The sequence below is a fragment of the Hakea prostrata genome, chromosome 5 (assembly GCF_041222555.1).
Source record: "Hakea prostrata isolate BN-2017 chromosome 5, UWA_Hpros_2, whole genome shotgun sequence".
Lineage (NCBI taxonomy): Eukaryota > Viridiplantae > Streptophyta > Magnoliopsida > Proteales > Proteaceae > Hakea > Hakea prostrata.
The window spans coordinates 44,972,693-45,044,781 of NC_142604.1; the positions used below are offsets into that span (position 1 = coordinate 44,972,693).

Consider the following 72,089-nt stretch of genomic DNA (forward strand, 5'->3'; position numbering starts at 1 on the left):
AAAGGAGAGGTGTCCTTTTGACACTTCTGTCCTTGGACTACTACGGGAATATTATGGGATGTTTCCGGAGATGCCCTCTGGACACCTTCCTAAACTGTTGGATGACATATCTAGGATTGTCTAGTAGTGTTTGGCTAGGATGTCCTGTTATGTCGACCCTAATCGGAGGGGTATTGAGACCGAACGACCCGTGGTAGCAATGGGGATTCATGGGCGCTCAAGACCGGTAACCAACCCGTGAGAGGACAGGAATCACATTGTGGGGGCCATTTATTGGTAGGGTTGCATATGGTTAGACTTGGGCTCACGGGCGCTTAAGACCGGTAACCAACCCGTGAGAGGACGTGAGAGCTTCCCGTTTACCATATGTGGATGATCAATAGGGTTGATGAGTCCGTAGTCCGAGTTGGTCGGTGCCATAGGATACGCCGACTCTAGTGTGAAGGATACCGGAAAGGATCGTCGTGGACGAGGAATGGAAGTATCTCGGATCTGACTTGATGTAACCAAGTAGAAGACTTGCATTTGGCTAGGTTTTACCCCGACATGCGCCAAGATTTATACCAAATGGTTGTGAGAGAGTGTGTTGACTTAACCCCCCGCCAAGGTTTGTCCCGAGGGATGAAGGACCCATTACCAATCGGCTGCTCAAGACCGGTGAAATGATCCGTGAGAGAATCCAAGATATCTTAAATGGTTGAGGATGTGAGTGGACTTTCCTAAAGAAGTACGGTGCTATGACTTAAAGCATGTCCGCCAATAGAGACCAGCATCCATAGAGTTAGATTCATTCATTCATTGTTTGTCTCATATCATATTGCATTTATGTTTGTTCGGAATCCCGCCATTTATGTTATTATGGATTTTAATCGCCTTACCGAGTTTCTTTGAAACTCATTCCTTTATTGTACAATGTTGTTAGACTATCCTGCAGTACCGAGTATTATGACGGTCCCTATGAAGAAGCGCAAGGCGAAGAAGACATATCTCCGGGAAGGTGATTGCGGTTACCACAATTACTCGAAGATCCCGCGAGTGGTTATGCTCCGTACGATGCTTAGTCCGACCATTGAGTGGAAGCGTCCTTGTGCTATTTATGAGATCTATACCTACAAGGATGTCGTCTATAAAATGGAGAATAATTTAGTTACCCAATGTACTTGCTACTGGGATTAGATTTTGTCTAGTTTATTCCTTAGAGCTACTTTTCCGCTGGATGTAAAGTGGGATTTTTGCTTCACTTTACTTATCCGTTTGATACTCCGATTATAACTATTATTCCGATTCGTTTATGATTCATTCTTTCATTATTGGATCTATGATTTATCTTCCGCACTCTTGTTATGATTGTTCATGATTATGTTATTGTTTATGTGGGAGGTTGATCACTCGATACTTGATCTTCGGGCTGTGGATCACACTCTCGGGTATGCCGGATAGGGTACCGGGCCGGGAGGGCGTGATGATTGGTATCGGAGCCCAAGGTTCGAGGAGATCCTAACCACAAAAGACAACAATCTGAACATTCCCGAGTCATTGATCTGAAATGACTCTTCTACTCTTAGAAGTGAATAATAGAACACAGAATTAGAAACTTGACCTTTGAGGCATAACAGAACATTTCTGAATAACATACCATAATTATACTTGAACAAATGACACTAATGCAAGGAAAAGAAAAGTGCATAACATACAATAATTAAAGAGAAACAAAATGAACTTCATTAATTTCAAAAGTTTTTACAATGATTACATCTGAAATGCATAAATGGAAAATCCTAAAGTACAGTCTATCTAGGTGATCTACTCGATCTCTCGTATGCTCGAACTCCTCTCGCTAGCCGAGTCACCCGATGCTCTATCCTATCCCGTCGTGACTCCATCCTCTCGTACATCTGCTCCCCGTCCGACCTCCATCCTCTCTAGCATGGAAGTCATCGATCTCATCTCGTGCACCAAGATCCGAAGTCTCCGGAACCGCATGTGAAGGGCCACCCGCCTCGAAGTGTGATGAAGGAAACTCGTGATGCACAGGCTCAGCCTCGCGCATATCTCAGATCATCTCCGGCCTGATCATCACTATCGGGACCGATATCCTCTCCTCCATCCTCCGATCCCCGATCCTCATCCTCTGATTCATCATCATCCTCACCCTCCGGACCAGGAGATCTCTCTAACCGATGTAGTCTCATCCGTCGAATGGTCCGAGTCCCAATGGGGTATCCCCGTGATCTAGTGTCCATCGGTGTATCCTCGAAACTCACCCCGAAATGCCTGAAGATCAAAGTCGAAGCCTCCCATAGCAAAGGTTCCGCATGCTAGGCCGCAGAACTAAGTCCAAAGCATGACCCGCTGAATGATGTAGGAGAGATCGATCTCGAAGCCCATGTAGATGCGGTAGATGACCAAGGCCTCCATCACCGTGACCCGATGGTGATGTCCGGCTTTTGGCATGATGTTTCGGCCGACTATGCGACCGATAATACGTGCAGAGCCCGTCATCCGTCCGCTAGTCCACGGTGTGTAGCATCGACGGCTATCCCATAGCGTAGAGCATATCTCGCGAAGCTCGTACGGCATCGATGGCTGTCCGGATCTGCTCCCGCAGTATCCACACACACCGCCGTGGATAGTAAGGGACCCGCAAGATCTCAGCCGTTGTCCGGGTAGAGAAGCGAATCCGAGTCCGGGAGGACCCCGCTCCCGAGGACAAGTCCGAGTGGATGTCCCCGGCCTCGAGCCTCCTCTCGTGTAAGTAAGGTTGCCGAAGAACAACCTCACTAGCTCCCGGGTATACCGGCAAATCCTCGGTGAAGAGATGAGTCCACCGTAAAGTGTCGAACCTCTGCCGGATCCTAAAGGCTCCGAGCTGGCGTAAATGAAGTAGACGCCCCATCTCGATGTTACAATAGCTGAAGTAGGCCTCGTACGCAAACTCGGCCCGAGGTGTGTCAAACATGTCCGGTCTCCTAACCTCCTCTCTAGGCTCGAAAGGAACCCGACCTCGCCCCTAAGAGCACCTACGATGCGACCTCGACCTCTACCTCCTCCTCGTCCTCCCCCTCTCGCATGGTGTATCCGTGGAAGAGACAAGAGACATTTCCAATTAGTGCTATTTTAAGATTTGAGCCAAAAGGGTATTTTCGTAATTTTTCGGAAAATTTCAAATTTGGGGGAAATTTGATTTGAACATACTAGCATGTGCGCAATACTTGGAATTTCATGCCTATGAAGTTGTTTTGATGAAAATCGATCGAAAACTTGGATTAAAGCGAAAAATTCAGCAAGAAGGAAATTTGGGGATTTTGCAATTTAGGTCAAAATTGGATTTTTGAAAAGTTGAAATTGGTTAAATCAAATTGTATGGACCTATCTACAATGTCATCTTGAGCATGTAGCATTTGATCTCGTGCGAAAATTTCAAGCGGTTTGAGAGAAAACGAAATTTTTCTAAAGATATCGATTTCGGTATAAAACTTTGCGAGATGAGCACCAAATGTGTTAAAACTTGTTGTCTATGCATGTCATTGTGTTTAAAACCTAGGGAATATGTTTCTAAGCATTCCTAAGCATGATTTCTAGCATTGGATACAAGTAAAGCATGGTTTTATTGAAATGCAAGCATGAGAAGATGATAATGGAAGGAAGAATGAGAGATTTACCTTGTTTGTGAAGATGGTGTGTTGTGGTGTTGTTGTTGAAGCACTAAATCACCTCAAGAACACTTGTGGGAACTCTTGGAGATTTTCCCTAGAGCTCTCTCACCTTTGGAAGAAGTTAGAATGAGGTTGGAATGTGGAAATGAGGCTTATAATGCGAATTTTCGCATTCTCGTCTTCATTGGTCGATCGATTGGTCGATCGGGGGTCACTCGACCAATGGTCACAGTGGACCTCATTTGCTGTTGAATTTTTGGAAAATGTGATTTTTGCCTTATGGAATATTGTTTGATGACTATATGGATATATTTGAGCATGATTTAAGTTTCCAAATCATTTGGACTTGTGGTTTATGTTGAATCTTCAAATTCGGTATTTTGATGTTCTCGGTTTTGCAGAATGGTTACTCCGAGAAGTGGGCGTGGTGAATCCAAAGTGGTCATGGAGGTGGTGAAGTACCTCAGGGAGGTGGTGAAGTACCTCATGGAGGTGGTGAGATACCAAATGCTGATCGGGGTACTCATGAGATCCCCGGTGCCCCGAATGTTGGAAGTTTCAGGGGATATTGCCAATATTATGGGCAATATGATGCAGCAGCAAGCAGCTCGGTTCAACCAGATGTTGGTGGGTTTCATGACTCGCATAATGAGACCCGGGCTGGTGCTAATGTGAATCCTCATGCCGCAGTCCCGAATGCGGGAGGTTTAGCTGAACTCCTCATACTCGCCCGATGGAGAGTTTTCCCAAGATGCAAGTACCCACTTTACCGGAGTTACCAAGGACCCCTTGTTTCCTAACAAGTGGCTTCGTGAGTTGGAGAAGGCTTTCCGACATCCGCAATGCTCGGAAGCTCGAAAGATTTTGTTTGCCTTGAGCGGAGTTGCAACAAGAAGCCGATGCATGGTGGATTTCCACTCGTCCCGTTTTTGGAAGGTTTGCATGCAGGAGTTGTAACTTGGGAGTTATTCAAAGAGGCTTTTTGTATGAACTACTTTCCCGAGGCGGTGAAGGATGCGAAGGAAGCTGAGTTTATGATTCCGACTCAAGGAACTTTGTCCGTGTTGGAGTACCAACAGAAGTTCGAGGAGCTTCATTTCTTTGCTCCGCATTCTTTGAAGGAAGACCTCGCCAAAGCAAAGAAGTTCTTCAAAGGATCGCGCCCGCCATTAAAGCTTACCTCACAGTCCAGCCTATAGTGAGCTATGCTCAAGTGGTGCAGAACTCGAAGAAGTTGGAAGAAACAGAGAAGGAAAGTGCTCGTGTGCAAAAGCCTTGGCAATCAAGGAATTCTGGTTTGGTGGATCGCAATGACCGTCGTTATGTGAGACCTACACCCTACCCCCTCCTACCTTTCGTGCTAAGAGTGTAGGTCGAACACGGGTTTTCAGCAGCCCGGCCAGCTTTAAACAAAGATGGCGGAAACCGACCACCAGCAAATGCAAGTGCAAGTGCAAGTGCAAGTGCAAGGCCTTTTGTTCGAAGCCCTCTCGTTGCAGCCACCCCCGTTGGATCCAAAGCAATCCCGTTTGCTTCTACCGCAAGCAAGCTGGTCATTTCGCTCGTGCTCGTCCGAAGCGGCCGCCCAAAGAGCGCCGCCCCTGTGGTGAAGAGTGCTCCCGCCTCCTCCCTCCGGTAGAGTTTTCAGTATTTCCAAAGATCGAGCAGGATCCAAGCCATGATGTGATTACAGTACATTGTTAGTCGCTTCTATTTCGCATTTGTCTTATTTGATACGGGTGCATCTCATTCGTTCATGTCATCTCGCATTCATCAAGAAGACTAACCTAATCCCCGAGAAGTTGTCTAGTTGTTTATTGATTAGTACACCCACTGGTCCTCTTTGTGAAACTAGATAAGGGGTTATCTAAATGTCCCGTGTTGGTTGGTGAGAAGAACTTGGAAGCCAATTTTGTGATTCTTGACATGAAGGACTTCGATGTTATTTTGGGAATCGATTGGTTGACAGCCCACAAAGCCGTGTTCCTTTGTTCCTCAAAGAAGATTCAGTTCCATATTTGTGGAAGTCCGGTCTTTGAATTTCAGGGTGAAAAGAGAAGGGTTTGTAAGGAGGTGTCGTCGGACCGATGCAAGTCTATGCCCTAGTGGATGATGCTTCATCCGAAGGCAAGGGTATAGTGGAGAAAAGAGTCGATGAAGTCGAGTTGTCTGCGACTTTGTTGATGTCTTCCCCGATGATCTATCGTGAGTGCCTCCGGACAGAGATGTCGAATTCTCTATTGATCTCGTCCCCGGTGCTGCACCGGTATCTAAAGCTCCGTATAGGATGGCTCCTACCGAGTTGAAAGAGTTGCAAAATCAGTTGAATGAGCTCATTGATAGAGGTTTCGTACAGCCTAGTGTGTCACCTTGGGGAGCTCCGGTCTTGTTCGTCAAAAAAAGAAAGACGGTAGTATGCGCTTGTGCATCGACTACCGTGAGTTGAATAAGTTGACTATCAAGAATAGATATCCGCTGCCCGTAATCGATGATCTCTTCGATCGCTGAGGGGGTGCAGTTGTGTTCTCGAAGATTGACTTAAGGTCCGGTTTTCACCAATTGAAAGTGAAGTCTAGTGATATCTTCAAGACAGCTTTCCGAACGCGGTATGGTCACTATGAGTTTAGAGTCATGCCCTTCGGATTGACCAATGCTCCTGCGGTGTTCATGGACCTCATGAACCGAGTATTTCATGATGTGCTTGATAAGTTTGTGATTGTTTTCATTGATGACATCTTGATCTATTCGAAGAGCGAAGAAGAGCATGCGAGTCATCTAAGTTTCACTTTGCAAAGGTTGCGAGAAAAGAAGTTGTTTGCTAAGTTTAGCAAGTGTGGTTTCTGGCTTAAGAGAGTGGTTTTCCTTGGTCATGTAGTTTCAGCCGAAGATATTCGTGTCGATCCGAAAAAGTCCAAGTCGTGGCTGATTGGGAGAGACCGAAGTCGATAACGGAAATAAGAAGTTTTCTTGGATTGGCGGGTTACTACCGAAGGTTTATTGAGAACTTTTCTCGGTTGGCTGCTCCTATGACTAAGTTGACCAGGAAAGAAGAGAAGTTTGTCTGGTCTGGCGCCTGTGAGAAGAATTTCCAAGAGTTGAAAGATAGATTGACAAGTGCCCCGGTTTTGACTATACCCGATAGTTCCGGTGGTATGACAGTTTATACCGATGCGTCAAAGATTGGTTTGGGTTGTGTACTGATGCAACATGGCAAGGTCGTAGCCTATGCTTCTCGGCAATTGAAGGATTATGAGCGGAATTACCCCACTCACGATCTAGAACTTGCCGCCGTTGTCTTTGCTTTGAAGATTTGGAGACATTATCTTTACGGTGAGAAGATTGCCATTTTCACGGATCATAAGAGTTTGAAATACTTCTTTACCCAAAAGGAGTTGAACATGAGACAAAGGAGATGGTTGAAACTAGTCTCCGATTATGATTGTGATATTCAGTATCATCCTGGGAAAGCAAATGTTGTTGCCGATGCTCTTAGTAGGAAGAACCGAAGAAGACTTTGGATTTGAATGCTTTGAGTTTACCATTGTGGTCTTCTATTGAGAGTTTTGGTTTGGAAATCGTCCCCGAGAATTCTGATTTTATTCTTTCTCACCATGACGGCAAGATCTGGTCTTAGAGATAAGATTGTTGCTCACAGAGAGTTCGATCAAGAGTTTTTGACCAAAGTTGAGAAGATTTCTTCGGATCCTGAGTCGGACCCCGACTTTGGTATATCCATGGATGGTGCTTTGTTGTTTAGAGGAAGACTGTGTGTGCCTGCAAACGATGAAGTTAAGAAAGAAATATTGAAGGAAGCACACCAGTCGGTCTTTCATGTACACCCGGGAAGCACCAAGATGTACAAGGACTTGAAGGAACATTTTTGGTGGATTGGTCTAAAGGCGGATGTTGATGATTTTGTTTCCAAGTGTGAGACTTGCCAACGTGTGAAAGCCGTTCGACAACCTCCATCTGGATTACTTCAGCCTCTTCCTATCCCTAGTTGGAAGTGGGAAGATATCTCCATGGACTTTGTGACTAGCTTGCCTCGGACAAGTAAAGGCAATGACACTGTGTGGGTGATTGTTGATAGGTTGACCAAATCAGCCCATTTCATTCCTATGAAGTTCACTCATACTCTGGATAAGCTAGCCGGGCTTTATGTGGATAATGTGGTTCGTCCGCATGGTGTGCCATTGAGTATTGTTTCGGATCGTGATCCTAGGTTCACCTCAAGGTTTTGGAATAGTTTGCGAAGGCCTTGGGAACCCAATTGAACTTGAGTACAGCTCATCATCCACAGTCGATGGACAATCCGAGCGGACAATTCAGACATTGGAAGACATGCTCGGATCTTGTGTGGTGGATATGGGTGGTAATTGGGATGAACACCTAGCTTTGGTTGAGTTTGCCTATAACAACGGTTATCAAGCCACAATAGGCATGGCTCCATTCAAGGCTTTGTATGGTAGTACTTGTAGGACACCTTTGTCTTGGACTAAGGCAATTGAAAGAAAAGTCTTAGGTCCGAGAGATGATTGAAGCTACAAGTGCTATGGTAGATATGATAAGAGAAAGGATTAAGTGCTCGATCGAGACAGAAATCTTATGCTGATAAGAGAAGGACCGATTTGGAATTTCAAGTTGGAGAGAAAGTCTTTCTGAAGGTCTCACCAATGAAGGGTGTGATGAGATTCAATGTTAAGGGAAAGCTTAGCCCTCGTTACATTGGACCTTTCGAGATTTTGGAAAAGGTTGGACCTGTTGCGTATCGATTAGCATTACCTCCGTCTCTTGCTGGTGTGCACAATGTGTTTCATATTTCGATGCTCCGAAAATACATAGAGAATCCGGAACACATTTTGCAGCAAGCACTCGAAGGACTTAGTGCTGATTTGACCTATGATGAAGAACCGGCTGAAATCCTGGATAGGAAGGACAAGCAGTGAGGAATCGCGCCATTCCTTTGGTGAAGATTCGGTGGAAGAACCATACCCCTGAAGAAGCTTCTTGGGAGAAGGAAGAAGACATGAAGGAGAAGTTTCCTTACCTCTTTGGAAGCACAGTGACGCTTTCCAATTTCGGGGACGAAATTTCTTTAAGGGGGGAGAATGTGAAACCCAGCCCTAACCTTGACCCGGAAACCTTGTTGTTTGTAGGTCCGATGACCCGAAGTAAAGTAAGAAGTCAGCTTTGGGCCATCCCGAGTAGAGGACTTGGTGTCCGGCTTTGAATCCATGAAAGTTGATGATGAGGTTCTATTTATGGAAACTGAATCTGATGAAGATCTAATTAGTTGATGGACTTGGAGTGCTCTCTATCTTGGTTTGAAGGCATTTCTACCTATTAGGTAAGTCACTTGACTTGTGTGCAAAACCCCTTTAGGTTTGGATTTGATCTGGACCTTCAATTCCCTGTTTTGGCCTTCTTTGTCGACGATTGGTCGATCGATTGGTCGACTGGGCCAGTCGACCAATCCACTCGACCAATGAGTGTCTTTCTTTGGCAATTAGGTTGATTCTTGCTCTATTTAAGTCCAACCTCGAGTCCACTTCGTATTTGCTGCCTCCAAACCCTCTGGAACAGACCAAAGACCTCTGCAAGTCATCTCTCTTGCATCCTTGGTGTTTTCTTGACGGATCTTCGTCGGAACTCTTCTTTTTTTGCATCAAAAGGTATGTCTACTCTCTCTTTTTCTCCTCCATCTTTGTTTTTCTTTCCTTTTTGAGTTGAGACAGTAGAAGAGATGCTGCATCCTCTGTTGCAAACATCTCTGAACATGTTCTCATGATCATCCTAAGGATTTAAGGCTAGAACAATGATCTTAACCATGATCATTGCAAGCTTTTGAAGGATTCATGATCAAACCATGATTTAATCTCTGTTAATCTTCTAATCTGAATTCCGATCTCTTTGGATCTTCTTTCATTGATCATGTTAGTGGTTAATGGTTGTGTTTTCTTTCCATGATCCATAATCCATAGAATTCTAGTTGTTCTCTTCTACCTTACTATGTGTTCTTCATGATGCATGATAGTTACATATATGGTAGGTTTTATTTCCTTATTTAGATTTATGCTTCTAAGCCTTATTCCATGAAGACCTATGCATGTTTTCATGTTTTCATTACCAAAAGCAATGATCCATCCTCCTATAGTTCTTGTCCTTGTTTTCTATTTCAAATTCATCAAGATCCATGTTTGAGTTAATTATGGTAACTTTTTGTTTCCTAATTTGGATCTTGATACCTTGATTTGATTAGTGTTTTGAGGTCCCCTATATGCTAGAATACTACCGATGTAGTCTACCCCTTGATTAGTACCCTTTTGAACCACCAAATTCGGATTTCATATCTTAAAACTCTGATTTTATAGGCTACTGTCTGCATTGGTCGACTGATTGGTCGACTGGACCACTCGACCAATCCACTCGACCAATGAGTACAGCAACTCCAGAATTGGTCCGTGCATTTGGATGTTTTTATATATTTTCTGTTAGGGATCTTTCCTAATATGTTGTATATACTTGTTTAGGACCTTCTTCTCAAGTTTGCCAAGATCTTACTTGATTTCTTAGGATCCTTTTGCGAGTTATAAAAGGTAAGGATGGTTATTTCCTTAATTACATAGATAGCATGAATCTAGTTTCTATATTTGAATATCATGAATATGTTTCCTAAATTAGATTCTTACAATGATATACTACTGTTGCATAACTTTGATTACAGTAGCATTACTTATTCATATTGAATTGATTCATGTATGATTTACTTACCAATGTTATACAAGTGATTGTAATTATTGATTTCTTTCCATATATGAAGTTACCATATATGTGATGATATGAATTGATGCATGTGTATGCTTAAGTATGGTTTGGAAAGGAGAGGTGTCCTTTTGACACTTCTGTCCTTGGACTACTACGGGAATATTATGGGATGTTTCCGGAGATGCCCTCTGGACACCTTCCTAAACTGTTGGATGACATATCTAGGATTGTCTAGTAGTGTTTGGCTAGGATGTCCTGTTATGTCGGACCCTAATCGGAGGGGTATTGAGACCGAACGACCCGTGGTAGCAATGGGGATTCATGGGCGCTCAAGACCGGTAACCAACCCGTGAGAGGACAGGGAATCACATTGTGGGGGCCATTTATTGGTAGGGTTGCATATGGTTAGACTTGGGCTCACGGGCGCTTAAGACCGGTAACCAACCCGTGAGAGGACGTGAGAGCTTCCCGTTTACCATATGTGGATGATCAATAGGGTTGATGAGTCCGTAGTCCGAGTTGGTCGGTGCCATAGGATACGCCGACTCTAGTGTGAAGGATACCGGAAAGGATCGTCGGGGACGAGGAATGGAAGTATCTGGATCCGACTTGATGTAACCAAGTAGAAGACTTGCATTTGGCTAGGTTTTACCCCCGACATGCGCCAAGACTTATACCAAATGGTTGTGAGAGAGTGTGTTGACTTAACCCCCTGCCAAGGTTTGTCTCGAGGGATGAAGGACCCATTACCAATCGGCTGCTCAAGACCGGTGAAATGATCCGTGAGAGAATCCAAGATATCTTAAATGGTTGAGGATGTGAGTGGACTTTCCTAAAGAAGTACGGTGCTATGACTTAAAGCATGTCCGCCAATAGAGACCAGCATCCATAGAGTTAGATTCATTCATTCATTGTTTGTCTCATATCATATTGCATTTATGTTTGTTCGGAATCCTGCCATTTATGTTATTATGGATTTTAATCGCCTTCCTGAGTTTCTTTGAAACTCATTCCTTTATTGTACAATGTTGTTAGACTATCCCTGCAGTCTTGAGTATTATGACGGTCCCTATGAAGAAGCGCAAGGCGAAGAGACATATCTCCGGGGAAGGTGATTGCGGTTACCACAATTACTCCGAAGATCCCGCGAGTGGTTATGCTCCGTACGATGCTTAGTCCGACCATTGAGTGGAAGCGTCCTTGTGCTATTTATGAGATCTATACCTACAAGGATGTCGTCTATAAAGTGGAGAATAATTTAGTTACCCAATGTACTTGCTACTGGGATTAGATTTTGTCTAGTTTATTCCTTAGAGCTACTTTTCCGCTGGATGTAAAGTGGGATTTTTGCTTCACTTTACTTATCTGTTTGATACTCTGATTATAACTATTATTCTGATTCGTTTATGATTCATTCTTTCATTATTGGATCTATGATTTATCTTCCGCACTCTTGTTATGATTGTTCATGATTATGTTATTGTTTATGTGGGAGGTTGATCACTCGATACCTGATCTTCGGGCTGTGGATCACACTCTCGGGTATGCCAGATAGGGTACCGGCTGGGAGGGCGTGACAAAGGACCATCGACCAAAATATCCCAGTCTGCCAAGTTAATGATTCCATGGAATATTCCTTCTCTATTTAATATGACCTGGAGCCTTAAGCCTTTTGCAATCATTTTTCTCACCTGGGAACGTGGGGAGAGCTTCCCAAAGCAGCTCCTTGGTTAGTGTGAAGGGTATCTCATCAAAGACACTTAGTTTATCATTGATTCTTGTCTTCATCTTCCACACTAAGGTATGACTCCTCATTCCACTCTCTACCCTACAATTTTCTACTCTTTTCTACTGTCACCTTGCTGATGAGACATTTGGAATGGTGCTGCAACTTTGCAACCACCACTCCAAGTGCCTACTCATGCTCAATCCATGATTCCCTTAGCCATTCATTGATGCTATGCTTATATCTCATGCCTAGCATATGTATTCCATGATTTACCTATTAACATCATACCATTTGATATCAAACTGAGCTATAGAGTGTATTATGTTCATGTTTAACATTGCCATATGATTCCAATCGAATTTCTATTAGTTCCTCTAACTATTGCATGCTATTCCTCATCAATGCAATCAATTCCAACTCATGCCATGATGTTATCACTTGAACTTGATAGCTCAAATTGGGGCTTTTTAATTAGACCATTGGATTGGGTTAATTCTTTGATTTATAGTTTCCTACTATTGTTGTTAAGTATGCCTCCAAGTTTCAGATTGATCCGAACACCGGAAGACTCATTTCAGACCAAAATCCCCAAAATCCACTATTTTGTCCCGAAGACAATTTTGGTCGATCCTTTTGGTCGATACCATCGACCAAGACCATCGACCAAAGTTGTTGCTGACAGCAACCTTGGTCAGTTTTAACCCAAATGACATCCAATCTTCCCGACTTCTTTTCTAACTTATTATTGATGTTTGTTTAGGGCCTTAACAATTCTATTGGACTATTCTTGGTATTCTCAATTCATCATCAATTCATCCAAGGTAAGGATGGTCATATCCATAAACATATAAGTCATCAAATATTGAACTGTGCTTTATTTAAAGAATGAAATCCCTTAATTTCCTTTCAATCATTATGAGACTGTTACATATGTGTTAGAACAGTAGCATTTAAATCTTTATACTTTTGTTGTGTTACTTTATCATTTTGATTTGCTTATGTTTATAATGATTTGTTTCAATATCATGATTTGATTACTATTATGAATATGCATTGGATGCATGAGAAATGATGAGATTGGATGTGTGATTGCTTACGTATGACTTGGGATTTGGGGGGTGTCCTACTGACACTTCTGTCTTTGGGCATCGGAGGGAATAGTATGGGATGTTCTCCGATGGTGCCTATCGACACTTTCCCGAGTTATTGGATGACATACATAGGATTGTCTAGTTGTGTGGCTGGGTTCATCCTTGTCGTGTCAGACCCGAATCGGAAGGGCATTGAGACCGAACAACCCGTGGTAGTGTATGGTTGGATGGGCGCTCTAGGCCGGTAGCCAATCCGGTAGGGGACATAAACCATGCTACGGATACCTGAAAGGGGCCATTTATTGGTAGAGTTGCATATGGATAGACTTGGGCTCACGGGCGCTCAAGACCGGTAACTAATCCGTGAGAGGACGTGAGAGCTTCCCGTTTACTATATGTGGATGACCAATAGGGTTGATGAGTCCGAAATCCAGAATTTCGCTGACTCTAGTGTGAAGGATACCGGAAAGGATCGCCGGGGGTGAGGAATGGACGTATCTGAATCTGACTTGACCGACTGAGTAGATGACTTGCATTGGGCTAGGCTTTACTGTGACATGCGCCAGTACTTGACCAAATGGTGATGTGAGAGAGTGGTGAACGATCCCCTTACCACGGCTTTTTGATGACTTTACCGATCTTCCCCGAGCATTCCCAAGATATGGAAAGGGGAGAGTGACTGACGACCCAGAGAAGTACGGTGCTATGATTTAAAGCATGTCTACCCTAGAGACCAGCATTCATAGAGTTAGGCTCATATCGGCATCATATGTTCCATATCACATTGCGTTATTATATGTTTTGAATGTGTATGATTTCTAATTATGGAATAACATGCTTGCTGAGTTCTTCGAACTCATTCCTTTTTGTGCAAATGTTTTAGATTACATTTCAGGTACCGAAGATTACGATGGCACCTCCTATGAGGCGGACTATGATTCCACATACTACCCTCCGGGTAGTGGCGTCGGTGAGGATCCGTATATTGGAGCCGAGGAGGATTACTATCCACACCAGGGTTAGCCCCACAGTTGTGCGGGAGCGGCAGCGTTGGGTTTACTTCATCCATATTGTTGAGGAGACTACCATTAGTATAGAAGAAACCCTAGCATAGTGCCCCTTTTACCTAGTGTATTTGTGGAACCTTGGATATTGTAATTAACTTGTCTTTGAATTATTCTGGTGACACTTGGATATGTAACTAACTTGATTTACTTCTTTTCCGCTGCTCTGAGAGGGTGGCTACCACACCTTCTCACCCTTTATGATTTTAATCACACTATATTATTATCTATATTCCGCACTCTGATTTAGTTAATCTTATCTTATTCATGATACTTATTATTAGCTGTTTTTACCATTGATTATTACTGTTCATGATTGTGTTACCGTGTATGTGGGAAGCATGGACCTCAGATCATTGATCCTTGGACTATGGATCACATCCCGGGTATTCCAAATGGGGTACCAGCTGGGTGGATGTGACACTCTCAATTCATCATCAATTCAACCCAAGGTATGGATGGTTATCTCCATAAACATATAGATCACCAACTTATGATTTATGTTGTTGTTTATGAATGGAACCTTTTGATTACTTTTAAATCTTTATAAGACTGTTATATATGTGTAGAACAGTAGTATTGACATCTTTATACTCTTGTCATGTTACATTACTATTCTTGTTTACTTATGTCTATGATGATTCATTTCAATATCATGTTTTAACTTTTATGATAAGATGTATTGGATGCATGAAAGATGATTAACTTGAATATGTGATTGCTTACGTATTGACTTGGGATTGGGGAGTGTTCTATTGACACTTCTATCCTTAGGCATCGGAGGGAATAGTATGGGATTTTCTCCGATGGTGCCTATCGACACTCTCCCGGGTTATTGGATGACATACATAGTACTGTCTAGTTGGTTGGCTAGGTTTATCCTTGTCGTGTCAGACCCGAATCAGAAGGGCATTGAGACCGAACAACCCGTGGTAGTGTATGGTTGGATGGGCCCTCTAGGCCGGTAACCAATCCGGTAGGGGACATAAACCATGCTACGGATACCTGAAAGGGGCCATTTATTGGTAGAGTTGCATATGGATAGACTTGGGCTCACGGGCGCTCAAGATCGGTAGCCAATCCGTGAGAGGACGTGAGAGCTTCCCGTGTACTATATGTGGATGACCAATAGGGTTGATGAGTCCGAAATCCGGGATTTCGCTGACTCTAGTGTGAAGGATACCGGAAAGGATCGCCGGGGCGAGGAATGGACGTATCTGAATCTAACTTAACCGACTGAGTAGATGACTTGCATTGGGCTAGGCTTTACTGTGACATGCGCCAATACTTGACCAAATGGTGATGTGAGAGAGCGGTGACCGATCCCCTTACTATGGTTTTTTGATGACTTTATCGATCTTCCCCAGGCATTCCCAAGATATGGAAATGGGAGAGTGACTGACGACCCAAAGAAGTATGGTGCTATGACTTAAAGCATGTCTACCCTAGAGACTAGCATTTATAGAGTTAGATTCATATTTGCATCATATGTTCCATATTGCATTGCATTATACTATGTTCTGAATGTGTATGATTTCTAATTATGGAATAACTGCCTTGCTGAGTTCTTCGAACTCATTCCTTTTTGTGCAAATGTTTTTAGATTATATTCGAGGTACCGAGGACTACGATGGCACCTCCTTTGAGGCGGACTATGATTCCACATACTACCCTCCGGGTAGTGGCGTCGGTGAGGATCCGTATATTGGAGCCGAGGAGGATTACTATCCGCACCAGGGTTAGCCCAACAGTTGTGCGGGAGCGGCAGCGTTGGGTTTACTTCATCCGTACTGTTGAGGAGACTACTACTAGCATAGAAGAAACCCTAGCTTAGTGCCCCTTTCCTCTGGTGTATTTTTGGAATACATGGGCCTGTAATTAATTAACTTTTCGGAATTATCTTTAATACTTGGACATGTACTTAACTACTTTTACTTTCTGCTGCTTTGAGAAAGTGGCCACCACACCTTCTCTCCCTGATATGATTTTGACCACATTTTGACATCATCTATCTTCCGCACTCTGATATATATTTAATCCTATCTTATACATATTGTTTAGTATTAATTGTTTTTACCATTGATTATTACTGTTCATGATTATGTTACCGTGTATGTGGGAGGCATGGACCTCAGATCATTGATCCTTGGACTGTGGATCACATCTCGGGTATTCCGAATGGGGTACCGGCTGGGTGGATGTGACACCCGGGATGTGATCCACAGCCCCGAAGATCAATAGTTCAGGGACCACATCATCCACATCGACGATAACACAATCATGAACAATCAATATTAAACTAACAATTGATAAACATAGAATTTAGAAATGAGATACCAAGGATAATCAGAGTACGGAAGTAAATATCATATCAGATAAATTAAGAAGGCAGTGGGCAGAATCCACTCCTTCAAATAAGCGGAAGTGAGGTCAAAATTAATTTAAGTACAAGTCTCAAGTTATGAAATTTAATTTAAGGGTATTACAATTCCTCTAAGTTTAACTGTCACAAAAAGGGGGGTGGGCAGCTACACATAAGTCTCCTCCACAATAAATATGTTCTCTTCGATAGTGAAGACCACAGAGACCCAATATGGCTTCTCCCATACTATTCCAGGGCTAACCCTGATACGCCGGAGGATCTGCTTCGGTACCGTCACCGAAGTCTTCATTGTAGCTAACCTCCGGATAGTAGTATGAGGTATCCGGGTCTGCCTCAAGGAACGTACCATCAGAGTAATCACCTGCAGAGTAGCCTAGCAAAATATTGCAATAGAAAATGAATGAGCTCAAAAGAACTCAGCAAGGAAGTTATTCCACAACACATAAGCCACAAGATAATCATAAAATGATGCAGATGATATGAGACATATAATGCAATATGATTCTACTCTAAATATGCTGGTCATTTATGGTAGACATGCTTTAAGTCATAGCACCATACTTCTTTAGGTAGTCTCAGTCACTCATCACCAGGGGGAATTGGGTCCTGCATCCCTCCCGGACAAATCCATGGTTGGGGTTTCAGTCACCACTCTCTCACATCACCATTTGGTCTAAGTATTGGCGCATGTCAAGGTAAAAACCTAGCCCAATGCAAGTCATCTACTTAATCATATCATGTCAGTTCCAGATATGTTCATTCCTCCCTTCTCGGGATCCTTTCCGGTATCCTTCACATTAGAGTCACGGATATTACTCTTCGGACTCATCAACCCTATTTGTAAATCCAGCCCTATTCTAACCTTGACCCTGACCCTGACCCGGATCCACTATTGTATTCAGGTCCGAAGACCCAAAGCGGTGGAAGAAGAGATTTATGGACCATTCTGATTGATGATCATGATTCGGAGATCGAGCCCATGGACATTAACAATGATACCCCTTGCTTAAATGCATTGTCAGTGTTTAAGGAAAGTCTGCGCATCGGAGAAGATTAATATGGTTGATGTACCAAATGACCTACTATACACAATCCGAAGGTATTCCCCGAAACTAGACTTCTTGATTGAATTGTGGAAGAAAACCTCACTCAATTTGACCTTGTATAACCTTTCAAATCCCTATTTGAAATTGCTGTTCTAAACCTTAATTTTCTGATGAAAATATTTTGGTCGATACCATCGACCAAGGACCATCGACCAAAATATCCCAGTCTGCCAAGTTAATGATTCCATGGAATATTCCTTTTCTATTTAATATAACCTCGAGCCTTGAGCCTTTTGCAATCATTTTCTCACCTGGGAACGTGGGGAGAGCTTCCCAAAGCAGCTCCTTGGTTAGTGTGAAGGGTACCTCATCAAAGACACTTAGTTTATCATTGATTCTTGTCTTCATCTTCCACACTAGGGTATGACTCCTCATTCCACTCTCTACCCTACCATTTTCTACTCTTTTCTACTGTCACCTTGCTGATGAGACATTTGGGAATAGTGCTACAACCTTGCAACCACCACTCCAAGTGCCTACTGATATTCAATCCATGATTTCCATAGCTATTCATTGATGCTATGCTTCTATCTCATGCCTAGCATATGTATTCCATGATTTACCTATTAACATCATACCATTTGATATCAAACTGAGCTATAGAGTGTATTATGTTCATGTTTAACATTGCCATATGATTCCAATTGAATTTCTATTAGTTCCTCTAACTATTGCATGCTATTCCTCATCAATGCAATCAATTCTAACTCATGCCATGATGTTTATCACTTGAACTTGATAGCTCAAATTGGGGCTTTTTAATTAGACCATTGGATTGGGTTAATTCCTTGATTTATAGTTTCCTACTATTGTTGTTAAGTATGCCTCCAAGTTTCAGATTGATCCGAACACCGGAAGACTCATTTCAGACCAAAATCCCCAAAATCCACTATTCTGTCCCGAAGACAATTTTGGTCGATCCTTTTGGTCGATACCATCGACCAAGACCATCGACCAAAGTTGTTGTTGACAACCTTGGTCGGTTTTGACCCAAATGACATCCGATCTTCCCGACTTCTTTTCTAACTTATTATTGATGTTTGTTTAGGGCCTTAACAATTCTATTGGACTATTCTTGGTATTCTCAATTCATCATCAATTCATCCAAGGTAAGGATGGTCATATCCATAAACATATAAGTCATCAAATATTGAACTGTGCTTTATTTAAAGAATGAAATCCCTTAATTTCCTTTCAATCATTATGAGACTGTTACATATGTGTTAGAACAGTAGCATTTAAATCTTTATACTCTTGTTGTGTTACTTTATCATTTTGATTTGCTTATGTTTATAATGATTCGTTTCAATATCATGATTTGATTACTATTATGAATATGCATTGGATGCATGAGAAATGATGAGATTGGATGTGTGATTTCTTACGTATGACTTGGGATTTGGGGGGTGTCCTACTGACACTTCTGTCCTTGGGCATCGGAGGGAATAGTATGGGATGTTCTCCGATGGTGCCTATCGACACTCTCCCGAGTTATTGGATGACATAGGATTGTCTAGTTGTGTGGCTAGGTTCATCCTTGTCGTGTCAGACCCGAATCGGAAGGGCATTGAGACCAAACAACCCGTGGTAGTGTATGGTTGGATGGGCGCTCTAGGCCGGTAGCCAATCCGGTAGGGGACATAAACCATGCTACGAATACCTGAAAGGGGCCATTTATTGGTAGAGTTGCATATGGATAGACTTGGGCTCACGGGCGCTCAAGACCGGTAACCAATCCGTGAGAGGACGTGAGAGCTTCCCGTTTACTATATGTGGATGACCAATAGGGTTGATGAGTCCGAAATCCGGGATTTCGCTGACTCTAGTGTGAAGGATACCGGAAAGGATCCACGGGGGCGAGGAATGGACGTATCTGAATCTGACTTGACCGACTGAGTAGATGACTTGCATTGGGCTAGGCTTTACTGTGACATGCGCCAGTACTTGACCAAATGGTGATGTGAGAGAGTGGTGACCGATCCCCTTACCACGGCTTTTTGATGACTTTACAGATCTTCCCCGGGCATTCCCAAGATATGGAAATGGGAGAGTGACGACGACCCAGAGAAGTACGGTGCTATGACTTAAAGCATGTCTACCCTAGAGACTAGCATTCATAGAGTTAGGCTCATATTTGCATCATATGTTCCATATCGCATTGCGTTATTATATGTTCTGAATGTGTATGATTTCTAATTATGGAATAACATGCTTGCTGAGTTCTTTGAACTCATTCCTTTTTGTGCAAATGTTTTAGATTACATTCCAGGTACCGAAGATTACGATGGCACCTCCTATTAGGCGGACTATGATTCCACATACTACCCTCCGGGTAGTGGCGTCGGTGAGGATCCGTATATTGGAGCCGAGGAGGATTACTATCCGCACCAGGGTTAGCCCCACAGTTGTGCGGGAGCGGCAGCGTTGGGTTTACTTCATCCGTATTGTTGAGGAGACTACCATTAGTATAGAAGAAACCCTAGCATAGTGCCCCATTACTCTGGTGTAATTGTGGAACCTTGGATCTTGTAATTAACTTGTTTTTGGATTATTCTGGTGACACTTGGATATATAACTAACTTGATTTACTTCTTTTCCGCTGCTCTGAGAGAGTGGCTACCACACCTTCTCACCCTTTATGATTTTGATCACACTCTATTATTATCTATATTCCGCACTCTGATATAGTTAATCTTATCTTATTCATGATACTTAGTATTAACTGTATTTACCATTGATTATTACTGTTCATGATTGTGTTACCATGTATGTGGGAGGCATGGACCTCAAATCATTGATCCTTGGACTGTGGATCACATCCCAGGTATTCCAAATGGGGTACCGGCTGGGTGGATGTGACACTATTGGTCATCCACAAATGGTAGACGGGAAGCTCTCACGTCCCCCTCACGGATTATTTACCGGTCTTGAGTGCCCGTGAGCCCAAGCCTAGCCATTTGCAACCCTACCAATAAATGATCCCTTCCGGGTATCCGCAATGCAATTTATGTCCTCTCACGGAGTGGTTACCGGTCTTGAGCACCCACAAATCCACACTACTACCACGGGTCGTTCGGTCTTAATGCCCTTCCGAATCGGGTTTGATATGATAGGGACATCCTAGCCATACATCTAGACAAGTCCTATGTATGTCATCCAATAACCCGGGAAAGCGTCGATGGACACTTTCGGAGAACATCCCATACTATTCCCTCCGATGTCGAAGGACAGAAGCACCAGTAGGGTACTCCTCAATCCCAAGTTATACTTAAGCAATCACATGCCCAAGTTCATCATATCAATTCACAAGATATAACATCATAATAAACATTCGATTCATGACATTGACATAATCCAACATATATTGAAATTGGTAAGCATGATAAGACAATTAAATAAAATAATGTAAACACAAGGCTACTGTTGAAAGACATATGTAGCAAGTCTAACATGATAAGAATATGAAATAGAAACCATGTTCACTAGGTTAGGAACACCAAGTCAAAATTCCATGTCCTATGTAATTATATCGATAACTATCCTTACCTTGAATTGGAGAAGAGAATGGTCCAAGATCACAAGCAAGTGGCCCAAATAGTCTTAAAACCCTAAACAAGCATATATGAAAGGTTAAAGAAGAAATCAGAACAATCGGAGATCGAACGAATCAAAACTAGGCAAAAGTTGCTGACAGCAACTCTGTTGGTCGATACATTTGGTCGATATCATCGACCAACAAGCATCGACCCAAAAGGATTTCGGACAACAAGCTGGCTTTTTGGGTTTTGGCTCAGATTTGGTCTTCCGGGTCTCGGATCAATATGAAACTTGGGGAATAGTTTAAGCACAACATAGGAACACTAACTATCACGAATTTAACATAATCCAATGGTCCATTTAGAAATCCCCAAATTGATTTATCAAGGTCAAGAGTTGTTAAACATGGAATTGGCTATATCTTAATGCAAATTGGGGGAAAACATAAGGGATTAGGTAGGGAATCATTTAGAAGCAACATTGAACTCATATGCAAGGTGTAGATTAGGTTAATCATAGACTTCATCTCAGTTTTGGTAAATAAAGCAAGTTGGTGAGCAATAAATCATGAAAATGTGTAGTTAATGATCATGAGGTGAATAAATCATAGTTATATCGGTGAAAATATCAATGTATGAGGTATAGAAGGCTCATGGCAAGGTGTTTGCAAGGTTGCAGCACCTTGGCCATGGTCCCAACAGTAAAATAGAGAAAAGATGAGTGAGAAAGTGATTAGGAGAGAGAGTCATACCATGAGAGTGGAACAAGAAAGTGGAAATGAGTGGTTGGCAATGATTAATGGAGTAGATGCTTCACCATTTCCAAGGTGAAGTTCTTGAGAGGCTCTCCCACGTTCTCAGATATTGAAAACGCTAGAATAGGGCTCTAGTCTCGAGAAATAAATAAATAGAAAAGAATATTCCAGAGAATCTTTAAACCTGGGTTCAGCAAACCAGTTGGTCGATACATTTGGTCGACCAATAGTATCGACCAAAACATATTTCCACAGAATTTTACAGAAAAGTTCAACAACTTAAGGTGTGGACTTGGAGGGCTATACAAGGTCAAATTGCATGGGGTTTTCTCCTACAGTTCACTCAAGAGGTCTAGTTTTAGGGAGTACCTTCGGATTATGCACAGGAGTCCGTTTGATATCTCAACTGTCTCACTCGTCATCAGTGCGCAGATTCTAACTTAACATTGATGATGTGCTCAAGGAAGGAGCAGCATCATCAATGTCCATATACTGGAGTTCCAACACCACATCATCAACTAGCAGGGCCCATAAGTCTCTTTTACCACCACTTCGGGTCTTCGGACCTACAAACACAACAATGACCGGGTCGGGTCAAGGTTTGGTAAAAGCTGAATTTTACACTTGTAAAAATGGATCAAAACAAAGCATTAAAAGATTTTCAAATGATAATACATTTGCTAAATATTTACTAAGTCCATTTTCCAAATGGCAAAGCTTTGATAAGCTTGTTATTTGCATATTCAAAAGCAAAACAATTAAGGAAAACAATGAATACTTGGGGGTTTTCTTGTCTTTTACATTTAAATTTATTTTATTTTATTTATTTATAACGGGCTAGTTTCGAGCCAAACAATTCGGGCTAGTGGGCCACACACGGGCTGGGCTGGGCCAGCCCGAACCATTGCGGGCTAAGGTTGTTTAGTCCAAACACAACCCATTAAGCTTCGGTTCAAGCCGGTTCGGGCTATAGTGGGCCGGTTCGTTCCGATTTTAATGGTTCAGATTAGGTTTTGACACCCCTAGAGTCATAGTATTTGTATTTGAAGGTTATAGTACCATATCATGTCATTTCATTAGATATAATCGTCCATAGATTTCCTTTTAATCATAATAATAAGAAGGAATATTATACTGGTAAAAGTTTCTTTCACTTAGGAAGGCATATTCATCAGCAAAGCAAATCATGATTTGACTCTTCTCAGCTTTCATCCTTACTGAAATGACCTCTTTCTAACTCATGCTTTCTATTCAATGAAACCAACTGCTCATGCTTATCCTTGGGTGGTTGCATAAATCTCTCCGGTTGCTCTTAAAAGACCGACCTTTAGTCTAGGCAACCAGGTGTCAGTGTTCCCTTGCAGTAACTCCCAACTAAATTACATGCAGTCTGACACGTGTTTCTAAAACTGCTTACCTGGGTTGGTCTACACGTATTTCCATCACTTGCTTACTTGTATCAAAAATGGATTTCAAGAGTTACAATCTTCTCCTTTCTTTAAATAGCCGTGGATTTCTAGTGTTATGTTACTTCTGAGATCAAACAGGGAACAGAGAGAGAGATCGGCATTCTAGTGTTTGGTTGCTTCTGAAATCAATAGGGAAATTAGCAGAGAGACATCGGCAAAATGGCAACAGAGACATCATCGACCGATGCAATGGCGACAGTGGCACCGCAAGCTCCTATAACGGCCGAACGAAGGGTTCGGAACGACTTGGACAAGAGTCTCCCAAAGCCCTGTAAATCTTTGTCTTTCTTCTCATCTCTTGTTCTTCTTGTTCATGCAATTGATTTTCTCTTCTTATCTGTTTCAATGGAAAAAAAAAAAAACAGACTTGGCGAGGGCTCTCGCCGCGCCTGATACGCAGCAACCAAATGGCAGTTCGGGTCACAACACTCATGACATGAGCGTTCTTCAACAACATGTATCTTTCTTCGATTTTGATAATAACGGCATCATCTACCCTTGGGAAACCTTTGCAGGTACAGAACAAAATAATTCTCTATTTAAAAAAGATGAATTTGTTCATCCGTGTGGTTTTCTACTAATTTCAGGTTTGCGAGCAATTGGGTTCAACGTGATCGCATCGTTTGTGTTGGCTTTGATCATTAATATTTTCTTGAGTTACCCAACCTTACCTGGGTGGATGCCATCTCCGTTCTTCCCTATTTACATTCACAACATACACAAATCTAAGCACGGAAGTGACTCGGCAACTTACGACACTGAAGGAAGGTTTGTTCCAGTGAATCTAGAGAACATCTTCAGCAAGTATGCCCGTACAGTTCCTGATAAGTTGACGTTTGGAGAGATATGGAACATGACGGAGGGCAACAGGGTTGCCTTTGATTTCTTTGGCTGGTTCGTTACTTGTTTCTATAATTAATCTCTGTTCTTAACATTTGTGTTTTCTTGTGAGATACAGTTTTCTGGTTCTTGGGTTTTAATAGGATAGCGGCTAAGCTGGAATGGATAGTTCTGTATATACTTGCGAGAGATGATGATGGTTTCTTATCCAAAGAAGCTGTGAGGCGTTGCTTTGATGGTAGCTTATTTGAATACTGCGCTAAGATGCAGAGTGGAGCTGGTAAGATGCAGTGATCTAATGTTGTGGTGGTTGGGATTTTGAGTATCTGCTGCTTGGATATGCAGCTTATGCTTTTAATAAACAGATGGTATATGAATGTAAATTTAAAGTACATGTTTGAGCACAACCATATCTCTTCTTGGATTTGCATTGGAATTCTGGATTCAATTTTGCGAAATAGGAAGAATATGGTTCAAGATTCTCAGCCAGGGGAAATCAATATATATGCTGAAGTCTTCACTCCCTATGTATGATTAAGAGTTCTAACAAACACTTTGTTCTTCTGATTAAGAAAGAAAGAGAAAAAGGCTCTGCAACTCAAATTCGAAGGGAGGTTTCTTAATAAAACTCAATTTGCTGTAATGTTGGTAAATCCCAAAATGATGCAAACAGATGAGAAATAGTACTGATCAAGGTTCTAATTAATACTACTGCTCAAAAAATGTTCCATATCCAGATCAAACAGGGGGTGGGGTGGTAATGGAAGAAGAAGCTTCAGATTGGGAGACTTTGGTGGGGTTGAATGGTGAAGAGACATGGACATGCCTTACCTTTCATGGAAAGTAATACAAGGAATTGGGAAGCTTAAATGTTCTCATGGCACTAGGATTTCCCAAAAGGCTGGGCCACTGAGATCCAACCATTCCCCATATACGATAGCCTTCATTGATCAGCTTCTTCCTCTGCTCTGCTTTGTACTGTTGCACTGTCATCCCATCGTTCTCATAGCTCCTATTACAAACACATTGGGAGAGATCAGACTAATTTGAAATAGTAACCATTCCTTGGATGAATGTTAAGGGAAATTAAGAGGAACTGAGAAATCAATCTTGCTTTTCTTGAAAAAAAGTAGAAGAACAGAATTTGACTCACCTTAGCAAGAGACCAGACCACCCAAAGCAACCAACCTTAAGCAGGTTGTCAGTTGTGGGAGCCCTGAGGTGCTCTCCTCTTGAAGATATCAAGAAGATCTTCAAACCTCTCCCTTTTATCTCTTTGAAGAGGTTCATCGAGTGCTCTAAAGCTCGAGCTTTTTTCTCCCACACCCATTTTTCAAAGGATGTAATGTTGAACTGCTCCCCTCTACACGGAGCGATTACACAAAGTTATTGGCAATTAATCTAATGAAAACCATATTCGTTTTTTTAAGATTTGCACAGCAAATATGGTTTCAGAGATCAGATCAGAAATTCAATGGCAACCCTGTCAACATTGGAAAATGACTACAGCAGTTTTGATCTGGGTTTAAAGAAATTAAAGTAGAGCTATTTACATTACCCTTGGTGATGTTCCTTGAAGTAGGGAACAGTAGAGAGGAGGGTATCGTCAACATCGAAGATCCATGCATCTTTGCCATCACCACTCAACTTGAAGTTTTTGCTGAGATAGATGGTGCATTCTTCCAGTGCTTTCTCTGAATCCACCTTGTATTGAGTGGAAGTCATGTACTTGCCAATGTAATCTGTGCATTCTTCAGGAACAACTTCGAAGCCACGGATGTTATGGAGCTCGACATTGATCCTCCAGGCTTCACAGTAGGTCTTCAGGGTTATCTTCAGGTCATTCGAGTTCTTCCCAACCTTCCCCTGGTCCAAGATGTTCCAGTCTGCAACTGCTACACCAACTAGGAGGCTAGAGAAGCACAGCAATAGACCCAGATTTCCTCCCATTTTCTTCTTCTGGAACTGGCTCTTTTCGATCAAAAGGCAAAAATGAGAGTGTGGGGTGGATCGGGAGGAAGGAGCCTTGGATCTGTATAATTAGTGGGTTTTCATTGATGATCGTCTGAAGGTTGAAAAAAAACCCACATTGCTGATCATTAAAAAAAAAAAAAAAGGAATAACAACATCGGTGGCAGTCGACAGGTGGGGTCCTCCTGCAACGGTTCTTTAGAATTCATTTGCTAGCTGCCAAGGAATTCGTCTGTATATTTTCCTTTTCCTTTTTGGCAAAGACTTCATCTCTATCGATTATTTTTTTTTTGGTAACACATCTCTATGGATTATCGAGATTAAAAAAATGGGTTTTCATCTGTCTTCTGTCGTTTTTCCTTGAGCTTTTCACATCGATAGAGTTACAAATCTTTCTACCAAAAACAAAAGAGAGATGCAAATCCTCATTATTCAATAAAGAATGTCTTAGCAAAAGATTCGGGTATAATTATCACTTGCTGGTGAATAATAAAAAGCTTAAGTGATGAAATCAGTATAAAACAGCCACCAATTATTCTCAGTCCTTTTTTACTGTCATCATTTTCTCTGATGAATTCAATGTCAAAGATACCCGCACAAGAATAATCTTGCCCTAGTAAATTTTTTTTTTTTTTGGATAGAAGGCGCTTAATATTATATTAGAAATAAAAATAAAAAGTAAAAAACATTACATTGGGATAATAAATACGTCCACGAGCGTCGCATTGACGATGTCACAGAGACGTTTAGGTAGATAATTCCAACGGAGACGTTTAGGTAGATAATTCCAATGATAGACAATCTTTGTGTTAGTAGTGACATGGCTCGTTAAAAAATCGGCTGTTAACCTCTCTTAGGTGGTGTAAATACACATACTCTTCAAACCTGCATTGTAATAACCAGATATCTTCTAACAATTTATATTTGAAATGTTTTTTCAATGCCTCAAGTTACAACACTTGTAAGTGTGTTAGTTTTCAAGAATCTCTAAATATAATGATTTTTTTTTTTTGGTAAATTCTAACTATAATGAATTAGAGGCATAGAATAAATTAGGTTGAATAAGTGCTAATTTAACATGAAACAAGTTCTTGTTTAGGCATGGGCCGCATGGCGAATCCTATGAAGGACGAGGCAGTTGCTATAAATACCAGCAGTTGTTCGTTTCTCATATTTGAAATGTGGCATCTTCAAATTATTGGGAACTTTTCCATAAATAATTTTTGATAGTTATGGATAAGAAATGTTGTGGGAGGATGATTCTCCTCGCCTCGTTCGGATTCTTCCCTAGTCCGATTCTATTGAATTACTTGAGATCAGAACAGAAGTGAGAGTGGACCGCCTCTGAGTATGGGAAGCCACCTCTAATGATTAAGTCAGTCATTGAAGAAGACACTGAGAATCACTTCATGAAGAATAAATGTTCAAAGAAGATACAGGAGATTGATGAAGGGAATGTTTTGGTAGAGTTAAGAGGGAGAGTAATGGCTGGAGGGCGTGTCTTTCACCTAAGAGGCCTATCGTTATTTATAACGAACCTGAGACCCTCTTTCCTCTGCAATGGTGGGTTGATGCCTTGAAGAAGGATTCGACGGTGGAGATGGCTTCTGAGCATGACTGACGTCGCTCCCTGAGTGATCCTTTGGACAACTGTTGATTTTCCTTTTGAAGGTCAACTCAAATATCACATTGATGTGACATTGTTCCTTAGCTGAGGGGACAAAAAGAGGTCTCGCGGCACTCGAGACAGCTTCAAGACGAATCAGAAACTTCCATGCTGTCCTGTTCATTAAATAAGACCTCGAGTATTTATTGATGAATTTAATGTTGATGGACGACGTCTAAGAAGGGATACTCCAAATCCCTTATTTACTGCTAGGCTGGCTGCAAAGCTGGTGGGTGGCAGAACCTGTCATCGATCTATGTATCATCGGCTCTGCCCAACATCGTCTAAGAAGCGCCCTTGCCTGGCTGGCAAGTCTCAATTGCATGGAACCTAGAGCCCTTGGTCCGTTTCGGGCGGACCTGTCCCGATCCAGTGGTTCTCTTCAGATCACTCATAACAAGAACTTATGTGCTTTCTCCATAAATACTAGTATAATGCATTTGACAAGGATAACCAATCAAATCCAAATGACAAGTATACTTTATCTTTTTAAGCATTAGGAGAAGTTCTTCTCTGGCCAAAGTATTAGGATGGTATATGTTCGCCATTAAAAAAAAAATCACAAATTTAGTTGCCTTCTCAAAAGATATCAAAATCTTCTATACAACGAGGGAAAGCATAGCTTGATTGTTAAATTTCCTTAGGTCAATTAAAAGCCTAGCATGCCAGCATGATCCATCAAGAATTTGGGCCACAAAGTGAAAATCCGAATTGAAATTTTCTTTCCTGATGAAAGAAAATCCAAATTCGATGATGTTTAACTTAAAAGTGCTGTGCTTGGCACGTCCATAGGATACTAATTTGTTGATTTGTTCAAATTGTCAAATCTTAAAAACGACCTCTTCAAAAATAGGGATAAAGCTTTATAATCAAAGTCATCTTATACTAAATGTGAGAGCTTTGTGTAGTATGCATGATCTCTTGACAAATAAAAGATGTTTGATTTTTCTTCTAATCCTTGAGTCTTATATCATTTCAAAAAATAATGTATATTTTATTTCTCTTTTTAAGTGAAAATTAGCTGAGGTAGATTTTTCAAGACCAAGGAATAGTGTGCTCATTATCGAGCCAATAAGGAAGCTTGGACAACATGTCGAAGCCCTGTTCTTGATCCAAGTAAAGAGTTGAAAGTTTTAGGGTGGACATGCCCTAGAAAAGAATGGTTTAAGTGCAACACGGATGCTGCTGTGAAAGTGAAGGAATGCTACGCTCAACTAGCTGGGGTGATCCGGGATCAAGAAAGCCTGTTCAGAGGAGGATTTTCTATCAAGATTCCTCTATGCCGTGTAGTAGAAGCGGAAATGCACGCAATCAAAGAAGGGGTAAAGATAGCATTGGATATGGGAGCATGACCACTCCAAATATAATTAGACTCGCTAAAGGCCATAAGGTTACTGGACCCAGAAGTTAACGAGCAATGATCGATGGGAAGATTAGTTGTTGAAATTTAAAGCCTATATGCTTCTCGAGGCCATTTTAGATTTGGTCATGTGAGGCGTCAAAATAACAAGGTTGCTAATTGGTTGTCTAAGAGACGGCTAGTTGGAAGAGATGATCTGGTCTTTTTCAATGAACCCCCGCAGAAAATGACAGACATCCTTAGAGAGGATTTTCTCAAGAGTTGTGCTTTAGTTTGATTTGGTTTTGTTCTTTGGGTCTTTTGACCCCGTTTTATAACAAAAAAAAAAAGAAAAAGAGAAGTTTACTTTTAGATTTTTAAATTATATTTCCTTTCACTGGATTAAAATTGAAAACAACATTAATTTATAAAAGGATTAAATTAATTCTTTTTAAATTTATAAAAGAGTATTTGGATAAACAAATATTGGCAAGGGTATAATGTAATAGATAAATCAATGGATCTTTATTTGCTGCCGCACCAGAAAATACCTGCACAGTTCTTAAAAGACAACATCTTTTTTTTTTTTTTTTTTTTGTAATTAAAAGACAACATCTAAATCCATTAGAATCTAACAGTTGTGATTTTAGAGTAAACAACAAATAAAAAATCTAAGCCCAAAAATTCCGAAATGCAGCAGAATCTTTGACTAAGTGGTGGCAACTCACATACCAATCTTTGGTTGAAATAATAAATTTATACTTATTTTGGTGAGATTTTTAATGACTTGCCACGTCTGTTATTAACTTTTTTTTTTTTAAATAAATAGTGTTTTGCACTGTATCTTGAAATTGTCAAACAAATAAAAGGTGTAAAATGAATTGAATGGCATGATGTCTAGCCTGTGGACATTAAATATCCAGTTTGGTATTCTCTAATACATATTTAATAGAATAAGTACAAGTGTAATATAAGGTTGATGTTTTAAAAAAAAATGAATAAATTGATTTTTTTTAACAATTATTTTCGAATCTTTCATGCATGTTCTGGTAAAGACAAACTTTTCATCATGGATAGATGTTCCTGGACCTATTTTGAGTCCTAAATGCGTCCGCGTTGGACATCGACCATCATCAGATAGGCGTAGCGCGTGCTTATAATTTTGAAACTTTTAGAACTTTTCGCTATGGATAAATGTTTTAGGACCCATTTTAAGTCCTAAATGCATCTGCGTTGGACATTGACCATCACTAGATAGGTGTAGCGTGTGCTCAAAATTTTGAAACTCTTAGAAATAACTGATTATAGGCTCCAAAATGTTTAAAGGTCTTGTTTTATCATTTTGAACACTTTTTGGGTGTAGAGACATTTCGGCCTTCTTTCTCTGAAAGGTACATATGCGTCTGTGTTGGACATTGATCATCACCAGATAGGCGTAGTGCATGCTCAAAATTTTGGAACTCTTCAAAATAATTGATTATAGGCTCCAAATTGTTTGGAGGCCTTGTTTGATTCTTTTGGACATTTTTTGGGTGGAGAGACGTTTTGGCATATATAATTCTACCCATCTCTCCGAAATTGCCGTAAGTAAACGTGGTGGAGGTATAGTGAAAATAAATTGGTTCATAGAACAATCATGTAAAAACACATTTGTCTTTGATCCTTAATGTGGGCTACAACAAGATCCTTGCTAATATCAATCATGTAAAATATTGGTAAACTAGGTCAAATTAATATAAAATCAGACCATATATATTGTAGAAAGTGGTTAATGTTGTATTTTGTTTTTCTTCACATAATGAACCATCTTGCTTGATCGTGGATGTAGTAGGCATACTTAACAATGAAATTACCCATGAATCATTCACATCTGCTGAGAGTATGGGAAGGGAGATTATGGCATCAAATTCTTGTGGGGGGGGGGGGGGAAACATAGACTGTGAAGTACAGATTCCTTCCATTACATAAACTGCCAATCGATCAATCCACTAATATTAGTGGGTCCATGGGCCACAGGAAGACTACTTATCCCCTCAAGGGGAATAGATGGGAGCTAAGGGTCATTAGTAAGCTGGTCATCACCAATGTGTTTGGCTAAAACAGAAATCAATAAGTCTCTACCTTCCATGGTGCTCTTCCAACCCCAAGACTTGTTGTGAAATCCAGCCCTATGCTAACCCTGACCCGATCCGGATCCCTTGTTGTTTGTAGGTCCGAAGACCCAGAGTAGTGGAAGAAGGGACTTGTGGGCCCTCATAGTTGAAGATTCGGTGTATGACTCAGAGCCTATGGATATTGACAGTGATGCCCCTTACTTGGACACACTGTCAGTGTTTAGTGAGAAACTACACCTAGAAAGGGGGAAGCTTAGTTGATGTACGTGATGTGTTTTCGATCTCGTTTCGAAGGTATTTCTCTAATCTAGACTTGTTGATTGACTTGTAGCAGAAAACCCAACTCAATTTGGACTAGTCTGGCCTTCCAATTCCCTGTCTAAAGTTGTTGTTCAGGCTTGGTTGACTGGCCCAGTCGACCAACAGATTAATAAATGCAAAAATTCCAAAATTCTTGATTATTTTAAGCCTACTTATTGGGACCTCGTGAATAAAACCCTACCCTAATCATTTGGACTCCAGAGAATGAGGAATGACTTTCCCAAAGCCATTTCTTGAAGTTGGTGAAGAATATTGGTCTCAATCATTGCATTCCATCTCCATTACTTCTTCAAGGTATGATTTCTCCATCTCATCCTCTATTCTACTCATTCCTCTACTCTTTCTTGCTATTGAGACATGGCTAAAGTGCTGCAACCTTGCAAACACTTGGTCATGTGTTTCCCCTTTCATTTCCATTGTTTTCCTTCCATTCTTGTTATGCTATGCTTCCATTTCAATGATTAGTATTGCATTTCCATGATTCCTTTCATTTCAACTTGTTCTTTGATCTAAATTGATGTGTAGATGTATGCTAGGTTTGATTCATTATTGGTTTATGATTCTAATCTAGTTCTTAATACTTCCTTAGCTGATTCCCCATCATTCCTTGCCATTGCAACAAATTCCATTTCAATTCTTGATGTTTAGCATATAGAACATAGGGTCTCAATTTGGGTATTCCTAATTGGACCATTGGATCATGATAATATTTATTGTATAGTGTTCTTATACTGCTATAATCAATCCCTCCAAGTTTCGGATCGAGCCCCGAAAGATTTGTTTCGGGCCAAATTCACTATTCAGCCCGTTACTGTTTATCTTGGCCGACTGAGTCAGTTGATCGGTTAGTCGACCAGATGAGGACAACAATTCTATACTTGCTTGTTTTTCTCCGTTTGATCTCTGATTTGATTGTTTCCTTCTCTAATGCTGCATATATATTGTCTAGGGTTCAAACACTAAGTTGGGGACTATTCTAAGTGGTACTTGCTATTATTTTCGATTTAATTAAGGTAAGGACGATTATACCCATATGACATAGACTATATGATTAATACATTGATGTTGACAACTTAGTAGCCTCAACTTATAAGTTGTATTTAGACATCATATGACTACTGTAGTACCTTGTAAAAGTAGCAACATGTTTATTTACTCTTGTATATCATGTCTATTTAATTTTTGTTATTTACTTATACACTTGATCATGCGATGTTATGATATGTCTTTCAATATGGTGATGTATCATGTATGTGTGATATGATGAATTGAGAATGTGATTGGATAAGTATGATTTGGGATTGAGGAATGTCCTACTGACATTTCTGTCCTTGGACATCTGAGGGAATAGTATGGGATGTTCTCCGAATGTGTCCCTCGACGCTTTCCCGAATTATTGGATGACATACATAGGACTTGTCTAGATGTATGGCTAGGATGTCCCTGTCGTATCAGACCCGAATCGGAAGGGTATTGAGACCGAACAACCCGTGGTAGTGGTATAGTTTGATGGGCGCTCAAGACTGGTAACCAACCCGTGAGAGGACATAAATCATATTATGGATACCTGAAAGGGGCCATTATTGGTAGGGTTGCAAATAGCTAGACTTGGGCTCATAGGCGCTCGAGACCGGTGAGTCATATCCGTGAGAGGACGTGAGAGCTTACCGTCTACTATTTGTGAATGACCAATAGGGTTGATGAGTCCGGTGAGTAATATCCGTGACTCTAGTGTGAAGGACACCGGAAAGGATCGCCGGGGGTGAGGAATGGACGTATCTGGATCTGACATGATATGACTGAGTAGATGACTTGCATTGGGCTAGGCTTTACTATGACATGCGCCAGTACTTGACCAAATGGTGATGTGAGAGAGCGGTGACCGATCCCCTTACCACGGCTTTTTTGATGACTTTACCGATCTTCCCCGGGCATTCCCAAGATATGGAAATGGGAGAGTGACTGACGACCCAGAGAAGTACGGTGCTATGACTTAAAGCATGTCTACCCTAGATGACCAGCATACTTAGAGTTAGATTCATGTTTACATCATATGTCTCATATCATTTCGCATCATGTTATGACTTGTATCATATGGCTTATGTATTATGGATTAATTGCCTTGCTGAGTTCTTTTGAACTTATTCCTTTTTGTGCAATTGTTTTGTTAGACTATTCTACAGGTTTTGAAAAGACTGATGGCACGTCCTTCGAGGCACCCTATGATGAGTTATACTATCCTGAGGGTAGTGGCTACTACGAAGATCACGGTGAGGGTACCGAAGAGGATTATGCTTCACACGTGAGAGCTTCCCGTCTACTATTTGTGAATGACCAATAGGGTTGATGAGTCCGGTGAGTAATATCCGTGACTCTAGTGTGAAGGGCACCGGAAAGGATCGCCGGGGGTGAGGAATGGACGTATCTGGATCTGACATGATATGACTGAGTAGTTGACTTGCATTGGGCTAGGCTTTACTGTGACATGCGCCAATACTTATACCGATAGTGATGTGAGAGAGTGGTGACCTAAACCCCAGCCATGGATTGTCCCGAGGGATGCAGGACCCAATTCCCATCGGAGAACCCAAGATACCGAAATGGTTGAGGGAAGAGTGATTTGAGGCCTACCCAAGGAAGTATGGTGCACTATGACTTAAAGCATGTCTACCCTAGAGACTAGCATATGTAGAGTTAGAATCATATTTGCATCATCTGTCTCATATCATTTCGCATCATGTTATGACTTGTATCATATGGCTTATGTATTATGGATTAATTGCCTTGCTGAGTTCTTTTGAACTCATTCATTTTTGTGCAATTGTTTTGTTAGACTATTCTACAGGTTTTGAAAAGACTGATGGCACGTCCTTCGAGGCACCCTATGATGAGTTATACTATCCTGAGGGTAGTGGCTACTACGAAGATCACGGTGAGGGTACCGAAGAGGATTATGCTTCGCACTAGGATTAGCCCGACATGGGTGTGGGAACAGCCGTGCTGGACATCTGATATTTATAGTTATGATGACATACTATATGTGACAGAGGAATCATTTGTTTAGTGTTACATTTTGAGTTCTTCTTTAAGACCGGATCTGTAACTTAAACTCTCTTTGATATACTCTTTAGATGTTGGTGCTGTAACTTAACTTGAATTATCTACTTTCCGCTGCTATTGAGGAAGTGACTTCTGATCACTCTCTCTCTTCTTGGATTTTCTATATACATTTGGTATCATCTTATTCTGCACTCTGATTATCTGTTCTTATCTTATTCATGATTTCTTTTATTATATGCTTTTACCTTAATTATTATTATTCATGATTGTGTTATCGCGTATGTGGGAGGCATGGTTGCTCGATACTTGATCTTTGGGATTGTGGATCACATACCCGGGTATGCCTGGTAGGGTACCGGATGGGTGAATGTGACACTTGTATTTTGCTACCCCTACCTATAAAATATTTTGATGCTTCAAATATTTTGCTGATAGAACCTTTGCCCACCAATAGCCAGGGTTTTAGAGCAATTGCAAACACTATATAGCTAACAAAGCTTTATTGGAGCATTGAACATCCCAAAAGCCTTAACCCTCGTTAGCCTTATTTTTACGTAAGGTCTCTCACTTGACCCAGGGAATGCCTCTCCCTTGATCATTTTCCACCAAAGCTCTCTAATATTTTGATGCATTTTTTTGACATACTTCATTTAGAATCAAAAAACAAGACATTGCATAAATGGGGAGAGCAATTGCTTTGATCAAAATTTCCTTGCCAGTCGAAGAGCGGAGCTTAGCCCTCAAGCCAACAACTTTGTGTTAATTTTATCAAGAATAAAGGAGAAAGTTTGAGATTTAGATTCACCCAAAGAGGAAGAGATACCTAGATATATAAAATGAGATTGGATTTCTTGAATGCTAGTTGTAGAAAGGATTTCATTTTGTATACCTATAGGAGTCCTGGGACTGAAAAGAATTGTGGACTTAATGGAGCTGATATGTTGGCAAGATGTTTATTCATAGTCCTACAAAAGAATATTTATTAATGAAGCGCTTTGTACAATAGTAGGAGAAAAATCATGCAATCATCAGCAAAAACAAATAAATAATAATAAAAAATAAAATAAAAATAAAATAAAAATAAAATAAAAATATAAAATCATCTCTAGTGCCTCATGAACTATGTAAATTCCCGCAACCTTGGAATCTCTATACCAAAGGAAATCTTTTTGGTGAGGGTTTCTTGACACAAGATGAATATGTTGGGACTCATGCTTGCCTCAGACCTCTCCATGGGATAATACATTCACTGAGCTCCCCATTAACTTTGATCTAGTATTTGATAGTTGTAATATTGCATTGCATATCCATTGAATTCACAAATCAACAAACCAAACATTTTAAAGTCTTTTCAATGAAGGACCATTCTAACTTATCATAAGCCTTGCGCAAATCCAACTTGAGAGCCATATATCCATTCTTGGATTCAGATATTTTCATGAAGTAGAAACACTCTTGAGCTAAGTGTTACCCGAGATGGGTCTCCACAGGACAAAGGTACATTGTGTTTGACTAATTATTGACCTTAAGTGTGGCTTTAACCTATTAGCTAGATACTTAGCCATTATCTTATAGAGGACAGTGCAAAGACTTAGGGTTGAAGATAAGAGAACTTATGATGGTTTGATTGCTTGGGGATGAGGGTGATAACAGTTTCATTAAAGCTCATAAGCATGTAGCCCCTAGAAAAGAAATGCTGAACACCCTAAATGAGATCTTGGCCAATGGATTCCCAATGCTTCTAATAAAACCTAGCTGGTAAACCATCAATGTCTGGGCCTTTAATCCCTTGCATTTGATAAAGACCTTCCTTATTTCATCATTTGAAAATGGTTTACATAATGCATCATTAGCATAATTGAATACAATGACATGAGCTTGCAAGAAAATCATTCCAGGGGGGGTGGGGTGGGGTGGGGTGGTGGTGGTTAGGGGAGAATACCTCCGAAATGGTGAAGAAGGTCTACTGGTTGCAAAAGCTCTATCAAGAGACTCTTTAATGAGGTTGCCCTTTATCTTTTATTAAACCAAGAAAATTTGGGAATGGAGCATTTGATTTGATGAAGGTTACACCTATCTATAGCATCCTTAAATCAAACCATGTGGGCTTGCAGTCTATGTCTACCCCCCCCCCCCAAAAAAAAAAAAAAAAAAAAGAAAAAAAGAAAAAAAACCTTGTCCACCTCACATAAAATTTCATTCAAATCACCGAATAGTCTTATAAGCTTATTCATTAATTAGTAGATTGTTTAGTCACTAACAACAACAACAAACTTGGCCTAACTTTCCTACACAACCGTTATAGATACTGTTGAGTCAGGGGTTGGTCACACCCCTGACTCTTCCGAAATAGAAGATTCACGGCTCACTTGGGGGTTGATTCAGGGCAACCAACCTCACCCTTTTAGATAAAATTGGGAAAGATATCCTTTCACTCACATAAACATTAGACTTATACCTTGGTTTAGGAGTCATGTGTTCAGCAAAACTTTTCAAGTTATTCCCCCTAATTGGTCTCTGGATTGTTGTAGTATTAGATCTACTATCATCAAGTTTGAGTTTAATAATTAACTATATGCTACGGTTTTTAGTTCCCGTGGCAAATAGTTTAATATTACGACCCTCCATCTCTGTAGAATTAGTCGTGTTGAGTGGGTCCCATGGGACTACCTTTCACTACAAAATTTTTCTACCATCACAAAAAAGATTTTAAAAAAAGATCGTTATACATGTGGAACTTAATGTTAACTTTCTTAAAGAGGAGGCTACAGTAGAAATACTAATCAACATGAATACACCGGAACTCAGCTGAAGCAATGAAAAGTGGTATTATAAATGAAAGAAACTAATGCAGGTTGAACAAATAGAAAAAAGAAAATCTCCAAACCTAAAAAACCATTCACTAACAAAATAGCCTTTAAGAACTTTCTTAATGACTAAATGAACAGTTCTACATCCACTAGAGAGATAAATCAAAAGATCCAAATGGTAGGTGGGCCAAGGTTTCCTAGGCTTAGGAAACAAAAAAAATCTAGTTCTTCAGTGCTAGACCAAACAGAAACATTCCAGATGTTCAGGGAGGCTAGGACTTTCATCCCTTTCTTCCACGCGAACAAAATAGCATCAAGATTGTAGGGCGATTGAAATTTCCCTGTCCCCTGTGCTAGACAAACACCATGTTGAATTAAGCCGAACGACCAACCTTGTTCTTGCCTTTTAGCATCATTCATAGTTTCAAGAATCAAACAAGCATTAGAAATTAGTACCCATTCCGCTACTAGTCTTGAAGAAACAACTAGATTGGCCGACCAAACAAGCCTAGAAATGCAACAGTTCAGCTCACAAGGGATCACTAGGCATATCTCCAGGGCAAAGACGCAAAAATCTATACTGCACTTTCCCATGTGATGTCACTGTTTGCTTCTCTGTCTCTCTCTGAGTCTTGGCCCTTCTCCAATCGAACTGTATTTTCTTTTTTTCTGCCCCAGTAAATTTGCTCACACAATCCCTCACCTCTTCTAAACAAGAAGTAATTCAACCATTCTAGTTCAGAGAGCATAGCCCACGAAATACAGCTTCTGGTGCGGTTGACTTGTTGTCCCAGCTCATCTTGACATGCCATGTTCACAAAAAAACTGTTTTAAAGAGTGAAACAAATATCTGCATTGGTCCCAGACTTATTGATTTTGACCCAAATACATCAGTTCTATTTTCATTGTCATGATCATATGTCTTATAATATATGAATACAAACATATAAAAATAGGTAAGAAATATGATGTGGGAAATATATCTTATTCATTGCGTCATCTTTCAGATGTTGTAGGATTTTCCTCAAATCAGAATAAGATACAAGAAGCTGGTGTGCATCCCTTGCTTCAACTCCAATCCAAGTCATTAATTTTGAAGTCGTTTTGCTGCAAGGTTGACTATTATAGTCAATTTTAACATCAACCTTCACCACTACAAGTTCTTCAATTGCCTTCCCTCGAGCTGGCCCTCTCCCAGTTTTCTTGCCACTTGCAAATATACAATTCTAGTGAGATATACATATTTAACTATTAGTTAAACCAATATAAATTTTCTACAGATTTTTAATCTCTTACTTGTAGACCTTATACTCGAAGATGGAGTAGAGAACTCATTGTCACTCTGATGCATCCAAAATCTGCTCAGCCCTTAGATCTCCTCTGGATGACCTGGAAAACGAAAGCGTCAGATGTGGCCCGACCGCAGGGGTCGGGAGTCCACCTCCGAAGGCTAAGTCAGTTGATGAACTTAATCACAAAAGGCTTTGCTAGAAGCACAGAGCTAAGGAATAAAGAACTGGGAAAGGTGATCTAGATCGTAAGCCGCTGATAGTTTACGTCTATCAGTATGTATCTGAATCTGAGTCTGAGTATCAGATTGTGTGTGTTTCAGATCCTCCTCCACCTCGTATGGCAGTGAGGTTTATATAGAGTGTACCTTCGAATCTCCTTCGTTGGATGCACTTGAGCCTTCTTCGAGTAGTCGTTGGATCTTAACAGTTAGATCCGTTTAGCGATAGACTTCTACTAGTTTGGACTAGTAGAGGACTCCTGAGATAACCTTTAGGTTATGCGATGATTATCCCTTCGATAATGATTAGCCGCAGCCGTCAATTCGAGTCTGCCATCATTAGGGTAATTAACCTAATCCATAAGTAGGATTAGGGTGTGCTTGTAGCTGAATAAGTTTTCTTCCTCAGCAAGCCATCTTCTGGATCCGGTTAGCTCGGGAACGAGTCGGTTCCCTCTGACTCGACCGGGGTCTAGGGTCGAACCAGGTATGAACCCTGTCCGATCATAATTTCTCCATACCACGAGCCCCCCAGACCAAGCTTTCGGTCGATCCCGAGGCCTTGATTTTTAACTGGGTTCTTCGTCAGGCGATAGTCTCTGCGTGTTCCATTAAATGTCATATCACATTTAATGCGCTGGTCACTTTTCCTCAAGAGTTGTGAGGGTAAGGCCACGTGCCTCCTTGCAGTCGATCTGTCGTGGCTCACGTAATCCAAGTGACGGTTTTCGAACGCCTGTTTCGGATTCGTGAGTTCAAACTTTCAAAACGTCTTCTAATCGCGATCGTCGATTTTGAATCAATCTCGATCGTTCAGATTCCCGAACACTTGTGCGGGTGTTTTAAAAGCGGTTCGTTGTTTTCGTAGGTTTCATTCTTCCTGTCCGGAATTTGAACCTTTGTTATATGCTTCGCGCCTTCCTGCTCTCAAGCTTTTGCCTCACTGAATCAGTAAGTTTACTGGTCTTTTTCTTTTTGTAGTTTACTGAAACAAGTAATGGCGGATAATAGGGCTTCTCTGGTACCCAGTGTTAGTAATAGTAGTGGTAATGAAGCTTTTGCTTCTCCTCCTTTCGAACAGTCGGATAGTGATAACAAAACCCTAACTGTCCTCTGGCGCGAGTTTGCTGAAGTTTCTCAAAAAGGTTTAGAGAGAAAAACCGAAACTCCTTTTGTCCTCCTCGAGTCTGGATCTTCCAAGACTGCCGAGTCTTCTAGGTAGCCTCAAACTTCCAGGTCCGATGGTGGACCTGGCTCTGTTCCCTCCATTTACAAGGAGGAAACCCTTCTTTCAGCCATCCAAGATTTTGATTTTCCTTCCTCTTATCAGGTTAGGGCTCCCCATCTTGATGAGAGGGTTGATTCAACCCTTTCGGGTGAATTTTCTCTGTACATAGATGCACTGGAAAGTGGGGTTCGCTTTCCCTTTTTTGATCCTTTATTCTCCACAGTTTTGAATCATTGGGATAGTTGTCCCGGAATGCTCCTTCCCAATAGCTGGCGTCTCATCGTTGGCTTCTTGGGTTTGTGTTTTGAACTTGGCATTACGCCATCTCTTTCTCTCTTTGTACATTTTCATGTTCTTTCTATCTCCCATCCTCCCGGATGGGTTTCTCTGTCCAAACGCAATAAGGCTGAACTTGATTGGAGGGGCAGCATCCTTGCCAAAGGAACTTGCCCTTCTAACCACAAAAGATGGTGCGAACGATACTTTTTCTGTCGAGCGCTTCCATCAGATCTTAACTTCCCGACCGCCTGGAGGGGGTGTACTTCTTCTTCCGAGAATAACCGAGGCCTTCCCTTATCCAAAGAAGACGAGGCGGCCGTCAGGAAGATCAAATCCATTCTATGGTATCAAGAGATACATGGACTTGAGGTGGAGTATAACTCCATTCTTCAGTACTGGGGCTTGGCTCATTGTGAGCTTCTAAACATCATCTTTTAATTTTACTGAAGTAATATGTCTTTAATTCTGATTCTTGCTCTTCTTTGCAGTGCCTCCAAGTGTCACATCCTCCCTGCCGGTACCCTATCTGGCATACCCGAGAGTGTGATCCACAGCCCGGAGATCAGGTATCGAGTAATCAACCTCCCACATAAACAATAACATAATCATGAACAATAACAATAAAAGTGCGGAAGATAAACCATAGATCCAAATAAGGAAAGAATGAATCATATATAAATCAGAGTACTAGATAAAATCAGAGTGTCTACATCAGATAAGTAAAGTGAGGCAAAATCCCACTCTACAATCAGCGGAAAAAGTAGTTCTAAAAGAGAATAAGCAAGACAAAATCTAATCCCAGTAGCAAGTACAATGGGTAACTAAATTGTTCTCCACTTTATAGACAACATCCCTATAAGTATAAATCTCATAAATGGCACAAGGGCGCTTCCAATCAATGGTCGGACTAAGCATCGTACGGAACATAACCACTCGCGGGATCTTCAGTGTAATTGTTGTAACTGCAATCACCTTCCTGGAGATATGCCTCTTCGCCTTGCGCTTCTTCATAGGGACCGTCATAATATTCAGTACCTGCAGAATAGTCTAACAAACATTGTACAATAAAGGAATGAGTTTCAAAGAAACTCAGTAAGGCAGTTAAATCTATAATAACATAAATGGCAGGATTTCAGAACAAACATAAATGCAATATGGAATGAGACAAACAATGAATGTATGAATCTAACTCTACATATGCTGGTCTCTATTGGCAGACATGCTTTAAGTCATAGCACCGTACTTCTTTAGGAAGGTCTCAATCACTCATCATCAGTTGGTAATGGGTCCGGCATCCCTCGGGACATTCCATGGCTGGGGGTATAGGTCACCACTCTCTCACATCACCATTGGTCTAAGTACCGGTGCATGTCAGGGTAAAGCCTAGCCAAATGCAAGTCTTCTACTTAGTTACATCAAGTCAGATCCAGATACGTCCATTCCTCGTCCCTGACGATCCTTTCCGGTATCCTTCACACTAGAGTCCTCACAGTCCCTGACTACGGACTCATCAACCCTATTGATCATCCACATATGGTAAACGGGAAGCTCTCACGTCCTCTCACGGGTTGGTTACCGATCTTAAGCGCCCGTGAGCCCAAGTCTAACCATATGCAACCCTACCAATAAATGGCCCCCACAATGTGATTCCTGTCCTCTCACGGGTTGGTTCCCTTCTTTCCCCCCCCCCCCCCCCCCCCACCCCCCCCCCCCCCCCCCGGCCCCCCCCCCCCCCCCCCCCCCCCCCCCCCCCCCCCCCCCCCCCCCCCCCCCCCCGGGGGGTGCCCCCCCCCCCCAGATCCCTAGTTCCGGGACCACATAATCCACATCAACGATAATACAATCATGAGCAGATAATAATCACAAACTAACAATGAGTGATCACGGAATTCAAAAATAAGGTGTCAGACATAATCAGAGTGCGGAAATAAATATCAAATCAGATAACTTAAGAAGGCAGTGGGCGGAATCCACTCCTTCACCAAATGGAAGTGAGGTCAAAATTAAGTTAAGTACAAGTCTCAAGTTATGAAGATAAATTAAAGTTATTACAATTCTTCTAAGTTTAACTGTCACAAAAGAAGTAGTAACTACTCATAAGTCTCCTCCACAATGGATATGTCCTCCTCAAAGGTGAGGACCATGGAGATCCAACATGATTGCTCCCATACAACTCCAGGGCTAACCCTGGTACGTCGGGTGATCTTCTTCGGTATGGTCACCGAAGTCTTCAGTGTAGCCAGCCTCCGGATAGTAGTATGAGGTATCCGGGTCCGTCTCAGGGAGGGCACCATCGGAGAAATCACCTGTAGAGTAGCCTAACAAAATATTGCAACAGAAAAGGAATGAGTTCAAAAGAACTCGGCAAAGGAAGTTATCCCTCCACATATAAACCACAAGATAATCATAAAATGATGCGAGATGATATGAGGCATATAATGCAATATGACATTATTCTAAGTATGCTGGTCATCTATGGTAGACATGCTTTAAGTCATAGCACCATACTTCTTTGGGTAGTCTCAGTCAATCATCACCGGGGTGACTTGGGTCCTGCATCCCTCTCGGACAAATCCATGGTTGGGGTGTCGGTCACCGCTCTCTCACATCACCGTTTGGTCTAAGTATTGGCGCATGTCAGGGTATAGCCTAGCCCAATGCAAGTCATCTACGTAATCATATCATGCCAGTTCCGGATACTTCCATTCCTCCCCTCTCGGGATCCTTTCCGGTATCCTTCACACTAGAGTCACGGATATTACTCACCGGACTCATCAACCCTATTGGTCATCCACAAATGGTAAACGGGAAGCTCTCACGTCCCTCTCACGGATCATTTCACCGGTCTTGAGTGCCCGTGAGCCCAAGTCTAGCCATTTGTAACCCTACCAATAAATGGCCCCTTTCGGGTAACCGTAATGCAATTTATGTCCTCTCACGGAGTGGATACCGGTCTTGAGCGCCCACAAATCCACACTACTACCACGGGTTGTTCGGTCTCAATGCCCTTCCGAATCGGGTCTGATATGATAGGGACATCCTAGCCATACATCTAGACAAATCCTATGCATGTCATTCAATAACCCGGGAAAGCGTCAATGGACACCTTCGGAGAATATCCCATACTATTCCCTCCGATGTCCAAGGACAGAAGCACCAGTAGGGTACCCTCGAATCCCAAGTTATACTTAAGCAATCACATGCCCAAGTTCATCATATCAGTTCACAAGATACAACGTCATAATAAACATTCGATTCATGACATTGACATAAGTCATCATATATTGAAATTGATAAACATGATACAACATTGAAGTAATATAATGTAAACACAAAGCTACTTGTTAAAATACATATGTAGCAAGTCTAACATGATAAGGATATGAATTAGAAACTATATTTACTAGGATAGGAATACCAAGTCAAGATTTCCATATCCTAGGTAATTACATCGATAACTATCCTTACCTTGAATCGGAGAAGAGAATGGTCCAAGATCACAAGCAGTGGCCCAAATAGTCTTAAAGTCCTAAACAAGCATATATGAAAGGTTAGAGAAGAAATCGAACAATCGGAGATCAAACGAATCGAAATCGGGCAAAAGTTGCTGACAGTAGACTCTATTGGTCGATACATTTGGTCGATAGTATCGACCAATAGTATCGACCAATTCAATTCCGGGACAGCAAGGCTGGCTTTCCGGATTCTTGCCCGGATTTGGTCTTCCCGGTCTCGGATTGACATGAAACTTGGAGGATAGTCTAGGCACAACATGGGGACACTAATTATCAAGAAACTTTCATAATCCAATGGTCCATTTGGAAATCCCCAAATTGACATATTAAGGTTAAGAGTTGTAGATCATAGCATTGGCTACAACTCAATGCAAATTAGGGGAAAACATGGGGGATTAGGTAGGGAATCGTTTAGAAGCAACATGGAGCTCATATGCAAGGTATAGATTTAGTAAAACACGAGCTCCATCTCAGTTTTGGTAAATAAAGCAAGTTGGTAAGCAATAAATCATGGAAATGTGTAGTCAATGATCATGAGGTGAATCAATCATAGCCACATCGGTGAAAACATCATTGTGTGGGGTTTAGAAGGTTCATGGCAAGGTGTATGCAAGGTTGCAGCACCTTGACCATGGTCCCAACAGTAAAATAGAGAAAAGATGAGTGAGAAAGTGATTAGGAGAGAGAGTCATACCTTTAAAGTGGAACAAGAAGGTAGGAATAAGTGGTTGGCAATGATTGATGAAGAAGATGCTTCACCACTACCAAGGAGGAGTTCTTGGGAGGCTCTCTCACGTTCCCGGATGTTAAAGACGCGAGGATAGGGCTCCGGTCTCGAGGAATAAATAAATAGAAAAGAATATTCTAAGAATCTTTAAATCTGGGCTCAGCAGACTTGTTGGTCGATACATTTGGTCGATGGTATCGACCAATAGTATCGACCAATTCAAACTCTGCAGAATTTTACAGAATAGTACAGCAACTTTAGGTGCGGACTTGGAGGGCTATACAAGGTCAAATTGCATGGGGTTTTCTCCTACAGTTCACTCAAGAGGTCTAGTTTCAGGGAGTACCTTCGGATTATGCACCGGAGTCCGTTTGCTATTTCAACTGTCTCGCTCTTCATCAGTGCGCAGATTCTAACTTAACACTGGTAATGTGCTCAAGGAAGGAGCAGCATCATCAATGTCCATAAAATGGAATCCCGACATTACGTCATCAACCAGTAGGGCCCATAAGTCCCTCCTACCACCACTTCGGGTCTTTGGACCTACAAACATAACAATGACCGGGTCGGGTCAGGGTTAGGTAAAAGCTGGATTTTACACCTCCGATTAGGGTCTGACATAACAGGACATCCTAGCCAAACACTACTAGACAATCCTAGATATGTCATCCAACAGTTTAGGAAGGTGTCCATAGGGCATCTCCGGAAACATCCCATAATATTCCAGTAGTAGTCCAAGGACAGAAGTGTCAAAAGGACACCTCTTCTTTCCATACCATACTTAAGCATACACATGCATCAAATCATATCATCACATATATGGTAACTTCATATATGGAAAGAAATCAATAATTACAATCACTTTGTATATACTTGGTAAGTAAATCATACATGAGTCAATTCAATATGAATAAGTAATGCTACTGTAATCAAGATTATGCAACAGTAGTATATCATTGTAAGAATCTAATTAAGGAAACAAATCAATGATATTCAAATATAGAATCTAGATTCATGCTATCTATGTAATTAAGGAAATAACCATCCTTACCTTTTATAACTCGCAAAGGAATCCTAAGAAATCAAGTAAGATCTTGGCAAACTTGAGATGAAGATCCTAAACAAGTGTATACAACATATTAGGAAAGATCCCTAACAGAAAATATACCAAAACATCCAACACAGACCAATTCTGGAGTTGCTGTACTCATTGGTCGAGTGGATTGGTCGACTGGTCCAGTCGACCAATCAGTCGACCAATGCAGACAGTAGCCTAAAAAACAGAGTTTTAAGATATAAAATCCGAATTTGGTGGTTCAAAAGGGTACTAATCAAGGGGTAAACTACATCAGTAGTATCCTAACATAAAGGGGACCTCAAAACACTAATCCAATCAAGCCATCAAGATCCAAATTAGGAAACAAAAAGTTACCATAATTAGATCAACCATGGATCTTGAAGAATTCTAGATAGAAATCAAAGACAAGAACAATAGGAGAATGGATCATTGCTTCAGGTAAATGTATCATGAAAAGCATACTTAGATCTTCAAGGAATTAGGCTTAAAAGCATAAATCTAAATAAGGAAACAAAACCTACCATATATGTAACTATCATGATTCATGAAGAAAACATGGTATGGTAGAAGAGGAACAACTAGAGATTGATAGATCATGGATCATGAAAAGAAAACACAGCAATTGACTACTAAGATGATCAATATAGAAGATCCAAGGAGATAAGAATTCAAATCAGAAGTCAAACAGAGACTAGATCATGGTTTGATCATGATTCCTTCAAAAGCTTGCAATGATCATGGTTAAGATCATTGTTCTAGCCATTAATCCTTAGGATGATCATGAGAGACAAGTCCAGAGATGTTTGCAACAGAGAATGCAACATCTCCTCTACTGTCTCAACTCAAAAAGGAAAGAAAAACAGAGATGGAGGTGAAGAAGAGAGTGTAGACATACCTTTGATGCAAAAGGAAGAGTTTCGACGAAGATCCGTCAAGAAAATCACCAAGGATGCAAGGGAGATGACTTGCAGAGGTCTGAGGCAGAAAATACGAAGTAGACTCGAGATTGGACTTAAATAGAGCAAGCAAGACCTAATTGCCAAAGACAAGCACTCATTGGTCGAGTGGATTGGTCGATTGGTCCAGTCGACCAATCAGTCGACCAATGCTGACAGCAATTCCAAAACAGGGAATTGAAGACCCAGATCAAATCCAATCCTAAAGGGGTTTTGTACACACAACAAGTGACTTACCTAATAGGTAGAAATGCCTTCAAACCATGATAGAGAGCACTCCAAGTTCATCAACTAATCCGATCTTCATCAAGATTCAGTTTCCATAAATAGAACTTCATCACCAACTCTCATGGATTCAAAGCCAGACACCAAGTCCTCCACTTGGGATGGCCCAAAGCTGACTTCTTACTTTACTTCGGGTCACTTGGACCTACAAATAACAAGGTTTCCGGGTCAAGGTTTGGGCTGGGTTTTACATTCTCCCCCCCCTTAAAGAAATTTCGTCCTCGAAATTGAAAGCGTACCTGTGCTTCCAAAGAGGTAGGAAACTTCTCCTTCATGTCTTCTTCCTTCTCCCAAGAAGCTTCTTCAGGGGTATGGTTGTTCCACCGAATCTTCACCAAAGGGATGGTGCGATTCCGCAGCTGCTTGTCCTTCCTATCCAAGATTTCGGCCGATTCTTCATCGTAGGTCAAATCAGCACTAAGTCCTTCAGGTGCTTGCTGCAAAATGTGTTCCGGATTCTCTATGTATTTTCGGAGCATCGAAATATGAAACACATTGTGAACACCAGCAAGAGGCGGAGGTAATGCTAATCGATACGCAACAGGTCCAACCTTTTCCAAAATCTCGAAAGGTCCAATGAAACGAGGGCTAAGCTTTCCCTTAACATTGAATCTCATCACACCCTTCATTGGTGAAACCTTCGAAAGACTTTCTCTCCAACTTGAAATTCCAAATCGCTCCTTCTCTTATCAAGCATAAGATTTCTGTCTTGATGAAGCAGACTTAATCCTTTCTCTTATCATATCTACCATAGCACTCGTAGCTTCAATCATTTCATGACCTAAGACTTTTCTTTCACCTGTCTCGATCCAAGTACAAAGGTGTCCTACAAGTACTTGCCATACAAAGCCTTGAATGGAGCCATGCCTATTGTTGCTTGATAACTGTTGTTATAGGCAAACTCAACCAAAGCTAGGTGTTCATCCCAATTACCACCCATATCCACCACACAAGATCTGAGCATGTCTTCTAATGTCTGAATTGTCCGCTCAGATTGTCCATCGAACTGTACTCAAGTTCAATTGGGTTCCCAAGGCCTTCTGCAAACTATTCCAAAACCTTGAGGTGAACCTAGGATCACGATCCGAAACAATACTTAATGGCACACCATGCAGACGAACCACATTATCCACGTAAAGCCTTGCTAGCTTATCCAGAGTATAAGTGATCTTCATAGGAATGAAGTGGGCTGATTTGGTCAACCTATCAACAATCACCAACACAGTGTCATTGCCTTTACTTGTCCGAGGCAAGCTAGTCACAAAGTCCATAGAGATATCCTCCCACTTCCAACTAGGAATAGGAAGAGGTTGAAGTAATCTAGATGGGGGTTGTCGAACGGCTTTCACACGTTGGCAAGTCTCACACTTGGCAACAAAATCATCAACATCAGCCTTCAGACCAATTTACCAAAAATGTTCCTTCAAGTCCTTGTACATCTTGGTGCTTCCCAGGTGTATAGTAAAGACTGACTGGTGTGCTTCCTTCAATATTTCTTTCTTAATTTCTTCGTTTGCAGGCACGCACAGTCTTCCTCTAAACAATAAAGCACCATCCATGGATATACCAAAGTCGGGGTCCGACTCAGGATTCGAAGAAATCTTCTCAACTTTGATCAAAAGCTCTTGATCGGAACTCTGTGAGCAACAATCTTATCTCTAAGACCAGATCTTGCCGTCATGGCAGAAAGAATAAAATCAGAATTCTCAGGGACAATTTCCAAATCAAAACTCTCAATAGAAGACCACAATGGTACACTCAAAGCATTCAAATCCAAAGTTTTCTTCTGGTTCTTCCTACTAAGAGCATCAGCAACAACGTTTGCTTTTCTAGGGTGATACTGAATATCACAATCATAATCGGAGACTAGTTCCAACCATCTCCTTTGTCTCATGTTCAACTCCTTTTGGGTGAAGAAGTATTTCAAACTCTTATGATCCGTGAAAATGGCAATCTTCTCACTGTAGAGGTAATGTCTCCAAATCTTCAAAGCAAAGACAACAGCGGCAAGTTCTAGATCGTGAGTGGGGTAATTCCACTCATAATCTTTCAATTGCCGAGAAGCATAGGCTACGACCTTGCCATGTTGCATCAGTACGCAACCCAATCCAATCTTTGACGCATCTGTATAAACTGTCATTCCACCGGAACTATCGGGTATAGTCAAAACCGGGGCACTTGTCAATCTATCTTTCAACTCTTGGAAATTCTTCTCACAAAGCGTCGGACCAAACAAACTTTTCTTCTTTCCTGGTCAACTTAGTCATAGGAGCAGCCAACCGAGAAAAATTCTCAGTAAACCTTCTGTAGTAACACGCCAATCCAAGAAAACTTCTTATTTCTGTTACCGACTTTGGTCTTTCCCAATCAGCCACAGCTTGAACCTTTTTAGGATCGACACGAATACCTTCGGCTGAAACCACATGACCAAGGAATACTACTCTCTTAAGCTAGAAATCACACTTGCTAAACTTAGCGAACAACTTCTTTTCTCGCAACCTTTGCAAAGTGAAACTTAGATGACTCTCATGCTCTTCTTCGCTCTTCGAATAGATCAAGATGTCATCAATGAAAACAATCACAAACTTTTCAAGCACATCGTGAAATACTCGGTTCATGAGGTCCATGAACACCGCAGTAGCATTGGTCAATCCGAAGGGCATGACTCTAAACTCGTAGTGACCATACCGCGTTCGGAAAGCTGTTTTGAAGATATCACTAGACTTCACTTTCAATTGGTGATATCCGGACCTTAAGTCAATCTTTGAGAACACAACTGCACCCTTCAATTGATCGAAGAGATCATCAATTCTGGGCAGCGGGTATCTATTCTTGATAGTCAGCTTATTCAACTCACGGTAGTCGATGCACAAGCGCATACTACTGTCTTTCTTCTTGACAAACAAGACCGGAGCTCCCCAAGGTGATACTCCCTTCTCTTCTTTAACTTTACCCACCTAGTGTATCACCTTGGTTTCCAAATCAGAAGCAAGATATCCAAGAACATCATCAACAACTTGCTTCCACTCTTTACTTAAAATCATCAAAAATCCACTTGACCAAATGATTGGAAATCTTAAATCATGCTCAAATATATTCATATAGTCATCAAACAATAATCCATAAGGCAAAAATCACATTTTCCAAAAATTCAGCAGCAAATGAGGTCTCTGTGACCATTGGTCGAGTGATTGGTCGATTGACCCAGTCGACCAATGAGTCGACCAATGCAGATAGAATGCCAAAATTCGCATTATAAGCCTCATTTCCTCATTCCAACTTCATTCTATCTTCTTCCAAAGGTGAGAGAGCTCTAGGGAAAGTCTCCAAAGGTTCTCACAAGTGTTCTTGAGGTGTTTTGGTGCTTCAATAACAACACAACAACACACAAACATCACAAACAAGGTAAATCTCTCATTCTTTCTCCCATTTTCATCTTCTCATGCTTGCATTTCAATCAAAACCATGCTTTGCTTGTATCCAATGCTGGAAATCATGCTTAGGAATGCTTAGAAACATATTCCCTAGGTTTTAAACACAATGCCATGCATAGACAACAAGTTCTCACATATTGGTGTTCATCTCGCAACGTTTTCATACCGAAATCGTTATCTTAAGAAAAATTTCGTTTTCTCTCAAACCGCTCGAAATTTTCGCACGAGATCAAATGCTACATGCTCAAGATGATATTGTAGATAGGTCCATACAATTTGATTTAACCAATTTCAACTTTTCAAAAATCCAATTTTGACCTAAATTGCAAAATCCCCAAATTTCCTTCTTGCTGAATTTTTTGCTTTAATCCAAGTTTTCGATCGATTTTCATCAAACAAACTTCATAGACATGAAATTCCAAGTATTGCGCACATGCTAGTATGTTCAAATCAAATTTCCCCCAAATTTGAAATTTTCCGAAAAATTACGAAAATACCCTTTTAGCTCAAATCTTAAAGTAGCACTAATTGGAATTGTCTCTTGTCTCTTTCACAGATACACTATGCAGAGGGGAGGGCGAGGACGAGGTAGAGGTCGTGGTCGCATTGTAGGGGCACTTAGGGGAAGAGGTCAGGTTCCTTCAGAGCCTAGACAAGAGGTTAGGAGACCAGACATGTTTGACACACCCCAGGCCGAGTTTTTGTACGAGGCCTACTTCAGTTATTGCAATATCAAGATGGGACGTCTACTTCACTTACGCCAGCTCAGAGTCTTTAGGATTCGGCAGAGATTCGACACATTGCAGTGGACTCATCTCTTCACCGAGGATCTGCCGGTATACCCGGAGCTAGTGAGGTTGTTCTTTAGCAACCTTACCTACACAGAGGAGGCTAGAGGTCAAGGACATCCACTTAGACTTGTCCTCAGGAGCAGGGTCTTCCGGACTCAGATTCGCTTCTCCACCCGAGCACCGGGCTGAGATCTTGCGGGTTCCTTACTATCCACAGCGGTGTGTGTGGATACCTGCAGGAGCAGATCTGGACAGCCATCTGATGCCGTACGAGCTTCGCGAGATATGCTCTACGCTATGGGATAGTCGTCGATGCTTCGCTCCGTGGACCAGCGGACGGATGACGGATTCTGCACGGATTATCGGTCGCATAGTCGGCCGAAACATTATGCCGAAGGCCGGACATCACCATCGGGTCACGGTGATGGAGGCCTTAGTCATCTACCGCATCTACATGGGCTTCGAGATCGATCTCTCCTACATCATTCAGCGGTCATGCTGGACGTGGTTCTGCGGCCTAGCATGCGGAACCTTTTCTATGGGGAGGCTACCGACCTTGATCTTCGGGCATTTCGGGGTGAGTTTCGAGGATACACCGGTGGACACCGGTTCACGGGGATACTCAATCGGGACTCGGACCATTCGTCGGATGAGACTGCAGCGATCGAGAGATCTCCTGGTCCGGAGGGTGAGGATGATGAGGAGTCGAGAGGATGAGGATCGGGAGTCGGAGGATGGAGGAGAGGATATCGGTCCCGATAGTGATGATCGGGCCGGAGATGATACGGATATGCACGAGGCTGAGCCGGTGCATCACGAGTTTCCTTCATCACACTTCGAGGCGGTGGCCCTTCACATGCGGTTCCGGAGACTTCAGATCTTGGGGCACGAGATGAGATCGATGACTTCCATGCTAGAGAGGATGGAGGTCGGACAGGAGCAGATGTACGAGAGGATGGAGTCACGACGGGATAGGATAGAGCATCGGGTGACTCGGCTAGCGGAGGAGTTCGGAGCATACGAGAGATCGGAGAAGATCACCTAGATAGACTGTACCCTAGGATTTTCATTTATGCATTCCAGATGTAATCGTTGTAAAAGCTTCTGAAATTAATGAAGTTCATTTTGTTTCACTTAATTATTGTATATTATGCACCTTTCTTTTCTTTGCATTAGTGACATTTATTTAAGTATAATTATGGTATGTTATTCGGAAATGTTCTGTTATGCTTCATAGGTTAAGTTTCTAATCCAAGTGTTCTATTATTCACTTCTAAGAGTATAAGAGTCATTTCAGATCAATGACTCAGGAATGTTCAGTTATTGTCTTTTGTGGTTAGGATTTCCTCGAACCTTGGGCTCTGATACCAATCTGTCACATCCTCCCAGCCAGTACCCTATCTGGCATACCCGAGAGTGTGATCCACAGCCTGAAGATTAGGTATTGAGTAATCAACCTCCCACATAAACAATAACATAATCATGAACAATAACAATAAAAGTGCGGAAGATAAACCATAGATCCAAATAAGGAAAGAATGAATCATATATAAATCAGAGTACTAGATAAAATCAGAGTGTCTACATCAGATAAGTAAAGTGAGCCAAAATCCCACTCTACAATCAGCGGAAAAAGTAGTTCTAAAAGAGAATAAGCAAGACAAAATCTAATCCCTGTAGCAAGTACAATGGGTAACTAAATTGTTCTCCACTTTATAGACAACATCCCTATAAGTATAAATCTCATAAATGGCACAAGGGCGCTTCCAATCAATGGTCGGACTAAGCATCGTACGGAACATAACCACTCGCGGGATCTTCATTGTAATTGTTGTAACTGCAATCACCTTCCTGGAGATATGCCTCTTCGCCTTGCGCTTCTTCATAGGGACCGTCATAATATTCAGTACCTGCAGAATAGTCTAACAAACATTGTACAATAAAGGAATGAGTTTCAAAGAAACTCAGTAAGGCAGTTAAATCTATAATAACATAAATGACAGGATTTCAGAACAAACATAAATGCAATATGGTATGAGACAAACAATGAATGTATGAATCTAACTCTACATATGCTGGTCTCTATTGGCAGACATGCTTTAAGTCATAGCACCGTACTTCTTTAGGAAGGTCTCAATCACTCATCATCAGTTGGTAATGGGTCCGGCATCCCTCGGGACATTCCATGGCTGGGGGTATAGGTCACCACTCTCTCACATCACCATTGGTCTAAGTACCGGCGCATGTAAGGGTAAAGCCTAGCCAAATGCAAGTCTTCTACTTAGTTACATCAAGTTAGATCCAGATACGTCCATTCCTCGTCCCTGACGATCCTTTCCGGTATCCTTCACACTAGAGTCCTCACAATCCCTGACTACGGACTCATCAACCCTATTGATCATCCACATATGGTAAACGGGAAGCTCTCACGTCCTCTCACGGGTTGGTTACCGATCTTAAGCGCCCGTGAGCCCAAGTCTAACCATATGCAACCCTACCAATAAATGGCCCCCACAATGTGATTCCTGTCCTCTCACGGGTTGGTTACCGGTCTTGAGCGCCCATGAATCCACATTGCTACCACGAGTCGTTTGGTCTCAATACCCCTCCGATTAGGGTCTGACATAACAGGACATCCTAGCCAAACACTACTAGACAATCCTAGATATGTCATCCAACAGTTTAGGAAGGTGTCCATAGGGCATCTCCGGAAACATCCCATAATATTCCCCGTAGTAGTCCAAGGACAGAAGTGTCAAAAGGACACCTCTCCTTTCCAAACCATACTTAAGCATACACATGCATCAAATCATATCATCACATATATGGTAACTTCATATATGGAAAGAAATCAATAATTACAATCACTTTGTATATACTTGGTAAGTAAATCATACATGAGTCAATTCAATATGAATAAGTAATGCTACTGTAATCAAGATTATGCAACAGTAGTATATCATTGTAAGAATCTAATTAAGGAAACAAATCAATGATATTCAAATATAGAAACTAGATTTATGCTATCTATGTAATTAAGGAGATAACCATCCTTACCTTTTATAACTCGCAAAGGAATCCTAAGAAATCAAGTAAGATCTTGGCAAACTTGAGAAGAAGGTCCTAAACAAGTGTATACAACATATTAGGAAAGATCCCTAACAGAAAATATACCAAAACATCCAACACAGACCAATTTTGGAGTTGCTGTACTCATTGGTCGAGTGGATTGGTCGACTGGTCCAGTCGACAAATCAGTCGACCAATGCAGACAGTAGCCTAAAAAACAGAGTTTTAAGATATAAAATCCGAATTTGGTGGTTCAAAAGGGTACTAATCAAGGGGTAAACTACATCAGTAGTATCCTAACATAAAGGGGACCTCAAAACACTAATCCAATCAAGCCATCAAGATCCAAATTAGGAAACAAAAAGTTACCATAATTAGATCAACCATGGATCTTGAAGAATTCAAGATAGAAATCAAAGACAAGAAGAATAGGAGAATGAATCATTGCTTCAGGTAAATGTATCATGAAAAGCATACTTAGATCTTCAAGGAATTAGGCTTAAAAGCATAAATCTAAATAAGGAAACAAAACCTACCATATATGTAACTATCATGATTCATGAAGAAAACATGGTATGGTAGAAGAGGAACAACTAGAGATTGATAGATCATGGATCATGAAAAGAAAACACAGCAATTGACTACTAAGATGATCAATATAGAAGATCCAAGGAGATCAGAATTCAAATCAGAAGTTAAACAGACACTAGATCATGGTTTGATCATGATTCCTTCAAAAGCTTGCAATGATCATGGTTAAGATCATTGTTCTAGCCATTAATCCTTAGGATGATCATGAGAGACAAGTCCAGAGATGTTTGCAACAGAGAATGCAGCATCTCCTCTACTGTCTCAACTCAAAAAGGAAAGAAAAATAGAGATGGAGGAGAAGAAGAGAGTGTAGACATACCTTTGATGCAAAAGGAAGAGTTTCGACGAAGATCCGTCAAGAAAATCACCAAGGATGCAAGGGAGATGACTTGCAGAGGTCTTTGGTTCGTTCCAAAGAGTTTGGAGGCAGCAAATACGAAGTAGACTCGAGATTGGACTTAAATAGAGCAAGCAAGACCTAATTGCCAAAGACAGCACTCATTGGTCGAGTGGATTGGTCGTTTGGTCCAGTCGACCAATCAGTCGACCAATGCTGACAGCAATTCCAAAACAGGGGATTGAAGACCCAGATCAAATCCAATCCTAAAGGGGTTTTGTACACACAACAAGTGACTTACCTAATAGGTAGAAATGCCTTCAAACCATGATAGAGAGCACTCCAAGTCCATCAACTAATCCGATCTTCATCAAGATTCAGTTTCCATAAATAGAACTTCATCACCAACTCTCATGGATTCAAAGCCAGAGACCAAGTCCTCCACTGGGATGGCCCAAAGCTGACTTCTTACTTTACTTCGGGTCACTGGACCTACAAATAACAAGGTTTCCGGGTCAAGGTTAGGGCTGGGTTTTACACCAAGAATGAACTCCGAGAACCTGCGAATGAAGGCTGCTAGGGCCGTTGTGACAGCCGAGCAACGATCACCCAGAGCCTTGACCGTAGATCAAGAGGCTTCTGTTCCCTCTCCCGACCCCTCTTATAGGGGTATCAGAAATATCAGGCCCGTGGCTGATGTTTCGGGTAAAGGGAAAAAGCCAATGGTGGAGAGGTCTAATGTCTCCTCCTCCGCCCGAACCAAAAGGAGGCATGATACAATTGATGTTTCCTCCCATAAAAAATCCAAAACTTCAACGGATTGTGAGGAGGTCTTCACCCCCGTGGACCCCTGAAGTTGATCGACAGGGTGACTCGGGACCCTGAGAAAGCTGCAGAGTGGAGCTCTCTTAGTCTTGTTCCTTCTGATCGCCAGGAATTTGAAAACCTGGATGACGTTGCCCTTGTTAGTCAATCCACAAGGTACCGGTCTTCTTGCTTATTTATTTTTTCATAATTTCTTATAACTTCTTCTGATAATTTCCGCCTTCCTAGGAATGCTGTGTTGAGCTTCTACCAACACATGGAAGCATTGAGCCGGGTTGGCCGTAATAGCTCCTTGCTGCAAACTTGTGAAGAGAATTTGGCCAAAGCCAATTCTGAGATAGACCGGCTGACTGCAGCTGCCGAGGAGCTACAATGAAAGCATGAGGAAGAAGTGATCTCCCTTAAGGAGGCCCTTGATGTTTCAAAGGCTCGTGCCGCTGCTGCCGAGCGCGAGGCCAAAAAGCAAAAAGAAGCTGCCACGTTGTTCGGTGATAGGCTTGAAGTAAAATGTAGGGAGAACGAAGAATATCTGAAGTGGGCGGTCCCTAGCAAGCCCGAGCACATCAAGCCAGAGCTTCGGAAGGAGTGTGTTTGGAAGTACCTGAACAGGGTACCTTTCTCCGAGATGCTAGGTGCCTACAACATCAAAGCTTATCGGTTGGGGCAGAATGACGTTTGGGAGCGAATTCTCGCATCAATCCCTACCTTCGATACTGCTCCCTTTCGTGAGGTGTGCCATAAAGAGGTCTTCGAGAAGTTAGGCATGGATCTCCCAGACTGGGCTTGGGAAGAAAATGATCCTTTTTCAGCTGACCCACAATATGAGGCATATCTGGCTGACGAGCCGGCGCTTCCAGAGGAGAAGTCACAAGCTGAGTCACAAGCTGCTGCTAAAGAGGACTTTGACAATGTTATTCTTGAGGAAGGCTCTTCTCAGGATCCTGAGAAAAGTCCTCCCGACCAGGGCCCCTCGGGCAACAATGAAGAAGAGGCTTAGGGAGTTATCTTTCTTTCTTTTTTTTTTTTTTTTTTTAAAGATTGACCTCCTTGCTAATGAATAGACACTTCTTTTTCATGTTGGCCTTCCCTGTCTCCTGCTGAAATCTTGTCTTGAATATCAAAATATAAATGATAAAACTTATCACTTAACTTCACATTCCTCGACGAATAATAATCTTGTAGAGATATTATGAAGATGCGTTTTGGAAAGATGCATTAATCTTCCCCACTACTTCATTTACTGCAAAGTCCACACGTTTCCCTTCTCATATCTGCGAAGTCCAAACGTTTCCTTGCTTTGGTATATCATTCACTGTTTCCAATGAATCGGAAATACATCCATTATTACAATGGTGGTGCGACGATTGGAGGTATCCCTGCATCGGGTGCTCGCCTCCACATGTTTCCATGTGGCATTCCTCCGACCGTTGATCTTGCTTTCTGCGGATTTCGAAGCGTCATTTCGATCTGGGCCATTGGTTGTCCTTAGCTCTCAACCGTCGTCTTAATACCTGAGGCTATTTAAAGCCTTCGTGGGTACTCTCCATCTATCCTGCTATCTGCAAGTTAGATTTGCTAAAGCGACATTCCGTCCTCCTGCTTGCTTCCGTATTCCTCGTACTCCAACAATAACTCTATCAACTTCTGAACAAGTGAGTTTTTTGATTACTCATCTCTTTCCCCCTTTCCCCCTAAGTAAACTGCACAGTAGTAATACTTGGGGTTTAGTGAATCGGGTTTTTCATAAGTGATAGAGAACTAGGGTTTTCCCTCTTTTCTTTCGTCGTTGGATATCTGTACTGATACGGCTTTTCTGTTTATATAGTGGCTCCCAAGATCAACCCAAACTTTATCAGAGCGAAATCTTGTAAGAAAATAGTTCCGTTGGCGGTGGTTGGGGCCAGTGAGGTGGTTTCAGCTAGTGAATCCTCCAAGCGTAAGGCGACTGCTGTTGGTGAATCTTCAAGTCATATTCCCACAGTTTCTATTGATGCCGTCCCTGCGCCTCTTTTGCCCGAAGTGATCGTTCGTCTTTCCCAGGAAGATCTTAATCACTCCGTTGTTGATGGCGCTGCTGACGCCCCTACTGTAGAGACCGTTGGTGGACCCCCGAAGGAGACTCTTCGGGCATTTGAGGCAACTATGTTGGCGTCTGATGAAGGTGTGGTCCCAGCAGGTGCTGCTCCTATTTCCAATTCTAGTGCTTGTTTGGTATCCTCCTCCTCTCCTTTGGAGTTGGAGGATTTTGCCACCAGGAAGCGCCGTCGGGTGACAAGTGATGCAGCTCATCCTTCTCTTGATGTAGCTCATCCTTCTCATCCTTCGCTCGAATTAGTGTCAAACGAGTTTGACAGAGCGTTGGAATGGTGCACTGCTGCTCGAATGACTTCTGAGAGCGCAGTTCTTTCCAAACTTCCAGATGAAGTCTTTACGAAGTCACTGGTGATGTAAGTCTTTCTTCATTATCTTTTGATTATGAATATTACTCTTCTGTTCCTTTTTAACTCGGAAGTTGTTTGCAGGAGTCTTACTGGTAACTTCCACAACCAAGTGGAAGCAGCCTCTAGGCTCAATAGGTTGAGCAATGAAGTTTCCAGGCTTCGGGAAATCTCTGAAACTAAAGATGCTGAGATTGCTCGCCTTAGGAAACTAGCTTGGGAGGTTGCAGGAGAAAAGAATTCGGTGATCGATCGTCTTCAGTCGGACTTGGACGATGCCAGGGAGAAGATCCGGCAACTGGAACGAGCAGTTGGAAAGTCAGGAGCCAAAGGATCTGAAACGTTACCCCAAAGGCAAGCTGTCGTTCCTTTGCCCGAATCCCTTCCAACTGATGTTCGCAGAGCTTGCGTCTTCAAGTATTTACACAATAAGCCTTTTGTTGATATGCTGAATGCTTATAACTTGCAGGCGTACCGGGATGGTGAGAACGAAGTATGGGAATCAGTATTAAGGAAGGATCCTCATTTTGATACGACTCCCTATTGTGATGTTTGCCATCCTGAAGTATTTACCAAACTGGCCTTCCTCCTCCTGACTGGACCAAAAATAAGATTGATCCTCCACCTTCTGATCCAGATATTATGCATTATCTGGAAGACTCTCCTGTTTACTCTCCCTTGAAAGGATTCAATTATGACGAGCTCGCCTTGAATGCAAGTTTGGTCGAAGACCATACTTCTCCTGGACAAGCTGGACAAAAAGTATGAAATTGCGGAGGATTTTTTACATACTGGAATGTTTTTTGTAATCCTCATTTCTCCTCTTCTTTTCCTTGAATCCATACCAATGGTTGACTCATGTGTTTGTTCTAGCAAAGTTGTGCCGATCTTGTATGACTTCTTAATGATCACCGATGATGACTTTCTTTTTTGACCAAAGATTATATCCAACTCTTGTAATCTTTTTTGATACTGGCCTCTTTCGATCTTTTGAAGAATAAGAAACTAACTTCATCTTGAACTTTGCTAGCCACTTGAATCGCTGTTGCATTAGGTCTTAGTTGTTTGAAACAATGCCTTTACTTAAAGATTTCCGGAGAAATACAATAAGTTTGAGAAGGAACTCACTCGGGTTTTAAACCGATGCCTTTACTTAAGGATTTCCGGAGAAATACAATAAGTCTGAGAAGGAACTCACTCGGGTTTTAAACCGATGCCTTTACTTAAGGATAATTCGAAAATTCAATAAGTCTCGTAGGAACTTACTCGGGTTTCAAACCGACGCCTTGCAAAAGGAACTCACTCGGATATTCATTCGATGCCTCGACTTAAGAAATTCCGAAAAAGTTCCATAAGTGTTGAAGGACCCACACGGATTTTCATCCGATGGCTTATAGTTGGATCTTGTTCTTGAATGTGGTGTATGATGTCCTCCAATCAAAAGATAATTTGTTGAAAGCCAAAAATTGCATTGATTGAGTTGAAAATGTTTACATCGCGAACAAAATTGAAATCATCATCAAGGATAAAACTTTTTGAGATGCCTGGCATTCCACGAACGATCCAACTCTTTCTGGGTGTTGATGTTCTTCAGCCTGTAAGCTCCTGAACCAACTGGTTTTACAACCATATAAGGTCCTTCCCAGGAAGGGTCCAATTTTCTTTGGTGACGTGGGTCGGAAGCTAAGGTGTTTCTCAACACCAAATCTCCGGCTAAGTACCGACGATTCTTCACTCGAGTATTATAATGAGACGCTATCCTTCTTTGATAATGTTGAGTTCGTGCTATTGCCTTTGCCCGAACATCGTCCAACAGATCAAGACTATCAAGCAGTCCTTGCTCATTTGCTTTTTCCTCGAACTCTCGATCCCATAATGTCCCCGCCATTATCTCCATTGGTGCCAATGTTTCGGATCCATATGCCAACCTGAATGGAGTTTCTCCTGTGGGTGTTCGAACCGTAGTTCTATAGGCCCACAGTACGTTATGAAGTTCTTCGACCCAAGAAGCCTTGTCAGCTTCGAGTCTTCTCTTTATTCCTTCCAGTAGCGTTCGGTTAGTAACCTCTACTTGTCCATTGCTCTGGGGGTATGCCACTGAGGACATACGATGCTTGATCATATATGTTCCGCAGAATTGTTCAAATTGTGGACAGTCGAACTGAGTACCATGGTCAGTGACGATAATCTTTGGAATCCCAAAACGATATAATATTGACTCGAGCACGAATTTCTCCACTTTTTTCTCAGTAATTGCTGCCAGTGCATTGGCTTCAACCCATTTCGTGAAGTAATAAATTGCTACTATCAGATATTCCCGTCCGCCTGACGCCTTGGTGAATTTTCCCATGATATCAATTCCCCACATCGCAAAGGGAATGGAATCTAGAATTGAAGTCATGGTTTCTGCCGGGCTCTTCGATACTGTAGCATGAATTTGACAGTTGCCACATCGACGAACATACTCCATAGCAGCCTCTTGGATTTTAGGCCAATATAACCCAAGTCTTAAAATTTTGTGGGCCAGGGCTCGTCCACCCATGTAAGCCCCACAAATTCCTTCATGAACCTCAGCCAAAGCCGACTTTACTCCTTCGGGGCCTATACATCTCATAAGGGGTCCAGAATAAGATCTTTTGTATAATCTCCCATTTTGAATGACAAATCTCGCTGATCGTATCTTGATCAACCTTGCCTCTTTCGGATCCTCAGGTAATTTGTCATCTCTTAGATATTCAATTATTGGATCCATCCAGCAACGCTCTGCTTCAATATAAGAAATTTCTTTCTTATGATAACTTGGAAATGTTATCTCTTCAATATAGACCGAAGGGTCTAGATTCTTTTCTTTGGCATTGGCTAGTCGGGATAGCTCATCTGTCACTGAATTTTCATTCCTCGAAATCTGAGATATCTTCAAATTCCGAAATTGGTTTTGAAATGCCTGCACTATCTTTTGATATTTCTGCAAGCGTGGTTCTTTAATACCGTACTCCCCCTGCACTTGGTTGACTATAAGTTGAGAGTCACTATAAATAGTAACATCTGCGATAGATAATGCTTTTGACAACCGAAGTCCAGCTATCAGAGCCTCATATTCTGCTTCGTTATTACTTGCTTCAAATGTAAATCTCGAAGCATATCGAATAATAAATCCTGCTGGACTTTTCAATAGAATTCCAGCTCCTGCTCCATCTTTATTACTCGAACCATCCACATATACCTCCCAAATGGTTGGTATAATGGGATCCTCGACGGTGGATTCCACCGGTGTAGTAGTTTCTACTACAAAATCGGCTAGCGCCTGAGCCTTGATTGCGGTTCTGGGCTTAAAGCTCACTTGGAACTCGCTGAGTTCAACCAACCAGGACACCATCCTTCCAGATAACTCAGGTTTATTAAGAACTTTACTGAGAGGAAAAGTTGTAAATACCTCAATTGGATGAGCCTGGAAGTATGGCCTTAGCTTTTTGGCGGCCATCATGAGAGCCAGAGCCTGCTTCTCAATCTGCAAATATCGTGTCTCCGCATCTAGCAATACGTGGCTCACATAGTAAATCAGCCACTATTTTTTATCTTTCTCACGAACAAGTACTGCACTGACCACTGAAAGGGACGTCGCTAGATATAGCTGTAATATTTCCCCCTTCTCTAGTCGGGACAAGATCGGCGGTTGTCCGAGTGCTTCTTTTAACTCCTCGAAAGCTTTCTGGCATTCTTTGGTCCATTTTTCCTCCTTGTTACCCCTCAAATCTTTGAGTGCCTTGAAGAATGGCAAACACTTTTCTCCAGACTTGGAGATGAATCGATTCAAAGCAACGAAACTCTCCCCTGTTAAACACCGCACATCACGAACAGTTTTTGGGAGCCTCCATATCAATCGAGAGCTTTGTATTTTGGCAGGATTAGCCTCAATACCTCTCTATGACACCATGAAGCCCAAAAATTTGCCCGAGGAAACCCCAAAGGCGCACTTTTCTGGATTAAGCTTCATTTGATATTTTCGCAGTACTGAGAATACCTCAGTCAAATCTGCAATATGATTTGCTTTTGTAAAGCTCTTCACTAGCATGTCGTCAACATAAGCTTCAACATTCTTTCCTATCAGATCTTTAAAAATCTTGTTGACGGCCCTCTAATATGTTGCTGCTGCGTTCTTCAGGCCAAATGGCATGACTTTATAGTAGTAGCTTTCACGATCAGTCATGAAAGCCGTAAACTTCTCATTTTCCTTATTCATAAGGATCTGATTATACCCTGAGTAGGCATCCATGAAACTTAGAGTTTCATATCCCGCATTCGCATCTATCAAGAGGTCAATCCGAGGTAACGGATAACAATCTTTAGGGCAAGCCTTGTTGAGATCTGTGTAATCTGTACACATTCTCCACTTCCCATTCGCCTTTTTTTACCATTACCACATTAGCTAACCAGGTTGGGCATTCAATTGGTTCTATGAAACAAGAATTCTTCAGTTTTTCAACCTCGCCCCGAACGGCTTCATACTTTTCAATGGAGAAATTTCTCCTTTTTTGTATCACTGGTTTCACCTTAGGATCTATCCAGAGTTTATGCTCTGCGACAACCCGATCGATTCCTGGCATGTCTTCAGCAGACCATGCAAATATGTCTTTATTCTGTTGAAGAAATAACGTCAACTCATCTTTGAATTCCTCCAGCTGTTCAGACCCGATATAAGTAATCTTTTTCTCATCCTCGGTACACAGCTGGATTTGCTCCAGCTTCTCCACTGGTTCAGGCCTTTGCATTTCTGCTTCTTCCCGATCGTCTCGAACTTCTATAGGTAGGGCAGTCACCTTCCTCGGGCCCTCCTTGTCTTTTAAATAGGCAACGTAACATTGCCGAGAGATCCTCTGGTCAGAGGAGACTTGACCAATTCCCATATCAGTTGGGAATTTTATCTTCAGGTGTTTTGTCGAAACAATAGCACCTATCTTGGATAATGATGCGTCCAAAATCTGCTCAGCCCTTGGATCTCCACGTGATGTCCTGCAAAACGAAAGTGTCAGATGTGGCCCGACCGCTGGGGTCGGGAATCCACCTCCGAAGGCTAAGTTAGTTGATGAACTTAATCACAAACGGCTCTGCTAGAAGCACAGAGCTAATGAATGAAGAAACGGGAAAGGTGATCTAGATAGCAGGACGCTGATAGTTTAGGTCTATCGCATGTGTATCCGAACCTGAGTCTCAGATAGTATTCTTGTTGATCGATTGATCCCTCCCTCACCTTGTATGGTAGTGAGGTTTATATAGAGTGTACCTTCGAATCTCCTTCGTTGGATGCACATGAGCCTTCTTCGGGTAGTCGTTGGATCTCCTCAGTTAGATCCGTTGAGCGATAGACTTCTACTAGTTTGTGCTAGTAGAGGACTCCTGAGATAACCGTTAGGTTATGCGATAGTTATCCCTTTGATAATGATTATCCGCAGCCGTCAGTTTGAGTCTGCCATCATCAGGGTGATTACCCTAATCCATAAGTAAGATTAGGGCACGCTTGCAGCTGAATAAGCTTTCTTCTTCAGCAAGCCATCTTGTGAATCCGGTTCGCTCAGGAGCGATTCGGTTTTCTCCATCTCGACCGGGGTCGAGGGTCGGACCAGGTATGAACCCAGTCTGATCATAAACTCTCCATATCACGAGCCCCCCTGCACCAAGCGTTCGGTCGATCCCGAGGGCTTGGTTTTTAACTGGGTTCGTCGTCAGGTGATGATCTCTGCGTGCTTCATTAAATGTCATATCACATTTAATGCGGTGGTCACTTTTCCTCGATCGTTGTGAGTGTAAGGCCACATGTCTCGTTGCAGTTGATCTGTCGTGGCTCACGTCATCCGAGCGACGGTTTCCGAACGCCTATTTCGGATTCGTGAGTTCAAACTTTCAAAACGTCTTTCAATCTTGATCGTTGATTGAACCCCGAACACTCGTGTGCGGGAGTTTTAAAAGCGGTTCGTTGTCTTCGTAGGTTTCATTCTTCCCGTCTGGAATTTGAACCTTTGTTGTTCTGCGCTTCGCGCCTTCCCGATCTCAAGCTTTCGTCTCACCGAATCGGTAAGTTTACTCGGTCTTTTTCCTTTTGTAGTTTACTGAAACGAGTAATGGCGGACGATAGGGCTTCTTTAGTACCCCATGTTGGTGATAGCAATGATGCTTTTGCTTCTCCCCGCTCCCGAATAGTCGGATAGTGATAACAAAACCCTAACCGTCCTCTCGGGCAGGAGTTCGCCGAAGTTTCTCAAAAAGGTTTTGAAAGAAAAACCGAAACTTCTCCCCTCGTCCTGTCTTCAAGAGTCTTCTAGGCAGCCTCAAACCTCCGGGTCCAATGGTGGACCTAGCTTTGTTCCTTCCATTTACAATGGAGAAACCCTTCTTTCAGCTGTCCAAGATTTTGATCTTCTTTCCTCATATCAGGTTAGGGCTCCCCATCCCGATGAGAGGGTTGATTCATCCCTTTCGGGTGAATTTTCTTTGTATATAGATGCACCGGAAAGCGGGGTTCGCTTTCCCTTTTTAATCCTTTGTTCTCCGCAATTTTGAATCACCGGAACATTTGTCTCGGAATGCTCCTCCCCAATAGCCGGCGTCTCATCGTCGGCTTCTTGGGTTTGTGTTTTGAGCTTGGCATTACGCCATCTCTTTCTCTTTTTGTACATTTTCATGTTCTTTCTATCTCCCATCCTCCCGGATGGGTCTTTCTTTCCAAACGCAATAAGGCTGAACTTGATTGGAGGGGCAGCATCCTTGTCAAAGGAACTTGCCCTTCTAACCACAAAAGATGGCGCGAACGATACTTTTTCTATCGAGCGCCTCCATCGGATCTTAACTTCCCGACCACCCGGAGGAGGTTTACTTCTTCGTCCGAGAGTAACCGGGCCTTCCCTTATCCGCAGAGAAGACGAGGCGGCCATCGGAAGATCAAATCCATTCCGTGGTATCAAGAGATACATGGATATGAAGTGGAGTATAACTCCATCCTTCAAGATCGGGGCTTGGCTCATTGTGAGCTTCTAACCATCGTCCTTTGATTTGACTCAAGTGATATGTTTTGAATTCTGATTCTTGTCCTTCTTCTTTGCAAGTGCCTCCCCGAACGAACCCCGAAAGCCTCGCGGGTGAAGGCCGCTAGGGCCGTTGTGACAGCCAAGCAACGATCGCCCGTGGTCTTGACCGTAGATCAAGAGGCTTCTCTTCCCTCTCCCGACCCCTCTTATAGGGGTATCAGGAATATCAGGCCTGTAGCTGATGCTTCGGGTAAAGGGAAGAAACCAATGGTGGAGAGGGTTAATGTCTCTTCCTCCGCCCGAACCAAGAGGAGGCATGACACAATTGATGCTCCCTCAAATAAAAAATCCAAAGCTTCGACGGATGGTGAGGAGGTCTTCATCCCCCAATGGACCCCGAAGATGACCGACAGGGTTACTCGGGATCCCGAGAAAGCTGCAGAATGGAGCTCCCTCAATCTTGCTCCTTCTGATCGCCAGGAGTTCGAAGCCCTGGATGACACCTCCCTTGTTAGTCAATCTACAAGGTACCGATCTTCTTGATTACTTACGTTTTCATAATTTCTTATGACTTCTTCTGATATCTTCCATCCTCCCAGGAATGCTGTGTTGAGCTTTTATCAACACATGGAAGCATTGAGCCGGGTTGGTCGCACCAGCTCCTTGCCGCAAACTTGTGAAGAGAAATTGGCCAAGGCCAATTCCGAAATAGACCACTTGACCGCAGCCTACCGTGGAGCTGCAAAAAAGCATGAGGAAGAAGTGATCTCCCTCAAGGAAGCCCTTGAAGCTTCGAGAATTCGTGTCTCGCTGCCGAGCGCGAGGCCAGAAGCAAAAGGCAGCTGCCACGTTGTTTGGTGACAGCCTTGAAATCAAAAGTAGGGAGCTCGAAGAACATCCGAAGTTGGCGATCCCTAGCAAGCCCGAGCATATAAAGCCGTAGCTTCGGAAGGAGTGCATTCGGAAATACCCGAACAGCGTACCTTTCTCCGAGTTGCTAGGTTTCTACAACATTCAAGCTTATCGCATGGGGCGTAACGACGTTTGGGAGCAGATCCTTGGAACGATCCCCCGACTTCGACACGCTCCTTTTCGTGAGGTATGCCACCAAGAGGTCTTCGGGAAAGTTGGTATGGATCTCCCGGACCGGGCTCAGTGGAGAAGATGATCCTTTTCCAGCCGACCCTCAATATGAGGCATATCCGAATGATGAGCCGGCACTTCCAGAGGAGAAATCACAAACCGAGTCTCAAGTTGTTGTTGTAGAGGATTCAGCCGATGCCACTCTTGAGGAAGGCTCTTCTCATGGTCCCGAGAAAAGTCCTCCCGACTGTGGTCCCTCGGGCAACAATGAAGAAAAGGCTTAGGGAGTTGTTCTTTTGTAAAGATGTACCCTCAATTTAATGAATAGACATTTCTTTTTTCACGTCGGCCTTAAAATTTCCCCGTTTCCTGCCGAAATCTTGCCTTGAATATCTAAGTATGACAAAACTTATCACTTAACTTTTCATTCCTCGCCGATTAATAATCTTGTAGAAATATTGTGAAGATGCGTTTCGGGAAGATGCATTAATCTTCCCCACTACCATTTATTGCAAAGTCCGCACGCTTCCCTTCTCGCGAAGTTCAAACGTTTTCCCGCTTTTTGTATACCATTCACTGTTTCCAATGAATCGGAAATACATCCATTATTTTAATGGCAAGTGCCACGATTGGAGGTATCTCTCGCATCGTGCTCGCTTCCACATGTTTCCATGTGGCATCCCTTCGATCGTTGATCTTGCTTTTTGTGGATTTCGAAGCGTCACTTCGATCTGGGTCGTCGGTTATCCTTAGCCTTCAACCGTCGTCTTATACCTTAGGCTATTTAAAGCCTTCGTGGGTACTCTCCATCTATCCCGACTTCTCGCAAGATAGATTTGCTAAAGTGCCAAAGCAACCTTTCGTCCTTCGGCCTCGCTCCGTATTCCTCGTACTCCAACAACAGCTCTATCCATTTCTGAACAAGTGAGTTTTTTGATTACTCATCTCTTTCCCCACTTCCCCCCGGAGTAAACTACACAGTAGTTATACTTGGGGTTTAGTTTGTTGGTTAGTCAGAAACTATAGAAAACTAGGGTTTCCCCATTGTTGCTGTTGTTTATTTTTGTACTGATACGGCTGGTTTTTTTGTTCTTTTGCATAGTGGCTCCCAAGATTAACCTGAACTTTATCAGAGCAAAATCTTGCAAGAAAAGCGTTCCGTCGGTGGTGGTTGGGGCCAAAGTGCGGTGGTTTCAGCTAGTGAATCCTCCAAGCGTAAGGCGATCGCTGGCGGTGAATCTTCAAGTCGATTCCCGCAGCTTCTATTGATGCCGTCCCTCGCGCCTCCTTTGCCCGAAGTGATCGCTCATCTTTCCCAGAAGATCTTGATCACCCGCTGCCGATGGTGCTGCCGGCGCTCCCGCCGGGTGAGCCTCAGCTGGAGCTCTGTTGGTGCACCCCCGAAGGAGACTCTTCGGGCATCCGAGGCAACTATGTTGGCGTCTCGATGAAGGTGTGGTCCCAAGCAGTGTTGCTCCTATTTCTAACTCTAGTGCTTGTTTGGCATCCTCCTCCTCTCCTTCCGAGTTGGAGGATTTTGCCACTAGGAAGCGCCGTCGGGGGTGACAAGTGATGAAGCTCATCCTTTGCTTGGTGTAGTTCATCCTTCTCATCCTTCGCTCGAATTAGTGTCAAACGAGTTTGACAGAGCGTTGGAATGGTGTACCGCCGCTCGAATGACTTCCGAGAGCGCAGCTTCTTTCCAAACTTCCAGATGAAGTCTTTACGAAGTCACCGGTGATGTAAGTCTTTCTTCATTATCCTCTCGATTTTGAAAAATTACTTTTCTCGCCTCCTCGCTAACTCGGAAGTTGTTTGCAGGAGTCTTCTCGGTAACTTCCACAACCAAGTGGAAGCAAGCATTAGACTCGTAGAGGTTGAGCAATGAAGTTTCTAGGCTTCGGGAAATCTCTCGAAGCTAAAGATGTTGAGATTGCTCGCCTTCGGAATCTAGCTTGGGAGGTGGCAGGAGAAAAAAAATTCGATGATTGGTCGTCTTCGGTCGGACTTGGATGATGCCAGGGAGAAGATCCGGCGATCGGAGCGAACAGCTTGGAAAGTCAAGAGCCAAAGGATCTCAAACGTTACCCGAAAGGCAAGCCGTCGTTCCTTTGCCCGAATCCCTTCCAACCGATGTTCGCAGAGCTCGCGTCTTCAAGTATTTACACAAGAAGCCTTTTGTTGATATGCTGAATGCTTATAACTTGCAAAGCGCACCGGGATGGTGAGAACGGAGTATGGGAATCAATATTAAGGAAAGATCCTCATTTTGATACGACTCCCTACAAAGGTCGTTTGCCATCCCGAAGTATTTACCGACCCGGGGTATTCCTCCTCCCGACCGGACCAAGGATAAGATTGATCCTCCACCTTCCGATCCAGATATTATGCAATATCCGAAAGATTCTCCCGTTTATTCTCCGCTGAAGAAGTCAATTATGACGAGCTTGTACCGAATGCGAGTTTGGTCGAGGACCATTCTTCTCCCCGGACAAGCTGGACAAAGAGTATGAAATTGCGGAGGATTTTATGTATACCGAAATATTTTTGTAATCCTCATTTCTTCTCTTCTTTTCCTTGTATCCCCACCAATGGTTGACTCATATGTTTGTTCTAGCAAAGTCGCGTCGATCTTGTATAACTTGTTAACAATCACCTGTAATGACTTTCTTCTTTGATCGAAGATTGTATCCAGCTCTTGTAATTGTCTTGATACTGGCCTCTTTGGATCTTTTGAAGAAATAAGAAATTACTTTATCTTGAACTTTGCTAGCCACTTGAATCGCCGTTGTATTAGGTCTTAGTTGTCTCAAAGAACAATGCCTTTACTTAAGGATTTCCGGAGAAATACAATAAGTCCGAGAAGGAACTCACTCGGGTTTTAAACCGATGCCTTATACTTAAGGATTTCCGGAGAAATACAATAAGTCTGAGAAGGAACTCACTCGGGTTTTAAACCGATGCCTTATACTTAAGGATTTCCGGAGAAATACAATAAGTCTGAGAAGGAACTCACTCGGGTTTTAAACCGATGCCTTATACTTAAGGATAATTCAAAAATTCAATAAGTCTCGAAGGAACTCACTCGGGTTTCAAACCGACGCCTTGCAAAAGGAACTCACTCGGATTTTCATCCGATGCCCCGACTTAAGAAAGTTCGAAAAATTTCCATAAGTGTTGAAGTGTTGAAGGACCCATACGAATTTTCATCCGATGCCTTATAGTTGGATCTTGTTCTTGAATGTGGTGTATGATGCCCCCCAATCAAAAGATAGTTTGTTGAAAGCCAAAAATTGCATTGATTGAGTTGAAAATGATTACATCGCGAACAAAATTGAAATCATCCTCAAGGATAAAACTTTTTGAGATGCCTAGCATTCCACGAACGATCCAACTCTTTCTGGGAATCGATGTTCTTCAGCCTCGTAAGCTCCCGAACCGACCGGTTTCACAACCATATAAGGTCCTTCCCGTGAAGGGTCCAACTTTCTTTGGTGACGCGGGTCGGAAGCTAGGGTGTTTCTCAACACCAGATCTCCGGCTAAGTACCGACGATTCTTCACTCGAGTATTATAATGAGACGCTATCCTTCTTTGATAATGTTGAGTTCGTGCTATTGCCTTTGCCCGAACTTCGTCCAACAAATCAAGACTATCAAGCAATCCTTGTTCATTTGCTTTTTCCTCGAACTCACGATCCCGTAATGTCCCCGCCATTATCTCCACCGGTGCCAATGCTTCGGATCCATATGCCAACCCGAATGGAGTTTCTCCCGTAGGTGTTCGAACCGTAGTTCTATAAGCCCACAAGACATTATGTAGTTCTTCGACCCAAGAAGCTTTGTCAGCTTCGAGTCTTCTCTTTATTCCTTCCAAAGAGCGTTCGGTTAGTAACCTCTACCCGGCCATTGCTTTGGGGGTATGCCACCGAGGACATACGATGCTCGATCATATATGTTCCACGGAATTGCTCAAATTGTGGACAAATGAACCGAGTACCATGGTCAGTGACAATAATCTTTGGAATCCCAAAGCGATATATGATTGATTCAAGCACAAATTTCTCCACTTTTTTTCTCGCAATTGTCGCCAAGGCAATCGGCTTCTACCCATTTTGTGAAGTAATCAATTGCTACTATCGATATTCCCGTCCGCCCGATGCCTTGGTGAATTTGCCCATGATATCAATTCCCCACATTGCAAAGGGAATGGGATTTAGAATTGAAGTCATAGTTTCCGCCGGCGCTTCGATATCGTAGCATGAATTTGACAAGCTACTACATCGACGAACGTAGTCCATAGCAGCCTTCTTGGATCTTAGGCCAATATAACCCAAGTCTTAGAATTTTGTGGGCCAGGGGCTCGCCACCCATGTGAGCTCCACAAATTCCTTCATGAACTTCAGCCAAAGCTGATTTTGCTCCTTCGGGGCCTATACATCTCATAAGGGGTCCAAGCATAAGATCTTTTGTATAGTCTCCCATTCCGAATGACAAATCTAGCCGATCGAATCTTGATCAACCTTGCCTCTACCGGATCCCTGCAATTTGTCATCCCTTAGATATTCGATTATTGGATCCATCCAAAGAACGTTCGCTTCAATATAAGAAATTTCTTTCTCATGATAACTTGGAAAAGTTATCTCTTCAATGTAGACCGAAGGGTCTAGATTCTTTTCCTTGGCATTGGCTAGTCGGGATAGCTCATCTCGCCACCGAATTTTCATTCCTCAAATCCGAGATATCTTCAAATTCCGAAATTGGTTTTGAAATGCCCGCACTATCTCCCGATATTTTTGCAAGCGTGGTTCTTTAATGCCATACTCCCCCCGGACTTGGTTGACTATAAGCCGAGAGTCACTATAAATAGTAACATCCGCAATAGCTAATGCTTTTGACAACCGAAGTCCCGCTATCGTGGCCTCATATTCCGCTTCGTTATTACTTGCATCAAATGCGAATCTCAAAGCATATCGAATAATAAATCCCGCTGGACTTTTTAATAGAATTCCAGCGCCGCTCCATCTTTATTACTCGAACCATCCACATATACCTCCCAAGTGGTTGGTATAATGGGATCCTCAATGGTGGGCTCCACCGGTGCAAGAGTTTCTACTACAAAGTCGGCTAATGCCCGAGCCTTGATTGCAGCTTCTGGCTTAAAGCTCACTTGGAACTCACCGAGCTCAACCGACCAGATACCATCCTTCCGCATAAATCAGGTTTGTTAAGAACTTTACTAAGAGGAAAA

The 72,089-nt window shown here is 42.2% G+C and overlaps 2 protein-coding genes across 2 annotated transcripts; one reads left to right on the forward strand and one right to left on the reverse strand.

Annotated features, from left to right (window-relative positions):
- The first annotated feature begins 23,655 nt into the window (after window positions 1–23,655).
- On the forward strand, window positions 23,656–24,704 carry LOC149016082 (peroxygenase 1-like). The gene is made up of 4 exons (XM_089155541.1): window positions 23,656–23,825; window positions 23,920–24,069; window positions 24,142–24,448; window positions 24,538–24,704. The coding sequence occupies exons 1-4, from the start codon at window positions 23,714–23,716 to the stop codon at window positions 24,686–24,688; spliced, it is 720 nt and encodes a 239-aa protein (XP_089011667.1). The 5' UTR covers window positions 23,656–23,713; the 3' UTR covers window positions 24,689–24,704.
- A 184-nt stretch (window positions 24,705–24,888) lies between these two features.
- Window positions 24,889–26,476, reverse strand: LOC149016083 (acid phosphatase 1-like). The gene is made up of 3 exons (XM_089155540.1): window positions 25,953–26,476; window positions 25,548–25,757; window positions 24,889–25,406 (listed from the first exon to the last, which is right to left on the reverse strand). The coding sequence occupies exons 1-3, from the start codon at window positions 26,342–26,344 to the stop codon at window positions 25,229–25,231; spliced, it is 780 nt and encodes a 259-aa protein (XP_089011666.1). The 5' UTR covers window positions 26,345–26,476; the 3' UTR covers window positions 24,889–25,228.
- Window positions 26,477–72,089: the final 45,613 nt, after the last annotated feature.

Coding starts and splice junctions, on each gene's coding strand:
- LOC149016082 (XM_089155541.1), top strand. CDS start 23,714: ATGGCAACAGAGACATCATCGACCGATGCAATGGCGACAGTGGCACCG. Junction 24,070..24,141: donor CCCTTGGGAAACCTTTGCAG/GTACAGAACAAA, acceptor TACTAATTTCAG/GTTTGCGAGCAATTGGGTTC. Junction 24,449..24,537: donor GCCTTTGATTTCTTTGGCTG/GTTCGTTACTTG, acceptor GGGTTTTAATAG/GATAGCGGCTAAGCTGGAAT.
- LOC149016083 (XM_089155540.1), bottom strand. CDS start 26,344: ATGGGAGGAAATCTGGGTCTATTGCTGTGCTTCTCTAGCCTCCTAGTT. Junction 25,758..25,952: donor TTCAAGGAACATCACCAAGG/GTAATGTAAATA, acceptor CGCTCCGTGTAG/AGGGGAGCAGTTCAACATTA. Junction 25,407..25,547: donor TGGTCTGGTCTCTTGCTAAG/GTGAGTCAAATT, acceptor TGTTTGTAATAG/GAGCTATGAGAACGATGGGA.